This window comes from Triturus cristatus, chromosome 11, assembly GCF_964204655.1.
Source record: "Triturus cristatus chromosome 11, aTriCri1.1, whole genome shotgun sequence".
NCBI lineage: Eukaryota > Metazoa > Chordata > Amphibia > Caudata > Salamandridae > Triturus > Triturus cristatus.
This window is the reverse complement of record NC_140594.1, coordinates 483,571,271-483,643,359: the sequence shown is the minus strand read 5'-3', so window position 1 is coordinate 483,643,359 and position 72,089 is coordinate 483,571,271.

Below are 72,089 nucleotides of genomic sequence, written 5' to 3'. Positions count from 1 at the left end.
ATCCCTTCATCATGTTCCAAGCCAAGGTTACAATTTATTGATAATAATCAAACAAGACAGACAAAACATTGTCAGACAGAGATCAAGGAACCAAAGAAAAAGTACCTGTGTCATACTGTTTAGTGGCCTGAAACATAGAAGGATTAATATTTGTGTTTAGTAGCAGTTTTGAAAGGTTTAGCAAACAGCTTCTTCAATAAGGTATGTCTGTATACACCAGTGCACATAAATCCCTATAAATTTCTCTCCACCTGTATCAATCATTTCTCAACTTGAGTTCAGTTCAGAGAGTAAACATGTGCATCTCTTTGGCTAGCAACCATTCATACATATCTCTGTGTCAAAGGTCATTTATTAGGTTTTTAAACCATATCTAGGGGATTACAGTACACCTCTAGTATTAGAACCAGTATACACTTTTTGAACTAGAGTGTAGGCTTAATACACTTTGCTTAATATCAAGTAAGAAAAAAGTATGTTCTAAAACAATACATTTGGGCCAAAACGAAACTTCTCAAATATCTGAAACATAGAATACCTTCCCATTGTATAAAATTAATTCTCAATGTCCAGAAAGGTCCCTTCATGTTCACCTTCAGACATCGTTAGAAGCACATAACATGTGACAGTAGTTGCAATTTGTGTAGTATTGCGGACCGGGATAAACTTTACTGATCAGGGTTTGTTAACTATGAGATTACTGTGAGCAGATTCCTCGCTTTATGACCACTAAGAATTTCAAAGTTACAATTTAAACACAATGGAGACATACAATGTACAAAGTGAAACATTGCACAGCAAACACTTTAACTAAAGACTGGCAAAGTTATTCTTAGTCTCAAATTGAATTACAACAAATTTGACATTGCTCCATCTGCCGCAGCACTACCTGAGCAAAGATCTCTAGCTCCGTCAAGCAAGCAAGTGTTCAGATTAAGATACAGTTATTGGAAATTGCTATGTTGCCAGAGCCCTCGTATATTTAAACTTAAAAATACTTACTTTATCAGAAGATTGAATAGTTATTAAAAATTGTACTAGAAAGCTTCCATGGTCCATTTGATGGCCAAATATTCTTTTCCCATGGTCGCGTAGTGCACCTCCCACGTGAATAACTTTCAGCTAAGATAAAGGACAGGTCGCAGATCTCCCTGTGGATCGGGCTGTGACATCCTGGGCCCCAAGCCTCGATCAGATGCGTCCATTTGTAACACAAAAGTTTTATCAAAGTTGGGACACATTTGAAAAGGGGCCTGACACAACAGTGTCTTCAACATCTGGAAACTATCTTCTTGAGCAGAAGTCCATTCTATTCTGTGGTTGGGTTGTCCATTCTTCAGCAACTCTGTGAGTGGACAGGCTATGTCAGAAAATTGGGGCATAAACCACATATAGTAGCTTACTAGACCCAGAAAAGCTTGTTGGATGTCCTTTTTATTGGAGTTCCGCTGAATCTCCTGAAAATAGCCTGTAGCTTGTTATGCTGTGGCTGTAGTGCTCCTGCCTGTACAGAATAGCTTAAGTACTTCATATGATCAGTGCCTAGGGTTGTTTCTGTGGTACTCAGGGTCAAGCCGGCCTTCTAAAGCGAGGAGAAGAGCCTTTATAAGTGTTGTTTGCACGTTTCCCAATCCGGGCTATTCACAACAATATCGTCCAGATATGCCACTGCATATTGTTGATGAGTGTGCAGTAGCACGTCCATTAACCTGTGAAAGGTGGCAGGGGCCCCATGCAATCCAAAGGGCATAACTTTAAATTGATATAAACCAGAGGGAGTAGAAAAGGCAGTTTTCTCCCTAGCGTCAGGATTGAGGGGAATATGCCAATATCCTTTTTTGAGGTCAATAGTGGACATCACCCTCGCTCCCCCTAGCCTTTCCATCAGTTCGTCCACTCTTGGCATTAGATAATTGTTAAATTTGGAGTGAGCATTCAATTTGCGAAAGTCAGTACAGAATCTGAGCCTCCCATCTGGTTTGGGCACCAATACCACCGGTGAGCACCAGTTACTTCGGGATGGTTCACTGATACCAGCGTGTAACATTGCCTCTACCTCCTGCTCTACAACTTGCCTTCTTGCTGCTGGAATGCGATAAGGTCTCAACGTTATCACCTTCCCTGCCTCTGTCTTGATGTCATGAACAGCCAATGAGGTTTGCCCTAGTTTACTAGAGCTTAGGCCTAGAAAACAGTCCACTATGTCATTTAACTGATGTTTCTGGTCATGAGTGAGTGTTTCCCCAGTATTGGGTTGTTACCCTGATGTTTCTCTAAAGGGTTGGAGTGGAATCTCCATACGCTTGTTAAGAGTGACATGGTTGACAGCCACCGGTGGTTCTCCTTTCTATGGGGTGGGGTCTTCCCATTTCTTCAAGAGGTTGATATGATACCCCTAGGCCCGGTTCGAGAACTGTTACTCCATAGGAAACTGGTGTGACACCGGATAGGGGCCTTGCCAAGTGGTTAGAAGCTTTTTATCCGAGGAAGGTAAAAGAATCAATACCTTGTCTCCGTCTGTCAGATCCCTCAGGCTTGTACCTTTGTCATAATAAGCTTTTTGGTTTTTTGGGGCTCTTTCCATATTCTGATGGACTTCCACCCTTGGGCTAGACAGGGTGTTCTTTAGGGAGGCCGTGTATCCTAACAATGGTCTTGCTTCATCCTCATTCTTGGTCCACTGCTCTGCGGCCATGTCCGGAAGTGCACATGGTCTTCGCCCAAATAGTAACTCAAAAGGGCTGAACCCTGTGAGAAGGTGGCTTGGTATATGCTGTCCACTAATTAAAGTGGCCACCTTGTACCAGTCCCCATGACCCTTATGATGAATAAGGTCAAAGATAACCTTTAGAAAGCTATCTCAGTGGTAGCTGTGGAGATCAGCCTTCAGGCTTAATCTTGAAGGAATGTAAAGGAGCTTGTTTTACCAGAATATCACCTCCTGAATAACTAAATGAAGGAGAACCACACAGCAGTTATATAAAAATATGTATTTATTAATATAACACTCTCTACTATCCTCTACATGAGGAGAGAACACAAAGCACACAATTCCAGATCAATAGAACAGTTGTAAGTAGCACAATACACAGTGGGCTCCAGGGGGAGACCAAACCATATACTAAAATAGTGGTATAACAGTCACGACTGAGATGAAGACAAGGTCTAGAGCAAGTAGAATCGCTGGGACCCCAAGGAACCACCCAAGGTGAGTAGACAGGTTCCCCATGGAGGCCGTGTACAGTGTGGGAACACAAGCGCGGGCTCCGTAATATTCTATGGTGAAGTCCCGGTTACACTTTTAAAGTTTAAGGACCCTTCTAGGAGGGCTTCGAGTGAACCCTTTGGAACTTAAGAGTTTGAAGAGCCACCTCACCTGTGGATACTGTGGTGCCCGAGTTACCTATCCCAGAGAAGCCGGGTGCATAGGTCTGAATTGGCATCGGAAACTCTCGTCGTTCTCAATGGAAGGCTGTGAAGAAGTACTGCTGCCATGAAGGTAAAAAGGGTCCGGTGGAATCCAAGCCTGGATTGTGGAAGGGGGGCACCTGAAAGCAGAGAAGACAGAGTCTGGGTCACTTCAGAGTGACCAGGGGCTCGGGAGATGAATGCCCACCGATGTCGGGTGCTTAAGGTGCGAAGAAGGTATGCTTGACTCTGCAGCCACGAGGACCAGGAGATATCGAGGACAGCCCGGAGCCGGAGGTGAGCTATTCCATAAAGGATGTCGAGTGCTGAGGGGTCAGTGTGCGGCGGGAGCACCAACAAGCCTTGGCAAAAGCAACCCACGCAGGAAGGTCAAGCAGGTTACGGTGTGGACTAGCGAGGTCCAGGAGACTCACCAAGCAATGGGGAGTCAGGGCACATCTGGAGCAAACACAAGAAATCAAGATGACCCTCAGGGGGACCCACAGGCTGAATGACTAGGAGTCATGAGGGGAACTTCTTACACAGGCTGCAGTAGCAGACCTTGAGTTTCATTTTGTATGGCCTCTCATGGGTGGCATAATACATGCTTCAGCCCATGGGAGGCCTCTGGGGTACCTATGCCCTAGGGACATGTGTACCATATACTAGGGACTTATAAGGGTACACCAGTATCCAATCTGGAGTGTACCAAAGTACGTGCAGGTCAATTTAAGGGAGAAAGCAGATAGACTGGAGTCCTGATTAGCAGGATCCCAGTCAGACTAGTCAAAAACCAGCAAAACACCAGGTAAAAAGTGGGGGTAAACATGCAGTCAGATCCGACCTTCCTACAAACCCTGTAGACTTTTTTTATGAGTCCTGATTGCAAACAAAACCAGAGGTAGTTTGTGGTCCCAGTCTTTTACAGAGTCACTAATACACTTCCTTAAGTTTGTTTTTATGGTTCGGTTGTACCTCTCCACCAATCCAGCCATTTGCGGATGATACACTGCCGTCCGGATCTGCCTTACACCAAGGAGAGTGGAGATCTCCTTCATTAGTCTTAACATAAAGGGAGACCCCTGGTCTGTCAGTATCTTGGTAGAGAACCCCACTCTCAAGAAAAAAGATATCATGGCTTGGGCCACCAAAAAAGTTGTCATACTCGTCAGGGGTACAGCCTCAGGATAGCGAGTGGCATAGTCAACTAACACCAGGATATATTGATGCCCTCTAATTGAGGGGAAATGGGGTCCTACCCAATCCGTCCCTACTCGTTTGAAGGGAACATCAATTATAGGCATAGTTGTAAAGGCGCTCTCCTTTCTGTGGGAGGGTTTACCAACTGGCACCTGGGACAAGATACACAGAACCTGGCAAATTCCTTATATATCCCTGGCCAATAGAACTTCTCTAATAGATACCTCAGAGTATGTTCTTGTCCATAGTGTCCACCCTCAGATGGACTACTTGGTCCCGGAAAGCTATGGTCACTAGAAGTTGTTTGACCCGACGGTCAGGTACCCCACTAATTCTGTATAGGAGTCCCCGTTTTACACAAAGGTACGGTCCTACCTTATCAAGGTCCTCGTCTTGTGCATGAGTGCATGTATGGATCAATGTGCGGTCATCTCTTTTTTCTGTTCTAAAACCCTGAATTGGCTTCTGTCTATCATCTGGGAAATAAAGGAGACAGGTGACTGTATCTCTGCCCTATAAACTGCTCTCTTCTTTTCTCTGACCGGGTCTTGGGTATTTTTCTCTCCCTCCGTAATATGTCTGAGTCGGAGAAGAGAGCCTCCTGTAGCCATTTGGATTCAGGACTTCTTTTAGTTGCTTTTCACAAGTATTCATCAAATCGGGGCAGATCTGTGCCCAAGCAAGAGGATTTTTCTGCTAGACCCGGTACCACCCCTACTTAACGTACGTGCGTGTCTCCTTCTTTATCTATTAATAGCTCCGCTAGGGGATACAAGCATATGTCTCCATGCACACAGGAGATTTGTACTTGTGCCTCGTCTGAAATCTGACTGAGGGGTATCAATTCTCGAGAGACCATGGTGTGGTGGCATCCTGTATCTAGCAGTGCTTCTATGATTCTACCGTTCAGACGGATGGTGGTCCTGTAGCATCCCGGGGCTCCTCCTGTAGTTAAAATCCTACCCCGTGACCACCCTACTTCCATGGGCTCTACCCCATCTCCCTTGACTGGGCAATTCCTAACAAGGTGTCCCCACTCTGAGGACCTAAAGCATTGAGGACCTACCTGGGTAGGAAAGGGATTCAAAGGAGGTGCAACCATGTTTCTATTTCCTCCTGGGGTTCTTGGCTCTACTGCTCTCGGATAGGACTTCTGTGTTGTTGTAGGGATTTTTAGTGTTTGTACTCTAAATTCTGGGGACCTATGGTAGGCACATGCCAATTCTACTGCGGTCTGCACCATTAAGTGGGGATGCTGTTTTATCCAGGTATGTGTATTGCTGGGTAAAGCCTCCAGATATTGCTCACGATAAACCATGTCAACGATCTATTCTATTGGGGGTGCATTGGGTTGCAACCACCTCTCTCCCAGATCCCTGATGCAATAATAAAGAGCCCTAGGGTTGTCACCTGCTGTCCACTTTTCTTTATGGAATTTAGTCCTGTAATACTCTGTGTCGTGACTTAGTGTCTAAAGGATGGTTTTCTTGATTTCAGGGTAGGGGGTGAGTCCTATGGGGTTAGCAGCCTGTTACGCTGCCTTTAGTTTGCCCGACAGGAGGGTGGCTACGTACTGACCAAATCTTTCCTGGGGCCAAGTAGCAGTTGTCGCTACTCTTCCAAAGTTCACAAAACAATAGTCAGCGTCATTCCCATCCTGCCATTTCTGTAGTACTGAACTGGGGATGTTTGGGTGAACTCGGGCTGTTGAAATGGCATAGGTGAGATGCAAAATGGCAGTGTTTGTACTTTTTGCTTGGTCGTCAGGATGGTCGTCTGTTCTCTAAGGGCTGTCTGAAACGCCTCTCTCTCTTTCTGGGCAGTCTGGTTCTGTTGCTCTATTACTAGTTGCAAATTTCATTGGCCTTCTGCTAATTGAGTGACCATAGCCTCCATGGTAATGGGTTGGGTCATGGTAGTCTTAAATGGTCAAAGATCCCACTTCTGATACTACTTGTGGTCACTCTGTCAAATAGAACACTCAGGAGTAGGGTGGTGTACTGTATAGTTTAATGGGGTAAACTCAAAGGGAAGGAAGGACAGTCCTGGTAAGGATATCTCTTTAGCATCAAGGGGCAAATAGGCAGTCTTGACATACGATATGGGGAAATAACAGTCCTGTCGGTGTCAGTTTCCTCACTGTACACCGGGGTAATTCCTTTCTTCCGAGGTCCCAGTCTTCAGCTTTCTCGTGGCTCCTTTAGAAGAAGGGGTATGGCATATGTCCCTCAAAGCAAAACAAATACAAAATAAGGTCAGGCGTCTGTGCCTTATGTTCACTCACTCTCTCACCCTTCACTGTCACCTAGGTGTTCTCATGAGTTCTCTCTTGCATGCTCGGTACACCAGTGCCTGGGAGAGAACCCTTCTTGTGCCTATTCCTCCACTTAGCCAGTGAAAAGAGGTTTAGTAAGGGTACTTGACTGAAGCCAAGGCCCTCTGGGGTTGTGGCCGTGGGAGTCACTCCGCCCTTCTCCCCTCCGGGACAGCTTGACTGTTGCGCAGTGCCTTCGCAGTGCTGTCCACTTTGCCGCACCCGGTCTGCTCTCTGGGGTCTCTCATCCTCTTCTGCGGTGTCAGCGTCTCTCCTCTTGCCTCAGTGCTTGGTTCCGCTTCCTCGTTGTCCATCGCGGCTTCTCCTCCTCCTCCCAACTTCCGCGAACGCTCTTCCTTTGTCTGGACCCCTTTAAGATGCGTCTGCGTCATGCCGGTTGAATCCTCTAGAGCGCTGTGTTTGTTCTCCTGGCGCAGCGGGTCCGGCGCCATGTTGAAATTCCCACCCAGGCAAGGGAGGGGATTACAGGACCTCACCCTCGTTATTCCTCGGGTCAGGGCCTTTATAAACTGGTAAATCCCTTAACAGCGGGATATAATGTCTAATAAGCTAAATTTATCTTAATACTAAAGTGTATTTGATTTGCTTCCACTTAAGTATCATCTTTCATATACATGTAAGAGCAAAACTAGGTAAATAATATTAATTCCTAAGATCCCCCTAGTGGAGTTAAGATTGAAAGTGCAGGAGTCAATGGGGGTAGTTTTACCTTATCCCTAATGCCACAATGGTTACATTCTACCTATCTGAAATTAAACACAGTATTATTTTACTACCTAACTTGTTTTTGGTTCTTTTCTGTCTGCTGCTTTTGATTTGCAAACCATGGTGGGCTACATATTTGACTGCCACACTGCCTCATTTTGAATCCCTTATATGTGCCCTGCAGATGACATTCCGATGATTTCACGCTCATCAGTGTTAGTCACTGTAGTGACCAGGGTCAGGGGGCACTAGGACCCTGCACCCGCATGCTGGGAGGGACAGGAACGGACACCACTTCTGGTCGGGAAGTGGGGAGGGATTCCTGGACAGCGAGGGCAAGGGCACGGACGTGCATGTAGGGAGCAGAAAGAAAAGACCAATAAAGCAAAATATGTCACTGACCTGTCTCTGCGTGGGTTTGTGCAGCAAGAACACGATAACTGGTGGCAAAGGTGGCGGGATAACGAGTCACCACATGAAGCGTGTTGTGCCCCTCTAAGACATCCACATGGAGCCAGAGAAAAAAACGGTGAAGTCGCAATCACCAGGATTACCAGGAAACGAAACCAGGAGCCTACCCTGGTCCTTCGGGCCCCAAATAGCAAAGATGCGAAATCGGGAGCCTACCCTGATCGCGAGACAAGCGGAGCCAGAAGCCCACCCTGGTCCGTGTCCGAGCGCCTACAGCAACATCGGGAGCCCAAGACGGCCGCATCAAGAAAGTGAGGTGAGACGAAAGGAAAAGGCACCCAACTGTGGAGAAAGCTGCCCGCCGACTGAAAGAGAGCCCCGAGCCTGCGCGTGAAGATTTGAGCTGAAATCTCATGCGAACTCAGCGGCCATCTTGGAGTCAGGCGGGACAGCCAACGAAGAGCTGAAGAAGACCAGGCAGCCATCTTAGAGTCAAGCTATTCAAAAGATAGCAAATCTCGCCCCTACAGAAGTCCCGGCGGCCATCTTAGAGTCAGGCGGGACAGCCAATGAGAGGGTAGAGAGGGCCAGGCGACCATTTTAAAGTCGGGCAATAACAAAAAGCCATAAAAGAGAAGAAAAAGGTGGAAATAAAAGGAAATTGCTACACAAAGAGGAAACAAAGGACAAAGTACAACAGAAGAAGACGGACACACAAAGGAAAGAAGGAATAACAACAAAATGACCGACGCAAGTGACAAGAATAGCGCGTAAGCAATATTTCGTAGACCACTACCATTCAGCCTATCGGAAGCACAGACAGGCATCAGGTGGGAAAGAGGGATCTGGCAGTTCGATAGGTACATGCGCACCACTGATATTGCAGAAGCAAAGCACGTGGATCTATTTCTAAATTTCGTCGGGGATGAAGTGGAAGACCTGCTAATAACATTTCCCGCAGACGAAAGAGCTACATACAATGGACTGATAAAGTGCCTCACTGACAAATTTGACCCGCAAAGAAACATAGACTTCGAAAGGTACACCTTCAACACTGCATGTCAAAGAGTAGAGGAGTCCCTCAACGACTTCGCAACAAGACTGCGAAAACTGGTCACGTACTGCGAGTTTGAGAAGTTCGACAACGAACAAGCAATACGACTGCGCATCATTGAGGGCTGTCAGTCAGTGGAGTTCCGGGCACGAGTTCTTAAAGAGCCGACCTCACTAGAGAAAAAACTGACCATGGCTCGAGTGGAAGCCGGGGCAACAATGCATGCCAGACAGATGGAACTCTGAAAAGAAAGAAGAGTGGAGCAAGCGAACCGTCTAACTGGAAACAGCAAGAGGAGAGATGCCCCACTGCCACCACCAAGAAGCAAGCATGAAAAAACGTGCTATCGGTGCGGGCTCGAGTTTCCGCATGACGGTGCGTGCCCGACAATGGGACACAGATGCAGGAAATGCAACAGGGAAAATCATTTTACAAGTGCCTGCATGAATGGTCAATTTAAAAGTGAGCTAAGACGACCGGCCAGACCACGGACGGTGCCTTGCAGGTACGCAAGACACATGGAAACAACAAATCGCAGTTCCTCAACTGAATCAGAAGAAGCAGCCGTGCCAGAAGTGGTGGAACGGCTATATCTGATGTTGGATGCCCCAGTGGAAGATCAAATACCAAAACACATCAATCTCGTAGAGAAACATCAGATCAAGAAGACAGTGGCAGTGGACATTGAAGTAGGGAGACACATTACACGTTTTGTGCTAGATAGTGAGGCTACATGCAACATCAAGTGCATGTCAGAGTATGAGAAGATGAAAGTGAAGCCACCACTGTCGATGTATTCACCTGGGGCTCGAGGAAACCAGTCGTAAACATGGGGAAGTTTACAGAGAGATTGACTTACAAAGAAGGATCAAGCACAGAGGAAATACATGTCCTAAGGGGAGACCTTCCAGCACCCTGCCTGCTAAGCAACGTCACAGCGCAGGTGATGGGTCTCCTAGCAATGACATACAGCATGTCAGAAAGACAGAACCTCTTGTGAGAAGATCCGGCCATACTACAAGGGCTAGGAAAACTAAAAGAAAGACAAATAACTTTGCATATCAATGAGGCGATAAAACCTGTGGCCCAACATTACCGACGAGTACCCATACACTTGCAACCCCAGGTGGAGGAAGAGATACAAAGCCTGCTGACCCAGGACATCATAGAGCCAGCAGACGGGCCGACCACCTGGGTGTCACCAATATTGGCAGTACCAAAAAAGTATACCTCAAATATTCGCATATGTGTGGACATGAGAGTACCCAACACAGCAATTGAGAGGGAAAGACACCCTGGACCTCACCTTAATGACATGATTAGCTGTCTCACGGGTGCTTGCCAGTTTTCAAAACTAGACCTGTGCAAAGGAATTCAGTTGGAGTTCAACCCGCAATCACGGTACATCACCACGTTCTCAACACACATGGGCCGGTTTTGTTAAAAACGACTCTGTGTTGGCATATCATCGGCTGCGGAGATATTCCAAGAAATCATACGGCAAGTAATAAGGCCGGTAAAAAACAGTCTGAACTACGGTGAGGACATCCTAGTATTCGGTCGTTCAGATGATGTACACGACAAGACTACGCAAAGTCTGCAGACAGCTGGAACACGCAGGACTAACCCTAAATGAAGACAAGTGCGAACTGGGGAGGAATGAACTGGTATTTTTCGGGCACATCTTCTCAAGGAATGGAATGAGGCCAGACCCCAGCAAGGTGGAAACACTGGAAAAGGCAAATGCTCCAACAGACGTCGCAGAAGTAAGGTCTTTTCTGGGTCTTGCCAGCTACTGTCCTCGGTCCATAAAAGACTTCGCCACAGTAAGCACAACGCTGAGAGACCTGTGAAAGCAGGGTCAAAAATTCATCTGGATACAAGAATGCAATCGGGCATTTGAGGCTTTCAGACATGCCGTGGTGGCTGTGGATCATCTTGCATACTTTGACCCATTGCTATGCACAGAGCTAACAGTGGACGGCAGCCCGGTAGGACTAGGAGCAATCCTTTCCATTTGCTCAATGAACCAAATTAGTTGGAACTAGTTGATGGTGACGATGCACATAACCTATCTTGCAAATAATTCATCAATTATAATAAACACAGACTCAGGAAGTTTTCAAAACCTTTATCTAAAGTTTAAATGTGAGTGAACCATTCAACTACACCATGGACACCTTCAATCATTAGGGAGGAAGATTCAATCAATTCAAAACTCTCACAAATTCAATGGATTGACGTTGCTCAGAAAGGAGCAGATAGAGACAGCAGTACATAAGGAAATATACAAAAATGTATAATTACCACAGATGGTATGAAGACCAATCCCCTGGCCAAAGGGCTGGTAAGGGTCCCCGGGGAAAGATCAGGGACAAAGACTTCAGGACAGGAGTCAGGACAGGACAGGACCGTGAACCTCTCTAGACCGCCGAACAAACCCCTCTCTGACACTCTCTTCCTCCGTGAGATTCTTCCGCGATCTTCTTCTAATCAATTGCTTTAGAATAGGTAATTCTCAAATTGAATCTTCTTCAGCATCTCACTACGACAGCATCTTCCCTCTCAGCATTCTCACACACTCACCCAACTAACTAAACTACCTTAGTTATACCTTTTGGGATTCATGTACTACCCCCTAAAGTTGCAATATTGTAAAAATACGAATTCAGATTGGATAGGCAAGGGGCGTTCGGTCATCACATCATGATGGCATAGCACTTTTCTTTGCTCCCAAACCCATCCGCTTATTAATATGCATTTTATTTTATTCCCACCCAAGTTTATTCACAGTTGAAACAATTTTATCAATAATGTTCATATGATTTCAGCCACTGCACTTCTGACATCCGAGTTTCCCAGGGTTTTAGCGGTCGATGGCCTTGGATGTGGTCCAATCATGGGATCATTTTACCAGGGGAAGTAGCGGTCACACATGTGCAGAAGGCTTTCATTGAATCACTCGGGTTGTGGCAAGAAGGCCCAAAATACGAACTAATAAAAGGTCAAAAGAGAAAATATTAATTCAAGAAATAAATGATTTCACTGTATACCAACTACATCTACTCTATTCCCCTTTATTCATGTAATACTTTCCCTGCATTAGCTCTTAGTAAATAAAGCATTTTCTAAATAGCAAAGCAGGTGCCATGCATGTGGGTCTTGAAGACACCATGTTAGTGCATTCTGCTCATGCGCAAGAAGTTCCCTCCAAAGATGTTAAACGTCACATTACATAGATGCAATTGACGCATGCGCAGTAACGTTTTTTTTGTTAGAGCTGTGCTTTTAGTCCGCTACCCCTATTAATGGTTAGAAAACACATAGGCAAGCTTCTCTGTCTTATTTATGTAAATGTAATATGCAAGGATTAATCACAATCACAATTAATAATTCATGTTAATAAATTAAAACGAGTGAATTGAATTCAAGCAAGTCACACATAAACGAGTCCTTGCTCCATCACAAGGATAGTCATGCCAAGTGCACTACGTCAGCAGACTGCAAACGTGGCTCATGAGACCCACAGAGGAATGATAGAAACCAAAAAGTTGCTTCGGGAGAAGGTATGGTTCCCTGGGCTAGATAGACTGAAGGAAAACACCACCCTGAATTCCCACACATGCGAAATAACAGGACAACCAGCAAAACCGGAGCAACTACAGATGTCGGAGCTTCCAGAGGCAGTGTGGACAACGTTGGCAGCAGACTTCTATGGGCCACTGGACACGGGAAACTACTTGCTCGTGGTCATTGACGGATACTCCAGATTCCCAATAGTGCGATATGTTCGTCAACATCAGCGACCGCGACGTTGCCAGTACTAGATGACATATTTGCAGCCTGGGACTGCCCACAGACCTTAAAGACAGACAATGGTCCTCCCTTTTCAGGGGAGGAATTTCGCAAGTTCATAGACTACTTAAGCATTTACCACCGGAAAATAACGCCTCTGCGAATGGCATGGTGGAGAGGTTCATGGGGAACATAAAGTAGGCTGTCCAAAGAGCAAAGTTAGTGCAGATCTCCATAGGACCAGCACTCTGTCAAATACTAAGAGATTATCGAAACACCCCCCACAGCTCCACAGGATGATGTCCAGCCAAACTAGTGCTTGGAAGGACAAGTAGAACGAGCCTACCACAACTAGAGGCAAAGTCACCACTGGAGCAAAGCAGTATCGCTGTCAGAGACCCGAGGCGAAGGAAAAGATGAAAACATATGCCGACGCTTGGAGACATTCCACTCCGTCACACCGTAAGCAAGGGGACTCAGTGGTAGTGTGTCAGCGGCAAGTGAGAAAATCAGACAGTGCATTTTCAAGTGAACCACTAACGATAACAAAAGTCAAGGGGTCAATGACTACAGCTGTGTCTGCCCCATACCGGATCACCAGGAATAAGTCTCACTTCAAAGGACTAAAGACCATGGATGGAAATGGGGAGGACACAGCAGTAGAGAACAGTGACAGACATGAAAGAGAGGAAGTTATGGACGAGAACAGAAGAAGGACATACAATGGTGAGAGACAAGAAGAGGGATCACAGAAGGGAACGGAAGGAACATGTCCGAAAAGAGTGAGCAAAGGACAACAAGACTGATCGAAAAAATGTAATGATGGGGAATTTTGTTTCCCTCTCTCTCTCTCTCTCTCTCTCTCTCTCTCTCTCTCTCTCTCTCCTCTCTCTCTCTCTCTCTCTTCTCTCTCTCTCTCTCTCTCTAGATCTCTCTCTCTCTTCTCTCATAATTTTCTTTCGATGGAGGGGAGAGATGTAGTGACCAGGGTCAGGGGGCACTAGGACCTTGCACCCGCATGCTGGGAAGGACAGGAAACGGACACCACTTCTGGTCAGGGAGTGGGGAGAGATTCCTGGACAGCAAGGGCACGGACGTGCATGTAGGGAGTGGAAAGAAAAGACGAATAAAGCAACATTTGTAACTGACCTGTCTCTGCATGGGTCTGTGCAGCAAGAACACAACAGTCACATTCTAGGTTCATTATCACACTTTTTCAGCTGATATTTTCGCAGCCAATCCTACTTAAAAAGTAATTAAAAGCCATGAGGATCTCTTCTTTTATCATGCATATGTTAGGTTTCTCCCCGTTCAGCCAATTTACAGAATGCATATTAAAAAACCTAGAGGATGAGTTATACCTAAACATATTTATTGTCAAACTACTCACCCATTTACAATGAACCTCTAATCATTGATTTTATTAGGTTGCTCCTGGGCAGCACTTGCCCTTTTGCTTAGCTACCTGTAGTAATGGCTTTGTGGAGTTCCAACTCCACTCATTGCTTGCTTTTGTTTTTCAGTGTTTCTATGTCAGTGTTCTTCAAAAATCCTTGCTTGCCAATGGCAGTCCTGCCTCTTTGCCCCTCCTTTTTCTCTTCCGTTCCTCCCATGCAGCAAGGACGAAGTACTGTCACATCATGCTACAGTTCTTTATCTGTTCTTAGGAGGCCTACTTTTTTTCTTGGTTTCCTGCTCTGTTTCTATTTGCCTGTCTTTCATTTCGGCACCATAGATGATTACCTTTAAATATAGTTTTCCTCCCTCCCACCTCTTCTTAATTTCACAGTATTGGGGGTACGTTTTTAGCTATGCCTCCAGTTTCATGGGTTATATTGTTTAGGCTTTTAGCTATTTTCGATTTCGACCATAATTTTGGCTTTTTTCTAGTATGATGTTTGTTCGATTTTGGGCTTTGTTTTTAGTTAGCCTGTCTCTGCTCCTGCTAAATGTTTTGTTTTGTTGACTTCCGATAAACTTTCCCAGCCGCTTTATTTTTCAGCTTACTCATGACTCATCTCACCGATCTCCCGTGCAGTGCTCAACACCATCTCACCCCTCCCACTTGCCTGCCCCTCCCTCCGAGGTCACTGCATTCAGAGACATTTTTTTGCAGTGTATTGATTTCCCCCCTCCCCTTTTGCAGCTGAATGCAATGCGATGTTGAACCGTAGGTATTGGAGTGCTTTACACAAGCACCGGTTTCATTACACCCTCTAACATTCATTTTTGGTAGAGGCTCGGGGTAATTAAGTGATTGCCCAGAATACAAACTTTTCTAGCTATCGCGACAAGAATTTTAGATTCTATTAAGGACACGGAGGCGAGGATTATGCTTTCTCAATTTCTTTACTGATTCAACAGCAGCCAATGAAAAATAAACTACACTTATTAAAAACATCATTTCCCATGAGGCTTTGAACCACGCCTCCTCAAACAGCCAATAGCAACATATCAACGTGAACAAAATAGGGAGTCACTATCTTGGCTTCCACTTTCTTTGCAATACCAGTCTATAATGTCCGAACAAAGAAAAAGTTCCAACTCTCAACGGAGAGACAAACAGCAGTGTCCAAATTCCCAATGGAGAATAATCCACGAATCCTGGGAGCTACCGTCATGCTCCAACAACAAGGTGATCCATCTCCATCCAAATCAGCACCTTAGTTCTGTTTAGAATCGTTCCCTGAAACAGAAACAAGTTTGAAAATAGGGAACCCACAAGGATTGATATCTCAGGGTGGGTAATAACATAGTATGAATATAACACAATCTATAACATGGCAGTTAATCTTAACTGTCCTAACGGGAGGGATAATCCTCGCCTCCGTGTCCTTAATAGAATCTAAAATTCTTGTTGCGATTGCTGGAAAATGTTGTATTCTATGTCAGGACCGGAGGCTTCTGATTATGCTGGTTCAAAGTTCATCAATAACAACAGAAGAAACATGAGGAATAGGTTTGTAGTAGAATACTTTAAACAATGAATCTGACGACCAGTCGGCCGCTTTCAAAATATCCTCCAAGCGAGATCCTAACATGAATGCCTTAGAGGCCATAGCTCCTCTAGCAGAATGAGCACCATACACAGAAGCATCAATGCCTTCTTCTGACATCAAACATCTGACCCACCTAGCCAAAGTGGCAGCTGAAACTGGTTTAAAAGGTTTTTGAATGGCTATTCACAACCGACTCATGGGGTCAGACCTATGTGCAAGAGTACATTCTTCATAAACCTTTAAACACTGTAATACACATAATTTATTATTGTGCGGGAAAGCAGGATACTCAACTGAACGTGACATCGTTTTCGTCCGTCTAGTGATGATGAAAGATACACCCTGTGGAGAGAACATTCTGCCTGCTAGGTCTAGAGCGCACACATCAGACACTCCGCGGCAGGAGATTAAACATAACAGCATGGTAAGCTTGGCCGATAGCTGTTTCAAGGAAAGGTCTTTATTATCCGGCCAAGACTCCAGTAAGGATAGGACCTTAGAGACATCTCATAAAGTTGAATACCTGGGATGAGGAGGATTAGCCACCCTAATACCTTTGAGTAACTTACACACAATGGGATGCCATCAATGGAATCATGGCCTGCCGAAATTGCTGATCTGAAGTTGTTAACCGATCTGTAAGAAAGACCTGATTCAGCACACTCCGACAGAAAGATCAAAACCTCTTTAACATCCGATCCCATGGGATCCACCAGCCATTGAAGACACCAACCCACCCATCGCTTCCAGGAAGCTGAATATCGTTTCTGGGTGGATGGAGCTCAAGCTTGCTGTATATAACCAGCAGCTGCCGATGAAAGGCCGTCAATGCTCTCGTGTCTCCTGAGAGCGTCCATACCATGAGAGACAGTTTGTTCTGCAGGACCAGCGGATGGGGAGTCCCCACTGGGTCCTGGAGAAGCATCAGGAATATCAGAAGTAGAAAAGGAAGATCCACAGACAACTCCAATAGTGTGGGAAACCAGGACTTAGTCTTCCACAATGGTGTCACCAACACTATCGACGCCGCTTGTCGACAGACCAGGGCCGCCACTCTCGGGATCAGAGCAAAGGGAGGGAATGCATAATTCCTCTGAGACCCCCAATGTTGAAGGAATGCATCCGTTCCCATCGCCATCGGGTCCAGTCTCCAGCTGAAGAAAAGAGTGAGATGAGCATTGAGGCGAGAGGCAAAGAGATCTATCTTGCAAGGACCTCGCATATTCATGATCTCCGTGAAAAAAGAAGGGTGAAGCCTCCAGTCGCTGTAATCCCTCAGGAATCGGGAGTTCCAGTCCGCCACCTGATTGAACTTACCCGGCAGATATTCCGCTATGACATGGATCTTGTGATTCAGGCAGAAATGACAGAATTCCTTGACAATGTTGACTAACATACGTGACCTCGTTCCTCCTAGGCGATTGATGTATCTCACCGCCGACACATTGTCCATCCGGAGGAGGATGCAACAATTGCTCTTCAAAAGATCCTGCCAATAACTCGAGGCAGTTGATGTGTAACTTCAACTCGTCGGCTGACCAACGTCTGCCTGTGGTGATATCTCCACATCAAGCGCCCCAACCCCAACGACTGGCATCGGACTCTATAATGACGTCTGGAGAGGCGCCAAAAATTGCCCTTCAATTCCAGGCCGGCATATGCTCTAGCCACCAAAGATGCTCCTCTCGAGCGTCTGGAGATAAGGGAATCTGGTGATCATAATGAAACCTTTGCTGTATGTAATAAATCTTGAGGCGTTGAAGGGCTCGATAGTGAAGAGGCCCCGGAAAGATGGCTTGGATGGAGGAGGCCAGGAGGCCTACGATCCTTGCCAATACCCTCAACGAAATCATCTGCTTGGATAGAGTGTTCCCTATTTCTCGTTTGATGGATCTGATCTTGTTCAGTGGAACAAGAAGTTGCGCAGAACCCGAATCTATTTGGAAGCCCAGGAAGTCTATCTGCTGGCTCGGAATAATCATTGACTTTTTGATGTTTATGACGAAGCCCAGGTCCTGTAAAAGGGACATCGTCCACTCTAGATGAGTGAGGAGAAGGTTTGGATCCTGAGCCAAGATTAGCTTGTCGTTAAGGTAGACAATCATTCGCACTCCCATTTCCCGAAGTCGGGTAACTACTGGTTTTAAGAGCTTGGTGAAGACCCACGGGGCTGACGACAGGCCGAAGGGTAGGGAGCGGTAACGGTACGATTGCTGTCAGGATGCTCCACAAGACTTACCTCTGCTTGTGCAGCGATTCCGCAGAGACGACAGGAGCGCCCGTCCCTGCACCCACCTGACCCTCGTGGACCGTAGAACCCAGCAGGGATGAGATGGACGCAGGGAAAGGAGCCTGAATGAAAGCGGTAGGTAGGGGTGCAGGGTATCTCGGAATGACCTACAAAGAGGAAGACTATGGTCAGTGAAGAACCCCCAACCACTGTGGAAACACACACAGAGCTATGTCCTGTCCTAGACTCAGGGAACTCACCCTTACTGCGGGGACGCCGGTCGCTACACGGCAGTAGCGCAGGTGAAGTGCTGAGGACAGGCTATGCAGTAAAGCAAATGTCGGTGCTCCCACACCGTGGTCAGTGGAAAGCAATCTAGCTTCCCAATAACAACCCTGGAAGCGGCACTCAAGAGTTTAAACCCTGCTCCCGAGTAGAGAAAACAAAACAGCAAGGCGCTTCTGCGAAATATCAACGGAAACTCCTCAATGGCAATTCAGCACATACACATTGGCAAAATCATCAAATGGCAAATTCAGCAATGGAAATTCAGAAATGGCGCTCTGCGCGATAAGGCAAAACCAACGGTGGCAAAATCATCAAAGGCAAAATCAGCAATGGAAATCAGAAATGGCGCTCTGCGCGTTTAGGCAAAACAAACTGTGGCAAATCATCAATAGGCAAAATCAGCAATGGAAATCAGAAATGGCGCTCTGCGCGATAAGGCAAAACAAACTGTGGCAAATCATCAATAGGCAAAATCATCAATAGGCAAAATCAGCAATGGAAATCAGAAATGGCGCTCTGCGCGATAAGGCAAAACAAACTGGCAAAACTGGCAAAATCATCAATAGGCAAAATCAGCAATGGCAGGCTCACTTCCCACACAGACACAAAAACAGGGGAACCCTTCAACAGCCCGGGAAGTCTAGGGGGCAAGGGTTTGGAAAACCTGAGAAGCCTGGACTGGTTCCGAAGTGTGGACGAAGGTAGAAGCAGGGTTCCAGTGGAGAGGGACGGCGTTCACTTCCGCTTGGCTTCAGGACGGTTAATCTCGCTCCTCGCGGCTCGGGTACTCCAAGAGAATACGAAGCACCGAGCCGGCGGGAAACGCGGCGTATAAGCGTTTCCCCCGGAAGCGCTTCCTTGACCCTAGTGCCCAGTGAACGACTAGACCGGTACTCGACTTCCGCCCGGAAGTGAGTATTCCGGGTCGTCTCTGTGTGTGCGTCTTCGTGGAGGGGGACGGCAAGCGCCGTAACGTGACAGAACCCCCCCGCAAAAACAGGCCCCCCCCCAACCCCAGGGGCTCAAAAAGGGACCGCAGGGCGAGGGCTGCAGGGGTGACTGAGATGAAAAGCACGGACCAGAACAGGAGCATGGCGAACATGGGACAAAGGCTCCCAAGACCGCTCATCCGGGCCGTACCCCTTCCAATCGACCAGGTAGAACAACTTCCCCTTGGTGCGACGAGAACCCAGGATGGCCCGGACTTCATACTCCACATGGTCCTCCACCACCACTGGAGACGGAGGAGAGGGAACCCCGCCATCAGGGCGGACCGCTTGCAGAAGAGAGACATGGAAAACGGGGTGGATCCTCATGTGCGGAGGGAGCGTAAGTTTCATAGCCACCGGATTTACCACCTTCTCAATGACAAAGGGACCCACATAACGGGGTAACAGTTTCCTGGGGCCATGCACGTTGAGATGTCTTATAGACAACCACACTCGGTCACCCAAGCGGTATTCGGGTTCCTTCTGTCTATGGGCGTCAGCATGCGCCTTGTAGGTGTCCTTTGCCTTGGCCAACCCAAACCGAGCTTGCTGCCAGATAGTGCGCAAGGCAGCATGATAGGAACGAACTGACGGCAAGAAGCAGTCCCGGGGTATTTCCCAGGCAGAGGTGCGGGGGTGACGGCCTTGGAGGCAAAAGAAGGGAGACATTCCGATGGCAGAATGCTTACTGTTGTTGTAGGCGTACTCAGCCATCCATAGGACCTCGGACCAGTCTTTGTCAACCATAAGCAGCAGGCAACGGAGGTACTGCTCCATGGTGTGGTTTGTTCTTTCCGCTTGACCGTCCGTTTGTGGGTGGTACGCTGTGGACAAGCGTACGTCCATCTCGAGGATTCTGCACACCTCTCTCCAGAAGTGGGACACGAATTGCGATCCCCGGTCTGTTATGACCACCGATGGGATGCCATGAAGGCGGATTACTTCTCGCACAAAGATCCCGGCCAGGTTCACAGCTGTGGGCACCTTCAGCAAAGGTACGAAATGCGCCATTTTGGAGAGATGGTCGACGATGGTGAGAATCGTGGTGTGCCCCGTCTTGGTGGTAGGGAGTTCCACCACGAAGTCCATGGAGACGGTGTGCCATGGATACGGTGGTACCGGAATGGGACGCAGAAGGCCCACCGGAGGCTCAGAAGCATTCTTACTCAGGAGACAGATGGTACAGCTCCTCACATGAAGTCCTGTGTCGGCCACCATGGTCGGCCACCAGAATTGTCTTTGCAAGAGCTCTAGTGTCTTATGAAAACCGGGATGGCTGGACAAAACGTGATCGTGACACAGGCGGACCGCTTCCTGCTGACTGGGCACCCCAGGTAGATACAGCCGGTCTCCATGAAACAGCAATCCGTCCGTGTACGACAAGTCTTTGCGTCCATCCGCCAGTCCCTCCAGGTCGACTTGCTCGGTGTCCTTCCGTACTTGAGATAAGAAGCCCGAAGACGTCACAACACCCTGGAAGTGTTTCCCGGCAAGGATAGGAACAGGCTCGGTGTTCTCGGCTTCTTCGTCAGCTTCTTCCTTTATCTGTCCTTCGTTCTTGCAACCGAAAGTTCATCTTCACCACCAGATCGATGAAGGGACCGATTTCCTCGGGTGGGTCAGGGAACTGCGAAATGAGATCTTTTAGTTCGTCTCGCAATCCTCGATAAAATACTGACACCTTCTTGTCCTCGGGCCACTGGGACTCAATCACTAGCCTACTAAAAGTGGTGATGTAGTGCAGGAGGTCCTGGTTGCCTTGCTTGAGGCTGAGCAACGCGTTATCAGCGGCTTGCACAAAGGTGTGCCGCGCGAACATACGTCGCATAGCTTACTTAAAGGTCGGCAGGTGGTGCAGCATGGGGTCGTCGTGTTCAACCAATGCTATTGACCACTGAGCGGCGTCTCCGCCCATGTACGACAGGATGTAGGCAACTTTGGATGCATCATCAGGAAAGGCAGTGTTCCTGGCCATAAAATGCAGGTGGCATTGATGGATAAAGATGCCGTACTTGGCACTGTCGCCATAGAACCGTTCCGGTAGTGCCAGTTGTACGGGATGAGGAGCGATAACTTGGACTGCAGGATTCGGGTTGCTGGCGGCAGAGGACCCCCCAAACATAAACGTTGGCTGTCGTAATATCCCTTCCTGCATGCCCCGGTGGCTCGGGGCGGATCCCCAAGGGTTGGTGACCCCAGATGACATCTGGCCCTGTAGGGTAGTTATGTCGTGACGTAAGCTGAGGTTTTCTGCCTGTATGGCGGTTAGCATGGAGGCAATGTCTTGCAAGGTGACCTCTGGGTCGCCCATGTCGTCTGGGCAGAATGGTAAACGTGGGCTTCGTATTCTGTCAGGATGCTCCACAAGACTTACCTCTGCTTGTGCAGCGATTCCGCAGAGACGACAGGAGCGCCCGTCCCTGCACCCACCTGACCCTCGTGGACCGTAGAACCCAGCAGGGATGAGATGGACGCAGGGAAAGGAGCCTGAATGAAAGCGGTAGGTAGGGGTGCAGGGTATCTCGGAATGACCTACAAAGAGGAAGACTATGGTCAGTGAAGAACCCCCAACCACCGTGGAAACACACACAGAGCTATGTCCTGTCCTAGACTCAGGGAACTCACCCTTACTGCGGGGACGCCGGTCGCTACACGGCAGTAGCGCAGGTGAAGTGCTGAGGACAGGCTATGCAGTAAAGCAAATGTCGGTGCTCCCACACCGTGGTCAGTGGAAAGCAATCTAGCTTCCCAATAACAACCCTGGAAGCGGCACTCAGAGTTTAAACCCTGCTCCCGAGTAGAGAAAACAAAACAGCAAGGCGCTTCTGCGAAATATCAACGGAAACTCCTCAATGGCAATTCAGCACATACACATTGGCAAAATCATCAAATGGCAAATTCAGCAATGGAAATTCAGAAATGGTGCTCTGCGCGATAAGGCAAAACCAACGGTGGCAAGATCATCAAAGGCAAAATCAGCAATGGAAATCAGAAATGGCGCTCTGCGCGTTTAGGCAAAACAAACTGTGGCAAATCATCAATAGGCAAAATCAGCAATGGAAATCAGAAATGGCGCTCTGCGCGATAAGGCAAAACAAACTGTGGCAAATCATCAATAGGCAAAATCATCAATAGGCAAAATCAGCAATGGAAATCAGAAATGGCGCTCTGCGCGATAAGGCAAAACAAACTGGCAAAACTGGCAAAATCATCAATAGGCAAAATCAGCAATGGCAGGCTCACTTCCCACACAGACACAAAAACAGGGGAACCCTTCAACAGCCCGGGAAGTCTAGGGGGCAAGGGTTTGGAAAACCTGAGAAGCCTGGACTGGTTCCGAAGTGTGGACGAAGGTAGAAGCAGGGTTCCAGTGGAGAGGGACGGCGTTCACTTCCGCTTGGCTTCAGGACGGTTAATCTCGCTCCTCGCGGCTCGGGTACTCCAAGAGAATACGAAGCGCCGAGCCGGCGGGAAACGCGGCGTATAAGCGTTTCCCCCGGAAGCGCTTCCTTGACCCTAGTGCCCAGTGAATGACTAGACCGGTACTCGACTTCCGCCCGGAAGTGAGTATTCCGGGTCGTCTCTGTGTGTGCGTCTTCGTGGAGGGGGACGGCAAGCGCCGTAACGTGACAATTGCCCTTTCCATTGGAATTGAAGGAATTTCTGATGAGAGGGGCCAATTGGGACCGTGAGATAGGCATCTTTCAGGTCCAAACGGACCATCCAGTCCCGATCTAACAGGAGATCTCTCAGAAGATGGATGCCTTCCATCTTGAAATGCCTGTATATCACAAAGGGGTTGAAGTCTCTGAGATTCAAGACTAGCCTCTGACCTTCTCCTTTCTTTTGCACCAGAAATACGTTGCTGCAAAACCCTCCGGGAATGAAGGGTCCTACGGCAATAGCCTGTTTGGCCAAAAGCTCTTGCAGTTCGGAGTCTATAAAATTCTGTTCTTGAAGGGGAAAAAGGAGAGAGCGATGAGGAGACCTCTGACACGGGGAATCTCTATCTGGTAGCCCTGTACAGTGTGAAGGATCCACGCATCGGTGGTTAGACGTGTCCAATTTACTACAAAATGCAACAATCTGCCCCCTAGGGGAATCATCGGAAACAAAGGACTTACCAGAGGACTGGGAATCGAAGTTTTTGTATCCTCGGTTAACACCCCTGTTGAAACAGCCCCTGAAGCCTCGAGACCTGAATGGGTAGAAGCCCGCTTGGTCTGGTTCCTGGGTGTAACCTCTGCGCCTGGGAGCGAAGCCTCTCTGAGGACTGGGATTGGCGTAACGGCCGGGCGAGCAACCCCTGCCACGCCCGGCCCTACCAGATACCTGATGGAAAACTCTCTTCAAGGAAGACTGCGATTTGTCTAGTGAGGCGAAGGTACTCACAAACTTGGCAATGTCCTTCACAATTTTCTTTACAAAAAGCTGGCCTTCTGCTAGCAGGCCCGGTTCAGCCGAGGCTAGCTCCACCAATTGCGGATAAATTCTAAGTAAGACAGACTTGCGCCGTTCGGATGCCAAGGCGCAATTCGCGTTGCCAAGAAAACAGATCGAACTTTGGGCCCACCCCGCCAAGACCTTGGGATGAATGGCAGCCCCTGTTTCTTGAGCTTGAAGGGCTAATTAGAGAATTTTGGCCAGAGGGCCAGCAATGTCCAACACTTTATCCTGGCATGCTCTGAGGGCGTGATCGATCCCTTTTTTTGGATCTTTTTTATATTTCTTCAAGAAGGTGGTCATTGAAGAATCTATATCTGGGGAAACTGCCACCTTGTGAGCTAAATCAGGATGTGGACACTCAGATTTGACGCAGGCTCTCACCTCCTTATCAAAACATTTACGTAGGTTAGTTTGCAGATATTCCGCAACTGTGGAGGGGGGGACAAAATCAGTTGGGCGCGGGTGGATGATGTCGGAAGGATCAAACATGAAGGGAGAGGGGTGAACAGGAGAAGATGAGTGTTTGCGCTTTTTTGTGCATTTATGAGGCGTAGACTCCTGGGAGGAGTCAGTGGCCGTGCCGGTTTTGGTAGTGGAATCAGGAATCTGGATAGGAGGGGGAGGGGGAAGGGCCGGGGCATCTTTTTGAGCCTGCTCGTTCGACTTGTAGAGCTTAGAATAAGTGTGTGCATGGGGCCAGGGTTGACCAGGAGGTTCAGAGGGAGGGAGGGGTGTTGGGACGGTAGAAGGGCCAGAGGGTGTAGGGGTAGAGGGTACTAGAAGATCTAGACGCTGGGATATAGGTAATAAGGAGGAGGAGAGCACCCTATCCAGCTTAGCATCCAACTTCTTATCAATAATATCTTCCACTGACTCTTCATTCATAATAATATGCATTGTCCTCTTGGCCCTCACACGCAGCTACCTCCTCTTGGTAGAACTCACAGTCTGCCATGTCTCCAATGAATGCTCAACAATTAAATCAAAAATTCCCCAGAGGGAAGCACAATTGTCAGCCCAGACTCTCTTTAAGAAAGGGCGTCAGGTGGGAGCAATGCCGGGGCAAAGGAGCAAGGGAACTCAATACTGTAGGACTAGTGAAGGATGTTAACCCTCTCTGTCTGCGCAGAGCAGGGCTCCAAAGATTAGATTTCCAGTCAGGCTGGAGGTTAAGGGTTAATGCTCACGAGCGGTGGGCTTAAAACACTGCCTTAATTGTTGAAATCAGTCCGGTAATTGCTCCAATGCCTGCTGTGTGGATCCCCGATTCAGCCTGGGGCAAGGCGTCTCTTCCGGCAATTATGACCCCCTTTTAATCTTACCCCCTGACACGTGCTTGTTAGGGGGTAAGATTAAAAGATAGCAAACGACTAAAAATGGCACGCGATAAGCGGAACGTGAACCCTGTCTGGCAAAGCAAATACATAGACGTGCAGCAGCACGCAAGGTGAAAGCCCTGACAACGGAATTAGCATAAGTAACAATCATGAATAACCATGTAAATAAACGTTAAAACAAGCAATTAGTAAGGCAATACAATGATAGGAGAGCCAAATAGAGAGGCACTTATCTTGACTGCGGAGCAGCAAAGAAATAGGAAGCCAAGATAGTGCCTCCCTATTTTGTTCACGTTGATATGTTGCTATTGACAGTTTAAGGAGGCGTGGTTCAAAGCCTCATGGGAAATGATGTTTTTAATAAGTGTAGTTTATTTTTCATTGGCTGCGGTTGAGTCAGTAAAGAAATTGAGAAAGTATAATCAGAAGCCTCCAGTCCTGACATAGAATCACAGGATGTTAACGCGGAGACTCAAGTCTGGTTTTCTAGCTCCCGATTCGGAAACTCTGGCTATTACCCATATCCTCTTCCCTTGGAATCTGTTTCTTCCCCACCGCCTAGACAAAAGAAGTGTTTTTATTATTCACGAACTAGCGCTCTTTAATTTTTTTCTCTCCTTTGATGTTTGTTTTCAGCATCATTTTAACAGCTCTGCATGAAACTCTTTTTCACTAAAAGTTCTCCAAGATATCCCCACCACATCAAATGGAAGGTGTGAACGGCTGACCAATTACAGAGGAAGACGTCATCCTTGCCCCTTATACCCAATCACAGTGTAGCTTTCCTGTCGTCCATCCAATTACAGATCCAACGCCCTTCTCCTCTGCGTAAGGTATGAGTCTGCCATTTACTGTTGCTCTACTGTTACTGTAGTAGTTGGGTGGCCTGAGTGGCGATGAGAAGCTTGGTAGCAGATGTTTGTAAATTTCTCCACATTTACATCTTTCAGGAATTATTTTGGCACACCAAGGGAGCTAGCTGGCTCTTGTGTCCGCAAGGCATTCTGCAGGAATGGGTTAATATTAATTGTTGCATTTCAGGGCTGGTATTGTTGTGTGTGCTGGATTGTCTTGAAAATCAATGTTAAAGGGGTGGGGTTGTTTTTTGAGGTTAGAGCGTGTGTTTGCTTGCAAATGCCACTGGAAAGCTTGGTCTCTGTCTCGAGCTTTCTGTGGCTCCACCACATCTACTTAATAAGCTGCACAGAGGTTCTACACTTAAACAATTTTGTCATACTCTGCTTTTCGTCTAATTAGGGTCTTTCTCATAAAGCTCAAGTCATATCTTCCACTGTAATTCAATTCCTCTGGAAAATCTCACAACTGTACTAACAACCACAATCAATTTCCCGTAACTCATATTCACACTTAACCCTACAATGTACTGCTGGTCGTGCATGAATAGCTGGCCTAGTGCAAAAATCCCCCCCTCACCATTTTGACTAATCGTTTGTGATTTTAGGCATCGATGATTAAAAGGGCCCTTGTGAACAGAGCGCGTCTTTCTTTAATGAAGGTCGAATGGCTGGTAAGCTCAGCTACCTAAGCTGCAGCTATTAATAATTGATAGAGTAAGAAGGCACTCTCAAAAAGAACGATTCAATAATATTTGGCTATGTCATTCTGGCCGTGATATTGGGCAGTCAAGAGCTGTACTATCAGCAGATGTATCTGGATTATGTTTCTTCAGTTTCAGCTAGGTGCATACCCGATTTAACTTGTGTTAAATGGAAAACATCACACCTCTATTTCTGAACATGCATATTGACCCCTTCACTGCCAGGCCTTTTCCCCCTCCAGTGCCACGCCCTTTTTTGGCTATTTGTGGTAGTGCGCGCTGAGGCCACTGTAACTTTTTGACCACATAAGGTATCCACGCCAAATTTGCGTCCTTTTCTTCCAACATCATGGGGCTTCTGAAGGTACTCAGGGTTTGTGGATTCCCCTGGAGGGGTCAGAGAAATGAGCCAAAATACAGCAACATTTAGGTTTATTTTGAGAAAATGGGAAAAACAGGCTGCAAATGAAAGCTTCTGGGTTTTTCCCTGCAAGTGTTATCAAAAAAGGGTTTGTGGGGCTGAAATCACAATTTTCCCAGCTTTTAGGGGATACCAGACTTTTGTCAGAAACCCAACATGTTTTACACAGTTTTGCCATTTTTCTGGGACATAGCCTATTTTTGCTATTTTTTGTGCTTTCGACCTCCTTCCAGTTAATGGTAGAAATGGGTACAAAAGCAATAATGGATCCTGGAAAGCTATACATTTTAGAGAAGTAGACAAAATTCTGAATTCAGCAAGGGGTCATTTGTGTAGATCCATCAAGGTTTTTTTTATAGAAACTAACAGTTAAATATAGGATAAATTGAATATTTGTTGAATAAAAAAGCCTTTTGCGTCAACGTTTTCACCTGTAACTTCTTCTAATTATGACAGCTCTTTGAAAGCAATATACCGTTACATCCGCTGGACATTACTGGTTGTGGGGTTATATAGGACTTGTAGGTTCACCACGAACCCGATGAACCCAGAGCCAAAAACTGAGCAGCAACTTGCAATGTTTTTTTATTATGTACCGGGTATATAGTAATTATTCTGTAAAAATGTGTACATGGAAAAATCGGTATGAAAGACACCTATATATTTCTGAAATGGGAACAAAATATAGAGTTTAGAAACAGTAGATATTTGCACATTTCCGAAATTGGGAATACTCATGCTAGCATGAGAATTATCAGTCATTTTTTAGAATGACTTCTTTTTTACACAATGTCTTTCATTTGGAAGGCAGAAATGCATCGCAAGTCAATAGGTAATAACAGTTTCTTTACAAATCTGAATTACCCTAAGTCTCCCGATAAAAACGGTACCTCACTTGTAGGGGTAGGCATAGTGCCCACAACAGGAAATGGCTCAAAACCCAACGTGAACACACCACATTTTCACAATGCAAAATTACCCTTTTTTAGCAAAGTGCCTAGCTGTAGTTTTTTAACCCTAGCTCTGCCGGCACCTAGGGAAACCTAACAAACCTATACATTTTTGAAAACTAGACACCGAGGGGAATCCAGGATGGGGTGACTTGACTGCCTCCCACCAGGTTTTGTTACCCAGAATCCCTTGCAAACCTAAACAATTGCCAAAAAAACACTTTTTCCCCACATTTATCTGGTGGAAAGTTCTGGAATCTGCGTGGATCCACAAATTTCCACCCACCCCACGTTCCCCAAAGTCTTCCGTGAAAAATGGTACCTCACTTGTGTGGGTCAGCCTAGTGCCCGCGACAGGAAACGGTGCAAAATGTAACATGGACACACCTCAATTTCGTAGCGAAAAATGACCCTTTTTTGGCAAAGTGCCTAGCTGTAGTCTTTGAACCAAAGCTCTGCCGGCACCTAGGGAAACCTAGCAAATCTATACATTTTTGAAAACTAGACACCCAGGGGAATCCAGGATGGGGTGACTTGACTGCCTCCCACCAGGTTCTGTTACCCAGAATCCCTTGCAAACCTCAAAGATTGCCAAAAAAAACACATTTTCCCCATATTTCTGTGGTGGACAGTTGTGGAATCTACTTGGATACCCAAATTTCCACCCACACAGTGTTCCCCAAAGTCTTCCAAGAAAAATGGTACCTCACTTGTGTGGGTCGGCCTAGTGCATGCGACAGGTAACGGCGCAAAACGCATCGTGGACACACCTCAATTTCGCAGTGAAAAATGAACTTTTTTTGGCAAAGTGCCTAGCTGTAGTTTTTGAACCCTAGCTCTGCCGGCACCTAGGGAAACCTACTAAACCCACACATTTCTAAAAACTAGACATCTGGGGGATTCCAGGGAGGTATGGCTTGCGTGGATCCCCCAATGTTTCCTTACCCAGAATGCACTGCAAACCTCAAATTTAGCTGAAAAAATCACCTTTTTGACACATTTTTGTGTGTGAAAGTTGTGGCATCACCGGGCTGACACAAATTTCCTACCACCCAGTGTTCCCCCGGGTCTCCCGATAAAAACAGTGCCTCACTCGTGTGGGAGGCCCAAATACCCGTGACAGGCAAGGGCTCACAACGTAGTGAGCCGACATAAAAATTGCCTGTCTCAAAACGACCTGGTTTTGCAAGGGGGCTCACTTGGGTTTTTGGCCCGGTGCTCAGCGGCCACCTAAGGAAACCTACCAATCCCACACATTTCTGAAAACTAGACATCTGGGGGATTCCAGGGAGGTATGGCTTGCGTAGATCCGCCAACGTTTCCTTACCCAGAATGCACTGCAAACTCAAATTTAGCTGAAAAAATCACCTTTTTCACACATTTTCTTGTGGGAAAGTTGTTGCATCACTGGGCTGACACAAATTTCCTACCACCCAGTGTTCCCCCGGGTCTCCCGAGTAAAACGGTGCCTCACTCGCGTGGGAGGCCCAAGTACCTGCGACAGGCAAGGGCCCACAACGTTGTGATGCGACATGAAAATTGCCTGTCTCAAAACGACCTGGTTTTGCAAGGGGGGTCATTTGGGTTTTTGGCCCGGTGCTCGGCGGCCACCTAAGGAAACCTACCAAACCTACACATTTCTGAAAACTAGACATCAGGGGGATTCCAGGGAGGTATGGCTTGCGTGGATCCCCCAAAGATTCCTTACCCAGAATGCACTGAAAACCTCAAATTTAGCTGAAAAAAATCACCTTTGACACATTTTTGTGTGGGAAAGTTGTGGCATCACCAGGCTGACACAAATTTCCTATCACCCAGTGTTCCCCGGGGTCTCCCGATAAAGACGGTGCCTCACTCATGTGGGAGGCCCAAGTACCCGCGACAGGCAAGAGCCCACAAGGTAGTGAGGCGACATGAAAATTGCCTGTCTCAAAACGACCTGGTTTTGCAAGGGACGGGGTCACTTGGGTTTTTGGCCCGGTGCTCGGCGGCCACCTAAGGAAACCTACCAAACCCACACATTTCTGAAAGCTAGACATCTGGGGGATTCCAGGGAGGTATGGCTTGCGTGGATCCCCCAATGTTTCTTTACCCAGAATGCACTGCAAACCTCAAATTTAGCTGAAAAAAATCACCTTTTTCACACATCTTTGTGTGGGAAAGTTGTGGCATCACCAGGCTGACACAAATTTCCTACCACCAGTGTTCCCCCAGCTAACTATAACATGCATGAAACCTATGGTTTTTTAAGTGAATTTGCAAGGTTTTTTAAATGCTAATTCCTAACTATAACGTGTGTGAAACCTATGGTTTTTTAAGTGAATTTGTAAGGTTTTTTAAATGCTAATTTATGTATGTATTATTATAATTTTTATATATTTATTTTACAATAAACTACCTATGTATATAGTTATAGATTGACTGTATCCTGTAATATGGAATGGCTCGTTTAAAATGTTTTTTTTTTTTTAATGGTTTTTCACCGTGCGCGCACCGTGCGCGCACGGTGCGCTATATTTATATATATATATATTCACTGAAAAAACCACAGGTTTCACACATGTTATAGTTAGCTGGACATTTCACTCGTAAAAAACCATTGAAATTCCCCCGTTATAGATAGTTCCGCTAACTATAACTCGCGCAACTGCAATCCACTGCTGATGACATCACATATTACATCACTCATGACATGGTTAATGACATCACTCATGACATCACTGATGACATCTCAAATGACATCACTGATGACATCATCCAGTGAATATGTGTCTTTCTGAAAAATAAATATTTTTTATATATGTATATCAAAAGGTTAATGGAAGAATAAATGGGTAAATAAGTGTCTAAATGGATGGTTTTTTTTTGTAAAATTAATTGTATAACTGACTTATTAACAGTATCTTAGTGAATACAGTGATGTAATATGTGACGTCATCAGCAGTGGAATGCGGTCGCGCGAGTTATGGTTAGCTGAACTAACTATAACGGGGGAATTTCAATGGTTTTTTACGAGTGATAAGTCCAGCTAACTATAACATGTGTGAAACCTATGGTTTTTTCAGTGAATTTGCAAGGTTTTTTAAATGCTAATTCCTAACTATAACCTGTGTGAAACCTATGGTTTTTTAAGTGAATTTGCAAGGTATTTAAATGCTAATTTCTAACTATAACGTGTGTGAAACCTATGTTTTTTTTAGTGAATTTGTAAGGTTTTTTAAATGCTAATTTATGTATGTATTATTATATTATTTATATATTTATTTTACAATAAACTACCTATGTATATAGTTATAGATTGACTGTATCCTGTAATATGGAATGCCTCAGCTCTTTTTTTTTGAATTTGGATAAAGTTGAACAGCATAGTTAATATCTTCTATAAACTTATAAACAGTTTAAAATGTTTTTTTTGTTTTAAGGGATTTTCACGGTGCGCGCACCGTGCGCACACCCCACGATTTAAAAAAAAAAAAAAATGTTTTTTTCACCCTTCGGGGTCCTTCAGGGACCCCCTGACAAAGGCTAGGGGGTCAGGAACTCTCTACCCTGCCCCCTTTTCACGTTCTCCACCTTTCTTTTTCACTGTCACACACAAAATGGCGGCCGACACTGCCTGATTTCGACCAATTGGAATGTTGACTGACATCTAACCACCAATCAGAATTACGCTCGCGGACATTTGGTGCGCGCATATAGATATTTATGTACATTTAACTGCAATTTTCTCAGGAACTACTGAACAGATTGACACCATATATGCCAAAGGCACATGCCTGACCTGAGGACTACCTCTTTGCCAAATTTCAAGTAATTCTGTTCAGCCGTTCGGGCTGTACCTTCGACTAAAGGTCCTATGGGAAAATGCATGGGGAAAATGCGTTTTGGGATCCCTCTTTTTTTTCAGCCCCCGCTGGATGAATCACCCCGAGACTTTCAGGGTAGGAGCTGAGTGGAGCGCCCCATTAGTTTTGAAAATTTCACGAAGATAAGTCAACCGGCGCCAAAGTTATTCAAAATAGAATTTTCAGATTTCCTATGGGAACTCGGTCCTAACTATAACTATCCGCCAGTAGATAATATATATATATATATATATATATTATATATATATATATATTATATATATGTATATTACCTACTAGCGGTCGCCAGTAGGTAGTTATAGTTAGGACCTATTTTCCGTAGGAAATCCGCAACATTATTTTCCCAATAAGTCTGGCGCCGGTTGACGAATCTTCGTGAAATTTTCCAAACTTTTGGCCAGCTCCGGTCCGCTCCTATGCTAAAAGTTTCGTGATGATTCGTTAAGCAGGGGCTGAGATAAAAGGGGGGTCCCAAAACACATTTTCTCCATGCAGTTTCCCATAGGACCTGTTGACGCAGCTACAGTCCAAACTGCTGAACGGAATTACACCAAATTTGGCAAAGAGGTAGTCCTCAGTTCAGACTCATGCCTTTTGCATAAATGGTGTAAATCCGTTCAGTAGTTCCTGAGAAAATTAGAGTAAAAAGGATAGATATATCTATGGCCTCGGAGGATCCGTGCACCCTATGCGCACCCTGAGCGCACCCTCTGCGAACCAAGCGCGCACCCTTCCGATCACGCGCTGAATGCTAATTGGCTGTCAAGTGTCTGTCAACATTCGAAAGCAGGAACTGTTGGCAGCCATTTTGTGCCTCGGTAGAAGCAAGGCTGATTAAGTAAGGGAAATAAGTGTGTGTTAAACGGCGAAATGCGCGCAGGGTGCGCTGATCCGGCCGGAAAAAAAACCCAGAAGCACGGGCTTTCGCGCTTCTTTAATAATTAGCCCCCGGGGGGTCAAATCCCAGGGGCAAAATCTGTAAAAATTAATGGGGGGCCCAGGGGGTGCCCCAAGCCCTGGGGACCCTCACCCCCGGGGCTTTATTGTTTGAGGGAGGGGGCCCTCCTGGAGCCCTTGAGAGCCCTGGGGACCGCCACCCCCCAGGGCCGCTCCTACAGTGTCCTGGGGTGCCCACCCCAGGACACTGTTTGCTATGAGAGAGCGGGAGTCTCCTGCCCTCCCTTAGCAAACTTCGTTTGGATTTTGAAAGAGAGAGCGGGGAAACCTGCTCTCTCTTTCAAAATCCAAACGATATTGCTTTTCCACACGGGGAGCTGCATGTCAGCAGCTCCCCATCTGGAAAAGCAATGCCGGCTCCCGAAGGACGCGGGGAGCTGGCTGGGACCGTGGGGGCGTTGGGGCTCCCCCCACAGTCCCAAACGTTTTTTAATAAACCCCAGAGGGAAGGGGTCCCCGGGGTTAATAAAAATTAGTGATAGGGGCTAATTTTTTTTTAAGCTAAAATTAGGAGTCGCGCATCCTAACGCATTGGGTGCACGGTTCCAAGGAAAAAAATGAAATTTTTTGGAGATAAACATCAAGCTTAAGTGTTTCGTTCTTGAGTGGCTCTAAAAAGAGCCGTTGTGTTCATTGAGAGTTTTTGGTACTTATAAGTAAGTACCTATACAGAGTCTAAAGTTGTTGAGGAACACTCTGTTTCCTTCATCAGTAAAGTGTACTCCATCTCTCCTATACATCTCTTGCATATGAAAGCGCAGATTGTTATTGTAAATGGACCCCATTCTATCGTCTCGGAGAAAAGCAGAAACAGATTTATTCACATGTTTCCTAGCTTTCTCAATCTGTGGACAAAAATGATTGGACCAGTTCCATTTCTGGCTTTGGCATATGTTAGAATACACAAAGGCAGTTTTGGGAAAAAGTGAAATCAATTCTGCAAAGGTGTCCTTCATAAGCATTTCCAGACCTACCCCAGTCAAAGTGCCTAGGTCATTGCCACCACAGTGCACTATTATGAGGTCAGGGTGTTGGATATGCATAAAGGATTTTACCAATGGCATCAATTGGTGCCACTTTAACCCTCTCTGTCCAATCCATTTAATGTCTACATTTGGCAAACCTAGGTCTTTGTGAATGCCTTTGTTTTCTGCATACCTTTGGCTCCAGAAAATATAGCTGTGTCCCACAATCCACACTCTAAGCATCTTGAAGGGAGGTCTGGATGCACTCATATGGTCTCTGTAAATGAAATGGCAGTTTGAAAAGTAAGATGTTTCTAAAATGGTGGCTAAGATGCAGTTTTGAAAAAAGACAAGAAATCATTGGTTGTTTGACAACCTTCTACACTGAAAGGTAGGGTGTATGTTTCTGTTTTTTAAACGCATGATTCTATTGGTTAACAAAAACTGATTGAAAGGAACATTATATATGATAAGCTGATATGTTGAAAGGTCAAGCACACTTGCTGTTTTGATTAGCAACATTGTGTGCTGAACTTGTGACCTGTGTGCTCAGTTCAGTGTTCCATGACCTGTTTCTATGGTAACAGGCAGAAGGCAGATTGGGGGTAGGGTTCAAATTTATGTCATTTGGAAAGGGTTGAAATGTTTAACCAATAGAAATGTGTGTTTTGAATTAATGTGGGAAGGAATGTGATTTGATGTTTACATGTATATGTGTGGAAAATGAGAGGGAAACTTTGCCATTCTTTGGTTTTGCTGACAGGTGGAACCAATCAAACACTCACACCCAGTCAACAGATCTGGGTTTGATCCATCACCGTTCTTTAGCCCACTCTGCCACCCCAGTTCAGACATGGCCATATGCAAATCAGTCTGATCCTGTGCCTCATGGGAACAGTCCAGCCCGAACTGCTGACAGGTGCACAGTACAGAGATTCTGTATAAGAAAATCTGGTGTGTGACTGATATACTTCTTAATCTACAAAACAACTTGAAATGTGAGTTATTTAATTGTGAGGGGATGTATGTGGTCTATTTTGATTTTAATCAGACTAATGTATTTCTCCTGCTAAAGTGAGGGAGTACTTTTTTTGTGTGCATGTAGAAACCATTCTGTGATAAGCATTTGTGTTTTTCATGTGTTTGCAGACAGATAACTGTGCTGTTTTTATATTTTGGTAGAATTAGAAACCAGTCATTGTTTATGAATTAGCAAAATGAGTCATGTTTCTACACTAAAATGTAGTACTCGTAGATTAAGAAATGTGTTTTGGTAAACTCCTAGGGTTAGTGTTGCTTGTCTAGAATCACACTGTGAGTCTGTGTGCATTTGGGTAACCATTGTGAGAGAAGCATTTGGTAACATCATGTATTTGCTGACAGATAACTGTTTTAAAACCTGTCATGTTGTCAAGTTTTAGTAGCATTAGAAGCCAGTCTTTGCTTATGCATTGATAAAATGAATCAGGCTTTGACACTAAAGTGCAGTACTGAGATATGTAGATTGTGTGCAGTACCCTTATCCCTTCCAGAGTAGTGAATGAGTTTTGGTAAACTCCTAGGATAGTGTTGCTTGTCTAGAATCACACTGTGAATCTGTGTGCATTTGGGTAAGGATTGTGAGAGAAGCATTTGGTAACATCGTGTATTTGCTGACAGATGACTGTTTTAAAACCTGTCATGTTGTCAAGTTTTAGTAGCATTAGAAGCCAGTCTTTGCTTATGCATTGGTAAAATGAATCAGGCTTTGACACTAAAGTGCAGTACTGAAATATATAGATTGTGTGCAGTCCCCTTACCCCTTACACAGTAGTGAATGAGTTTTGCTAAACTCCTAGGGATAGTGTTGCTTGTCTAGAATCACACTGTGAGTCTGTGTGCATTTGGGTAACCATTGTGAGAGAAGCATTTGGTAACATAGTGTATTTGCTGACAGATAACTGTTTTAAAACCTGTCATGTTTTCAAGTTTTAGTAGCATTAGAAGCCAGTCATTTCTTATGCATTCATAAAATGACTTAGGATTTGACACTAAAGTGCAGTACTGGAATATGTAGATTGTGTGCAGTCCCCTTACCCCTTCCAGAGTAGTGAATGAGTTTTGGTAAACTTCTAGGGATAGTGTTGGTTGTCTAGAATCACACTGTGAGTCTGTGTGCATTTGGGAACCACTGTGAGAGAAGCATTTGGGAACTTCATATCTTTGCATACACATAACTGCTTAAAAACCTTTCCTGTTCTCAAGTTTTGGTAGAATTAAAAGGCAGTCATTGCTTATGTATTCACCCAGGAACTGTCCTTGCAATACTGTAAACATTCAGTTAATATCCAAGTAGTAACGGAGGGAGGCAGGCCTTAGCACATGCATTGATTCAAACGCTTATCAACTATGCATGCAGTCCTCTAACCATCCACACAGTTCTCTTTCACACCTTCAATTCCCCAGTCAGTATCCATACACTTCCAGCAAACACCCTGTCACTCCCCTTGCACTCCTCTAGTGACCCATTCAGCACCATGTACTAATTCATTCACTGCGCCAAAACCCAACCACTTATAAATTCACCCAGGCACTCTCCTTGCAGTACTCTAATCATTTAGTCAGTACCCAAGTACTCATACAGTGAGCCAGGCCTTAGCACATGGACTGCTTCAAACGCCTATTCACTATGCATGTAGTCCTCTAACCACCTACACACTTGTCTTTCACACCTTCAATCCCCCAGTCAATTTCAATAGACTTCCAGGAAACACCCTGTCACTGCCTTTGTTTACTCTATTGATCGATTCAGCACCATGTACTAATCCTTTCACTGTGCCAAAACCCAAACACTTATAAATTCACCCAGGCAGTGTCCTTGCAGTACTCTAATAATTCAGTCAGTACCCAAGTGCTCATTCAGTGACCAGGCCTTAGCACAGGGACCGCCTCAAACGTCTGTCTAGTATGCATGCAGTCCTCTGACCATCTACACACTTGTCTTTCATGCCTGCGATTCACCAGTCATTATCCATACACTTCCAGCAAACATCCTGTCACTCCACTTGCACTCCTCTAGTGACTCATTCAGCACCATGTACTAATCCATTGACTGCACCAATACCCAACCATTTATAAATTCACCGAGGCACTCTCCTTGTAGTACTCTAATGATTCAGTTAGTACCCAGGTACTTATGTAGTGAACCCGGACTTAGCACATGGACTACTTCAAACGTCTATCCACCTCCAGTGATTCATCCAGCACCATGTACTAATCTATTCACTGCGCCAAAACCCAAAAACTTAAAAGAATCATGCTGGCACTCTCCTTGCAGTACTCTAATGATTCAGTCAGTACTCAGGTACTCATGCAGTGACCCAGGCCTTAGATAATGGACTGCTTCAAATGTTTGTCTAGTATGCATGCAGGCCCCTAACCACCTACACACTTGTCTTTCACACCTTCAATATCCCAGTCAGTATTTATACAGTTTCTGCAAACACCCTGTCACGCCCCTTACACTTCTCCAGTGACCCATTCAGCACCATGTACTAATCCATTTACTGCGCCAAAAGCCAAACACTTATACATTCACTGAGGCACTCTCCTTGTACTTCTCTAATGATTCAGTCAGTACCCAGGTACTTATATAGTGAACCCGGTTTTAGCACATGGACTACTTCAAATGACTATCCACTATGCATGCAGGCCTCTAACCACCAACACAATTGTCTTTCACACCTTCATTTGCCCAGTCAGTATCTATATACTCCAATAAACACCCTGTCACATCCAGTGACTCATTCAACAGCATGTACTAATCTATTCTCTGCGCCAAAACCCAAAAACGGAAAAGATTTATCCAGGCACTCTCTTTTCAGTACTCTAATGATTCAGTCAGTACCCAGGTACTCATGCAGTGACCCACACCTTAGCCCATGGAGTGCTTCAAACGTCTGTCCAGTATGCATGCAGGCCTCTAGTCACCTACACATTTGTCTTTCACTTTTTCAATAAACTAGTCAGTATCTATAAACTCCAGTAAATACTCTTTCAGTCGACTTCCACACCTCTACTGACTCATCTGGCACTATGTAGTAATCTATTTACTGCACCACAACACAAAAACTTAAAAAGATTAACCCAGGCACTCTCCTTGCAGTAGTGTAATTATTCAGTCAGTACCCAGGTAATCATGCAGTGTCTGAGGTCTTAGCTCATGGACTGTTTAAACGTCTATCCAGTATGCATGCATGCCTCTAGTCACCTACACACGTGTCTTTCACTTCTTTAATTAAATAGTCAGTATCTATATACTTCAATAAACACCCTGTCACTCATCTTGCACTCCTCCAGTGACTGATCCAGTACCATGTACTAATCTATTCACTGCGCCAAAACTGAAAAACTTAAAAGTTTTACCCAGGCACTCTCCTAGCAGTAGTCTAATGATTCAGTCAGTTCCCAGGTACACATGTAGTGAACCATGCATTACCATATGGAGTGCTTCAAATGTCTATGCAGTATGCATGCAGTCTTCTAACATACTATACACTTGTCTTTAACATCTTGAATTCCCCAGTCAGTATCCATGTACTTCCAGCAAACACACTGTCACTCCCCTTGCACTCTTCCAGTGACTTATTCAGCACCATGTAGCAATGCATTCACTGCGCCAAAACTGAAACACTTATAAATTCACACAGGCACACTTCTTGCAATAGTCTAATCATTCAGTCAGTACCTAAGTACTAATGGAGTGAGGCAGGCCTTAGCACATGGATTGATTCAAACATGTTTCCACGCCAACACCATAGCCCCGCTGAAAAAACCCACCAACAGAGACACCAGCAAAAGAGTCTGCTGGTTCACCCCGGAACTCCTCGACTCTAAAACGCACCTGCCGGAAATTGGAGAACATATGGCACAACGACAACACGCTGGACAGCCACGCTGCCCACAAAGACGCCATCCGCAACCACCACCACCTCATCAGGACCGCCAAAAGGACCTCCTTAACAGACCACCTTGACAACAATGCACACAACAGCAAGGAGCTCTTCACAATCGTAAAGGAACTCTCCAACCCCAGCTCCAGCGCCAACGACATCCCACCATCGCAAGCCCTGTGCGACTCCCTCGCCACCTTCTTTCACCAGAAAATCACCGACATCCATGACAGTCTCAAACCCCGGACGAGCCCTGCAGACCTCGCTGCACCGGACCCACCGCACCCCACCGCGCATGACACCCTGACAACCTGGGCCAACGTGAGCATCGAGGACACCATCAAGACCATGGGCACAATCCACTCCGGATCCCCGTCTGACCCTCTCCCGCACCACGTCTTCAACAAAGCCAGCAACTCCATCGCACCCCACCTGCACAAAATGATCAACCTCTCCTTTGAGACCCCGACCTTCCCTGAGAACTGGAAGCATGCAGAGATCAACGCCCTACTGAAGAAACCCAAGGCGAATCCGAGTGACCTCAAGAACTTCCGACCCATCTCCCTGCTTCCGTTCCCAGCAAAGGTCATCGAGAAGATAGTTAACACCCAGCTCACCCGTCACCTCGAAGACAACAACATCCTGGACCCCTCCCAATCAGGATTCCGCAGCAACCACAGCACCGAGACCGCCCTCATCGCCGCCACAGACTACATCAGGATCCTCCTAGACAAAGGCAAGACGGCGGCCCTCATCCTCCTGGATCTCTCCGCCGCCTTCGTCACCGTCTGCCACCGCACACTATGCACGCGACTCCAAGACGCAGGGATCCGGGAGAAAGCCCTGGACTGGACCACCTCCTTCCTCTCTGGCAGAACTCAGAGAGTCCGCCTCCCCCCGTTCCGGTCCGAGATCATCTGCGGCGTCCCTCAAGGATCCTCCCTCAGCCCGACGCTGTTCAGCGTCTACATGGCACCACTAGCAAGCATCGCCCAACAGCACGACCTCAACATAATCTCCTACGCTGACGACACACAGCTGATCCTCTCCCTCACCAAGGACCCTCTCACCGCCAAATCCAACTTCCACCAGGGGATGAAGGCAATCGCCGACTGGATGAAGGAAAGCCGACTTAAGCTGAACTCAGACAAGATGGAGATCCTCATCCTCGGGTCCAACCCCTCAGCATGGGATGACTCTTGGTGGCCCACAGCACTGGGGACCCCCCTGGCCCCCACCGACTACACACGCAACCTGGGAATCATCCTCGGCTCAAAACTCACCACGACCAAACAAGTCAACGCAGTCTCCTCCGCCTGCTTCAACACCCTCCGCATGCTCCGCAAGATCTACAGATGGATCCCGACAAACACGAGGAAAACAGTCACCCAGGCCCTAGTCAGCAGCAGACTCGACTACGGAAACGCCCTCTACGCCGGAGCCTCGTCCAAGCTCATCAACAGACTACAGAGAATTCAGAAAGCCTCTGCATGCCTGATCCTCGACATCCCGCGCTGCGACCACATCACCCCCCACCTGAGGAACCAGCACTGGCTCCCCGTCGAAAGGAGAATCTCCTTCAAGCTCCTGATCCACGCACACAAGGCACTCCACAAGACTGGACCAGCCTATCTCAACAACCGACTCTCCTTCTACGTACCAAACAGGAAACTCCGCTCTGCTGACCACGCCCTGGCCACGGTCCCGTGCATCCTTAGAACAACCTCCGGAGGCAGGTCCTTCTCCCACCGCGCCGCCTGGACCTGGAACACCCTCCCCCTCTACCTACGACAAACCGAAGACCTGCTGACCTTCAGGAGACAACTCAAGACCTGGCTCTTTGACCAGTAGCAGCAGCCCCCCCCAGCACCTTGAAACCCTCACGGGTATGTAGTGCGCTTTACAAATTACTTGATTGATTGATTGATGCATGGAGGTCTCTAAGTACCAACACAATTGTCTTTCAGACCTTCAATTTCCCAGTCAGTATCTATAAACTCCAATAAACACTCTGTCACTTCAATTGCACACCTCCACTGACTCATTTGGCACTAAGTACTAATCTATTCACTGCACCAGAACCCAAAAACTTAAAAAGATTCACCCAGTCACTCTGTTTGTAGTACTCTAATGATTCAGTCAGTACTTAGGTAGTTTTGCAGAGATCCAAGTGTGACTCTATGGACTGTTTCAAACGTCTATCCACTATGCATGTTGGTCTGTTGCCACCTACACACTTGTCTTTCACACCTTCAATATCCCAGACAGTATTCATACAGTTCCCGCAAACACCCTGTCACTCCCTTTATACTTCTCCAGTGACTTATTCAGTACCATGTACTAATGTATTTACTGCACCAAAATACAAATACTTATAAATTCACCCAGGCACTCCCCTTACAATACTCAAAACATTCAGTCAATATCCAAGTACTATTGAACTGAGACAGGCCTTAACATATGGATGGATTCAAACACGTATCCACCATGCATGTAGGTCTCTAATAGGGGTGGGCGACAATTTTCGTTCCGCTCGCGGAAATTGCGACAATTCGACATTTTCGCGTTCCGCGCGGAACGCGAAAATGTCGAAATTTCCGCGATCCGCGAGGGTCCGGAAATTAAATAAAGCAGGGCCCGAGTTGAAGCTCAAATTCAGTAACGCATTAATCAGCCAAAACATTCGTGAGCGTGGAGGTGGCTTCCACCCTGAAATGTTAGCTGATATACTTGACGGTGGTGTTTGCATCCTTCATTTTCTCGAGCGCAATCCTCGTGTATAATTCGTGAGCGTGGTTAAGCAGATGTGCCTTCTCCCCATTTCCACCCTGGAAAAATAGCTGTAATCCTTGATGGTGGTCGTGCATCCTTCATTTTCTCGAGCGTAATCCTCGTGTAGAATTCGTGAGCATGGTTAAGCAGATGTGCCTTCTCCCCATTTCCACCCTAAAATGTTGGCTGATATACTTGATGGTGGAGTTTGCATCCTTCATTTTCTCGAGCGCAATCCTCGTGTAGAATTCGTGAGCGTGGTTAAGCAGATGTGCCTTCTCCCCATTTCCACCCTGAAATGTTAGCTGTAATACTTGATGGTGGTCCTTGCATCCTTCATTTTCTCGAGCGCAATCCTCGTGTAGAATCCGTGAGCGTGGTTAAGCAGATGTGCCTTCTCCCCATTTCCACCCTGAAATGTTGGCTGATATACTTGATGGTAGTGTTTGCATCCTTCATTTTCTCGAGCGCAATCCTCATGTATAATTCGTGAGCGTGGTTAAGCAGATGTGCCTTCTCCCCATTTCCACCCTGAAATAATAGCTGTAATCCTTGATGGTGGTCGTGCATCCTTCATTTTCTCGAGCGCAATCCTCGAGTAGTTCCTGTGCCAAGGCAGTTCCTTCTCCTTGTCTGCCTCAGAGACACTGCTCTGACCCTTTATAAGCAAGAGGCATGTGAACTGCTGGAAGCCCCATCCATTTGGCCGTGCCCCACACACCAGCGGTGGGCAACGTCTTCCTGCCATTTCCCCCACTATGATGGACAGCTGACTCGAGGGACCCCGGGGCCATCGGCGCCGTGGCAACGTTACAGACACACATGGTCACTGTAGACAAACCTTCTGGCCCTATACGCAGCTGTAGTGTAGGAAAAGTACTATACATTTACCCAACGAGGTAGCACTTACTGATTAGCTAGGAGAAAGTACTCCAGTTGAGTAGAGGTATTGCACAAAACGGTGTCATCTTCTCGGGTAAATATGCAGGGCAGGATTCATTCTGGCACGATGCTCCTGTCACAAACCCCAACCGGAAGCACTAATCTCTGCGATCACGCGAAATATCGCAAAATCGCGGAGATTTTGTGCCGTTTCGCGATATTTTGCGAAAGGCACTTCCGCAAATTCCACCCACCCCTAGTCTCTAATCACCTACACACTTGTCTTTCACACCATCAATATCCCAGTCAGTATCCATACACTTCTAGCAAACACCCTGTCACTCACCCAGTGTCTCTCCTTATAGTACTGTAATCATTCAGTCAGTTAGCTTGTAGTCTTTTAGTGAGGCAGGCTTTAGGGCATGAACTGCTTCAAAGTAGTATGCACTATGCATGTAGTGTTTTAACCATCGTCACACTTGTGCTTCAGGGCTATAGTTTCTTAGTCAGTATTTATATAAAATGTGTTTGTACAGTAATAGAATAGTATAAATTTGAAAGGTATTAATATACATTTATTTGTGATTATTTTTTACAGATACTGTTCTTCACCATTAAAATAGAGAAATTATGCCAGAAAAAGAAAGAAAAAGAACAGAGACAGGAGAATTACTTGAAGAAACATCAACCACAAGTATTGAATGAACAACATAATGTGGCTAAAAAGAAAGAATCTTCTGGTAAGATCACAAAACAATTTTTTAAAAATGTTTGTAGGACCAAACAGAATGTACAGAATGCTGAAACCTCTGAGAATGCTTCAACTAGAAAAAAAATTCAAAATAAGAGGAAAAGCAAAAAAGCAAATGGACAGTCAAAGGAGACAATGTATGGTAAAAGAAGGCAAAATCAGTATAAGGAAGTACGCAAAAAAATATTTTACAAGAGAGTAGTACATAATTTGCTGAAAGATGTGAAGAGAGCTCTATTTTATAAAAAGAAGAAGCATATTGAAACCATTGTTGAAAAGGCTTTTGAAGTAAAAAGGAAACTATTCATTTTAGTATTAAACAGAATTCGATCACTAGATAAACCAATCCATTTAATGAAGGCCAAAAGTAGGAGGAAAAGAGTAATTAATAGAAAAATATATATTTTTTTTTTTGGGAGAATGGAAACACAGTTCCAGTTCAGAGCCTTTCTTTAATGAAGAGAGTTATTTACAGAGCAATAAATTATTGTATGCAGTTGACACCAGTGGTCGAGGTTATGAGGTTAGAGATGGTTGTCCAATTGACAAAGAGAAAATGGTTGAAAGAAATGCAGAAGAAGTGATAGCTGAGGAATTTCTAGGGAGACTTCCTAAACACCCTGTGTACACTTGGGATTGCAGTAGTATTTGTAGTGTACGACAAGAATCTATTGATAAATTATGTCGTTTTTTACGAGCATATAGTAAAAAAAGTTTTAAACAAAAGATTAAGGTGTTGCAAGGACTAGACCCTTGCAGAGTGAGAAAAAATACTGGTTTGCAAGGTCATTCTCTGGCTTGTCTTTCTAGGAAAATTTGTCAAAGTGTTTTTCACCATTTCAGGATGTTGGCAGCACATCATACTCAAATGCGGAAGTTAGTAAGAAGATTGTATTATGCAAAAAGTCCAGCACTAAAGTTAAATGAGTTGAACAGTGCTCTTTTGCGTGGGTCAGTATCAGATGTGAAGAAGGTTTGTGATGATATTGAGTTTTGTTACTTTGGTCCTCAGCAAGAGAGTGCAGAAACTGACACATTAGTAGAACAAAATGTTGAAGACAATGTAGAACCCGTGATTACAAAAAATGTTGAGGATGAAATCACAAAGTTTAAGGTAATTTCAGGTGGAAGACCAAATGTTTCTTGTACTTGTTGTCGGCGAAGTCACTATAAAAATCAGACTAGGGGTGTCAATCTGTATTTAAAAAGTGAAATAGAAGACAATGATAAGTGGAAGGAATTTGCAACTTATTTGTTGGTAGAGGATTGTTTTGATTTGGGACCTGAGCAGCGTATTTGCAAATATTGTTATAATAAATTAGATGAGAATAAAATGCCTGCTAGAGCAGTTCATAATAATCTAGAGTTGGTTGCTATTCCTCCAGAGCTGATAGATTTAAATACGTATTAGTCTATTCTCATTCAATGTGTGCACCCATTTCAGGCTATTGTTCGTATGGAGACGAAAACAGGTAAATTACCTCCATCAGAGTTACAAGAGGATTGAAAGGAAGAGTTGTGTATTTGCCATTAGATTTAAGGAAACATATTGAAACTATTGGTGTAGACCATGCATAAAATGAACCACTAGTCATTCTAGTTAATGGTGTTCCTACTAAGAATAAGAAAATCTGGCAAGAATTAGTGGATGTTAGAAAAGTGCAAAAGGCATCATTGTATCTGATAAAAAAGTACTATAGAAATGTGTTTGTAGGAGAAGAAGAAATAGATTTAGCAGAAGATACTGAAACATTAAGTGGACAAATTGAAAAAGTGGACATGTCCAGATGTGAAGAAATCTATGAACATTACAGTGTACACCCACTTCATTCCAAAGAGGTGATGGGGAATACGATTGAGTTGTTCCAAATGAAAAAAAGCAAGAGGAAGTCCCATGAGTGTATGGGAAGAGAGTTTGGAAGCTCGTTGTTTCCCGCAGTTGTTTCCAACAGGAAAAGGTGGACGATATGATGAACGTCCTGTGCAGATTCCTGCATCTGAATATCGGACAACAAGATTATATGCAGAAGATCCAAGATTTTGACAATGTATCCCTTATATGTTTCATCTTCTGTTTGAAAGTGACTTGACTGGACTTTCATATGCAGTAGATCACATTTTAAAAACTGGAATGCATCTGCAAAATGTAACTGCAAAGGATTTTATGGATAAAGTGCACCAGAGAGATGATCATTTAGAATCTCAGTTGATTAATCTGATGGCATGTCAGTGTGGGACTAATGAATATTGGTACCGTCGTCATGGAGAACTGAAATGTATGCCACGGAACTTGGGAACTCCTACATGGTTTGTTACATTAAGCTGTGCTGAGTATGCTTGGGATGATTTACTTGAATTTCTTTGAGAGGCAAATTCCAATATAAAAAATATTGAATACAAGACACCTGGAGAATTGTGCTCTTTGGCTCTTGTTAATATATGCAGATATTTTAATCATAGATTTGAAGCTATGATGTCTTTCATCGGCAATAAAAAGAATCCTCCTCTTGGAGACGTTGTGGATTTCTTTTGGAGAAAGGAGTATCAAGCAAGAGGTGCTCCTCATATACATATGTTGTTATGGATCAAGGACGCCCCCAAATTTGGAACAGATTCAGATGAAACTGTTTTGTCTTTCATTGAAGATTATGCCACATGTGCTGTACCAAATAGCAGAGAAGATAAAAACTTAAAACAACAAGTCTTACGATTCCAAAGCCATAGGTGTGGAAAATACTGTCGACGTAAGTACAAGTCAAAGGATAAGTTCTATACCAAATGTCGTTTTGGATTTCCACGTCCTGTATTATCCAAAGGAAGAGTGAACAGTTTTTTGTCAGCTATGTGACATACCAAAACAAGAAAGTCTCCAAAAAATACCTACAGCTTAGAAGAAGCAAAGAATCAAAATACATAAATCACTACAATCCAGTTATTTTATCCATGTGGAACGCTAACATGGATATTCAGTATTCCATTGCTGTTGCTCGATATGAAACGTCCTACATTACTAAATCAGAAAAGACGGAATTGAAAGAAATGTGGGAAGAGATTTCTCACGAGACTCTAAGTAAGAAATTATACAGTTTCAGTTTGAAGATGTTATCGCATCGTGAAATTGGAGCATATGAATGCTCAGATCGGTTATCATCTGCAAGTCTATATTCCAAAAGTAGAAGAATCATTTGGGTGAGTCTAGGTCTTGCAGCAATGCGAAATCGGGTACTGAAATCTGTTCAAGAAATTGAATATTTAGCAGAAAAAGAACCAGAAAGTACAGATATTTTGAAAACGAATATGTTGGACACATATTACCCAAACAGAAGTCATCATCTTGAGAACATGTGTCTCTATGAAGTGCTGCAAAACTACACTTTTAAACAGAATACTACAGAGAACATCAATGATGGAAAATATGCAGTGATTGGTTCCGAAGGATGTCTGGTAGAACAAAGGAAAGGAAATTTATTTGATCACAGGAAACTGAGTTGCAACACTGCTGACAAAAGGGAATTTTACTATTTAGCCCTTTTGCAAATGTTCAAACCGTGGCGTTCAGAACTGGAATTACTTGGAGATTTCCAGAGTTATGAAGATTCATTTAATGCTTGTAAAGATAGCATACAATGCAGTGCTTTTGCAAATTATGTGAAAATTTTGAATGGTGAAATTGATCAAGAAGCTACAATTGCAGCTGAGATTGCTAGGGACAGTTCTCAAGAGAGTCAAAGTTCTGTTGCACTGAGTGAAGATTCACTAGGAGAACAAATTGTTGAAAATGAAGCAGCGATTGCCATGAATGAGGTGGAAACAGCAATGTATCAAGCTCAAGAAGATGTAATACAGTTAGGAAACTTGGAAGAACAACTAAATGTTGAACAGAAACAAATATATCAACAAGTGAAAGAGCAGATTGACCATGGATTACTTCATGAAAAGAAAGGGTGCTCATGTACATCATTTCAACCTATCCGAATGTATGTGAGTGGTGAAGCTGGAACAGGAAAATGTTTCTTAATTAAAGTAATTACAAGTTATCTGCAGACAACAACTGAGTCACATTTGTCTTGTGTTGTCACTGCTCCAACTGGGTTGGCAGCACATAACATTAAAGGAATTACTTTACATCATTTACTAGTGCTACCAGTAGAGCACAAGAACAAATTGGAATACCACAAGCTATCTGGAGAAGCTTGTTGTGAAGTTTCAAGAGTCTTGAAGAAAATGAAACATCTCATTATTGATGAGGTAAGCATGGTCTCAAACTTTATGCTTGCCTTTGTGCATTTAAGAATGCAGCAAATTCTTAAAACAGAGTATGACGTGTTATTCGGAGGAAAACACGTCATAGTTTTTGGAGATCCAACTGCAACTGACTCCAGTAAAAGGACAACCGGTATTTAAAACACTTGCACATGAAGATGCCAGAAAGTCTCTTGGTAGTGTTGGTAATATGAACATTTGGACTTATTTTGAATACAAAGAACTGACAACAAATATGTGACAGGCAAATGATGCTGAATATGGAAGTATTCTTCAAGATATAAGAATTGGAATTCTGACAGAACATGGCAAACAAGCTTTGGAGAGTCGATTACTTTGCAATTTGTTTCCAAATGAAAATGCAGTTCCTGAGAAAGTGTACATGAAAATTGCAGAAAATAAATCAGTGATCTGCTTAATGCCAACACTGCGCGAGTGTTCTATATTTAACAAAGAACTAGAAACTGGAAAATGAAGAAATTATAAAAATGAAAGCCATCGATAAAATTGAGCATGAAGGAATCACTATTATTTTGATGGGAAAGTTTAAAACAAAACTGGATTCTTTAGAAAAAAAATATGTAAAACAGCTGGTTTAGAAAAGACACTATATGCATGTGTAAACCGTCGGGTAATTTTAAGGCGTAATTTGGATGTAGAAAAAGGTTTATTTAATGGAGCAATGGGTAAAGTGGTGGATTTTGTTAATTATCAGCAAAAAGAAGGAATTGAATTTTTAAAAATTAAATTTGATCAGATTGAAGAAGTTAAAGAAATTGGTCGTTGTTCAGTTCGTTTTTTGCTTGTTAAAGATTTATATGTCCGTAGGAAACAATTTCCATTTTCTCTGGCATATGCAGTGACTATTCATAAATCTCAAGGATTAAGTGTAGACAGTGCATTGGTGAACATTGGATCTACCGTATTTAAAGAGGGTATGGCATATGTTGCTTTGTGGCGAGTCAGAACATTATCTGGTTTGTTTTTTATTGATTTTGATGAGACAAAGATTACTGCAGATGCAAACTGTGTAAAAGAGTATAATAGGTTAAGAAGGGTGTATGCTCCCAATTTAGGTAAAAATCCTGTATTTAAAAAGCGTGTGGTTGGTCGAAAAAGAAGGTTTGAATATCTGTACTGAAGGTGTAGAGAAGGGAAAAGAACAAGATAATGTTGTGATTGCAAGTAAAAAGAAAAAGTACACTATTGATGAGATTGTTGGTTATCAGCTTGAAAATAGTTCAGGTGTCAACTGCTATGCTAATGTAGTGGTCAATGTTGTTTTTTAACTTGAAGGTTTGCAAGAACAAATTATGCAGAATCGGCAAAAAAGATTTTGTTTTCTTTTGCATTCTGTTTATGAAAAATTGACAACAGATACAAGTAAAATACAATCTGTTTCAGATGTTCGTAATCTTTTGGATGTGTGTTCTGGTTCTACACAATTTACACAAAATATCCAACAAGATGCTCAGGAATTTTTTATGTATATGCTTACCATTTTTGAAAATGAAGGTGTAGAAATAGAAAATATTTTTGGCCTTTCTTACAAATGGGAACATCATTGTGAAAATTGCATGTATATATGTACCACTAATGTAGACACTGAAAGATTTCTGTATTTAACATTACCAGTCTGTAAATCAATGTCTTTCAATAAATTAGTTAAAGGTGCAAATCAAAACATGGAGTGTAGCCAATGTAAATCAGAAATGTTATCCACATTATTTTTAACAAAATATGGAAAAACATAATTTTAATGATGCAACGTTGTACAGCTGATGGAAGAAAATTGGATACTTTAATAAAGCAATTTGTAGCAACACAACTATCAATATCAGGAAGGACTTTTGTAGCAATTGCAATAATTTTCCATGATGGTCCTTCCACAACATCTGGACATTACACTGCCTATCTAAAATGTGACAAAGGCTGGACACTTTGTAATGATTCCCAGTTGGTTTTCAAACAACGTTTGCCTAGGGAATTACCAAATTCCTACCTAATATTTTTAAAGTCATAGTTTTAGGAAGATAATTCACTATTTATTATTATAATTTAATAGGATTATCATTGGACAATTTACATAAAAAGGAGTGCAAAAATACCATTTGGCCTCAAGGAAAGGTATATGTTTGAATTATGGACTTTTTCATGCTCATTGACTCGGTGAATATTTTAAAGCAACAACATTTACAGTTTTTATAAGTTAAAGTTATAAAATGTTGTTAGCCATAAGCATTTCATATATGTGTGATTTGTATTTTCTGGTATTTTACTGAGAATAGCATGTTGGGATTTTTTAAACAATCTTTTTAATTGGTTTTTTTTTTGCCCGCTGTTAAGTGATGAGTACGTTTGAAATCACTATTTCTAGTGAAATTCAATATATTCTGAGAACAGCAAAAAAGGCAAACAAATTACTTTGTTTAAATTATGCTGTGTTGTAAAAAATGTATTATTACATGTTATAATATTTTTTTCTTTTCTTTCACAGATCCTAATTCTAAAATAAGCAATTTACCCCAATTTACATTACAAAAAAAAATCTGAAAAAAATGTGTACCATTTTTAATTTCTATTACTGTGAAGGTAAGTTTAACTAAGTATTAATATGCAGAATGGACAGATCTGCAAGAAGCTACAAAGTTTGAACACGTTTTTAAAAACACTCTGTTTATACCTATGTAGTTTTGAAATCTCTCTGTTATCGGATATCATGTGACCTCCAAAAAAACAGATTTGAGTGGTTCATAATATTTCCCATTGTACCTATTGAAGGACCGCAATCATTTAAATCATTCTTCTTTGTGCATCTTTGCAGACAAAACTCTGTGCTTACCTTCTATCATTCGCAAGCAATTTTTAAAACTGAAATATGTCACTTTTTGTAACATAGTTATTGCGCAAGACACTCTTTCATATTTACAAAGAGAGGAAAAGGCACTATGTGTACTTTTCCTACTCCATGTAAAGACAACCTCATCATCCACACCACTTTGCGTTGAAAGGGTGTTCTATAAGTGTTGTTGTGCGTGATTGAACTGAATACTCATAGAACAAGACACATCTCCAGATTTATCATAAATCATAAATCTCGATATGTGTGTGAATGCTGCACCATTCTCCAATTGGTGTAGGAAAGCACAACAAGGAGAATTGTTTTCATTTCTCCTCATTTTTTAATCTTCAAGGCATGCTAAAATGTTCAGCATACATTGAAGGAGAAAATTGCGTTTTCTGATTGATTTTGTGCAGGAAGGTGTGTCTTTCTGCACAAAAACAAACACCACATGACACAGATATCCTTGCACCCTTGTGCAAGGGTGCCTGTGTGACCACATGGCTTCAGTTTAAGCAGCCGTGCAGAGAGATGCATAGATTTGCAGCATATTTATGTACATATGTTGCATCCCTGTCCTTCGGATGTACTACAGCATACTGCAGCTAAAGGGGTTACTGTGTGATGCTGCAGCACTTCCTCATAGTTCTGCACTTATACATTCACCATACACTACTAATGCATTCATTCAGTCAATTACATACTACACATACATTCATCAATGCATTCATTCAGTCAATTACATACTACACATACATTCATCTAAACTTTCACACACTAACAAACAAATATAGCTCTTTTTTTAAACCAGGAAACTTAGCTCTTAGAAGAATTTTTTTTTCTTCTTTTTTCTTTTATATTTTTGAGGGATTTTTGAAAAATGTTTATTTTTTTTGGTTTTTCTTGGAAAAAAAGAGGAAAAAACAGAACTGGAGGAACAGAACAATGAACTTCAGGAGAAAAAAAAAACTAGCAATGATGACTCTCTTGCTTTTGGCAGATAAGATCAATTGACTGCTCTCCATAGCATAATACAGCATTGCATTTTATGCAGAGCACTTTTAGGGTTTGAAACTGTGGACGGATGTCCAAATTTTGCACAAAAGGATCTACTCTTGAAGTGCTTGGCTGCGATGGATCTGATGGAGCAGGAACAACTCTCATTCTGCGACATTCCTCCCGAGCAAGGTTCACCGGATGGAGGGTACTCAGATGCTTCATCATACTTGCTGTTCCGCAGGAATATTTTTTGTTTGGATTCCCACCGGACAGCACTCTCTGGCAGATCTTGCAGGTTACTAAGGTGGCATTGGTTTTCGTTTGCCCCTCAGGAAAGGTGAAAACTTTCCACACCACAGATGAATATCTTGGTGGGCGTGGTGGTTCTTCCAAAAAATCATCCTCAGAGGAATGAGGAGACCCTGGAGATGCCTGCTGCCCTGAAGCCATTGTTTTAAAAAAAAAAATTAGAGCTAAGTGTAAACTTAGTCCAAAAAAGGTTCTTCTCTGCAAAGAGATGCTCCTCCAAAGAAGGTCAAAGAAGAATGATTGAAATGGGTGGGGTCTTTCAATAGTTAGAATAGGAAGTGTAATGAACCAATTAAATCTCTTTTTTTCAGGTCACATGGGATCTATGCACCGTGCGCATAGGCAGCACGCAATGAGCGCACATCCGCGAAATTGAATTTAAAAGGAATATAGGATTAGAAGTAAAAATATATTACTTTTATGAGTAGTTTAGAGTTTGTCTTCAATTAATATTCACATGAAATACATATATATATGTTTTCATAAATGTAAATATTTCGTGGGATTCGCGCACCCACCGCGTCATACACGCACATGACGTATCACAGAAGCGCACAAGCATCGCGTAACATGCATCGTACGTGTTGCGTATAGGCTTGGAGTCGCGTACCGGTCGCATTACAATCGCGCACCGAAATACGTACCCGACGCATACCGTACGCGAATGCTTTCGCGCAGGGTTTGAGAAAGGTGTGGATAGGGTGCACGAATCCCCCAAAAAATGAAAAAAATAATAATAAAGTATTGAAAATATAGTTTAAAAAATATTTTAAAAATATATATTTAAATATTTTTAAAGAAAATTCAATTAAAAAATGTTCTTTTTTAAAAATAATTAACCCCTTCAGCGCGGCGCGGATTTCCGCGCCACGCTGAAGGTTCCGTGCGCGGGCGGGGCCATGACGGAGCGGTTCCGTCATGCGCACAGCGCAACCGACGTGCATGACGGAACCGCTCCGTCATGCGCGTCGAAGGGGTTAATTGTAAAAATAAGTTTAAAAATTGGTGATAAAAAAATATTTTAAAAAACATAATTAAAGGAATTGACACACTGAAATAGAAAAATTTAGAAATCCAATGAAAATCATTAAACATCATGGCTTTAGAGATAAGTTATAGATAGGAATTAGCATTTAAAAAACCTTTGAAATTCACTGAAAAAACCATAGGTTTCATGCACGTTATAGTTAGGAATTGGCATTTAAAAAACCTTAGAAATTCACTGAAAAAACCATAGGTTTCAGGGGTGTTATAGTTAGCTGGACATTTCCCTCGTACAAAACCCTAGAAATTCCCCCGTTATAGTTAGTTCAGCTAACTATACCTCGCGCCCCCACAATGCACTGCTGATGACATCACATCACTCATGACATGGTCAGTGACATCACTGATGACATCTCAAATGACATCACTTGCCCTTGCCCCTCCCTTGCCTCGGGAGGGGGGCCAAGCAGCCCCCTTCCTGACTTTTTTTATAAATAAAAATTGGGGGCAGGCCCTGGGGGATGGGGTCCTCAGGGCCAAAAAAATTGAAAAAGAAGGGGGGCTACACAGCCCCCCTTCTAAAAAAGAAGAAAAAAATGGGATCAGGCCGGAGGCCACGCCCCCTCCTTACACCACTCTCCAAAGGTGCCCCCTGGCGCGTTTGCAGAGGGGTCTAAAATCCTCCTTCAATACTGGGGGTCCCTGGACCTCCAGTATGCACCGGGGGCTGCGTTGGAGGTACCTGGTGGTACCTGGTGCCTAGTTGGCCGCCAGGGGACCTCAGGATTCAAGGGAACTTAATCCCCCAACTTAAAAGGCACCACAGGGCGCGTTTGCACAGTGGTGAAGGTAGGGGGCGAGGCCTGAGGTAATACTGTGCAAACACGCCCTGTGGCGCGTTTTAAGCTGGGGAATTCATCCCTCTTCAATCCAGAGGTCCCCTAGGGGCCAACTAGCCCACCACGGAGCTGCGTTGCAGAGTGTTGTAAAAAGGGGCGTGGCCTCTGAACACCTCTCTGCAACGCAGCTACCTGGCGCATACTGGAGGTACCTGGTGGGCTAGTTGGCAGGATTGAAGAGGAATTATTTCCCCAACTTAAAACACAGGGCGTGTTTGCACAGGTCCCCTCAGGCCCCGCCCCCTTCCTTCACCGTTGTACAAATATTCCTCTAAAATCAGCCGAACTACGAATTCCGATTTACTCAACTGTTATCAGGAGAGAACCCAGTGCTGCATCTTTTAGCCCAGCACTGACCCTGAAAAGTAATTCTAAGCGTACTTACCAGTAACTTGTATTTCCTTCCATAGGAATCCATTTTGTGGTTTTCACCAGAAAAGTTTCTAAGTGTCCATTTTTGAAACGTACAAATATTCCTCTAAAATCAAACGAACTACGAATTCCGATTTACTCACCTGTTATCAGGAGAGAACCCAGTGCTGCATCTTTTAGACCAGCACTGACTCTGAAAAGTAATTGTAAGCATACTTACCAGTAACTTGTATTTCCTTCCATAGGAATCCATTGTGTGGTTTTCACCAGAAAAGTTTCTAAGTGTCCAATTTTGAAACGTACAAATATTCCTCTAAAATCAGCCGAACCACGTATTTCGATTTACTCACCTGTTATCAGGAGAGAATCCAGTGCTGCATCTTTTAGACCAGCACTGACCCTGAAAAGTAATTCTAAGCGTACTTACCAGTAACTTGTATTTCCTTCCATAGGAATCCATTGTGTGGTTTTCAGCAGAAAAGTTTCTGTGTCCAGTTTTGAAACGTACAAATATTCCTCTAAAATCAGCCAAACTACGAATTCCGATGTACTCACCTGTTGTCAGGAGAGAACCCAGTGCTGCATCTTTTAGCCCAGCACTGACCCTGAAAAGTAATTCTAAGCGTACTTACGAGTAACTTGTATTTCCTTCAATAGGAATCCATTGTGTGGTTTTGAGCAGAAAAGTTTCCAAGTGTCTATTTTCACAAACTAAAAATATTCCTAAAAAAATCATCTGTATGACTTAAACACATTCTTTCAACTGTTTACAGGAGATTGGCCAGTGCTGGATCCAGGATCCATCACTGAGTAAGAAAAAGTAACGATAACACTACTTACCTGCTAAGTGGATTTTCTGCCATAGGATAACATTGGTGATTCTATGTGAAATTTTTTCGAAGTGTCAACTTTTAAAATACAATAATAATCCTTAAAAATCACTATTGTAACCAAAACACTTTTACTCAACTGTTTACAGGAGATGTCCAAGGACTGAATCTAGGATCCAGTTGTGTGGTTAGAAAAGTAATCCATAAAGTAACTAATTGCATTTGACTAGAAATTCACATTGAGCTCAATGTTGCTTTGTGTTTGAAATTGTGTTGCCCATTGCAACAACTGTAACTACTGCACTTAAAAGTCTATTGCCTATTTGCAAAGTATTTAAACTAAAGTAATTCATTCTGAGAAAGTATATTTTGTATTGTAATGTATAATGTAATTAAAGAAATAAAATATCTAAAAATAAACAGTTTAAACAATGTAGTAAATCAGTATCAAAAAAATCAGTATAACAATTAATACATTAAAAAATTGTCATTTACAAAACCTTTGAAATTCACTGAAAAAAACATAGGTTTCAGGCTTGATATAGTTAGGAATTAGCATTTAAAAAACCTTTGAAATTCACTGTAAAAACAATAGGTTTTAGGGGTGTTATAGTTAGCTGGACATTTCACTCGAACAAAACCATTGAAATTCCTCCGCTATAGTTAGTTGTACTAACTACATCTCGCGCGCCCGCAATCCACTGCTGATGATGGTCAGTGACATCACTGATGACATCCCTGATGACATCATCCACGTGACAATCAGATACACCTCATCATACACTAGTATAACCTTTCATCACTCACTGTAAAATACAGAGTGCCAGATTTAAAACCGTTGACACACCAATACACGTTTCTAAACACCCACTCAGTGATTCCTAGATCCATACACACATCTAATCACTTACCTATAGATTCACTCATACATGCTGTCAATGATCAATAGAACACTATCAAATATACTTATACACCTATAACGATATTGCACACCAGCACACATCCTAATCACTTATGAAGTCATCCTACTCACTTATGCAAACAATGGATCATACTTACTTTTACTTAGCTAAACACTTATAAAAACATCACTTCAGCTATTCATATAGATAATAGCTCATGCTTCGTGTGTTATAAAATCACTATTACAACTATACAGTTATCCATACAGTCACTCATACAATCACTGAGTCTCATGTATACTTATTTATATACAACAACTGACACATACACTGGCTTTTATTTTTCTAGTTTGTTGGACATGTACCATTGAGACATATATTTGCTCATCGCCACACCCATAAAGATAATCACTCATCCAAACAACTGTTATAACATGTAGTTTTAACTTCATATACCTACTGAATCAACTATTCACACATCTTTGGGCAGCCACACACCCCCCACCGAACCACACACACATTCACTCTCCCATACAAATACTCAGTTAACTAATCAATAAATAATATAGACTTTCACGTAGCTAGTAACCAACTAGTGCAGCAGTTTACACAACAACTGACAAAGTGATACAGATATTCTCACACTTTAGTCACTATATTTAGTGAGACACTATAAATTAGTCAAGTAAACAGTCAATCACACTGCTACTAAATCCTCCATTCAGATATTTATATTTCCACTCATTCTTCAATGCAAATTGATATATATATATATAATACATATTTAAATAACGAACCAAACCACATTCACTGGATGATGTCATCAGTGATGTCATCAGTGAAGTCATTTGAGATGTCATCAGTGATGTCACTGACCATGTCATGAATGATGTAATATGTGACATCATCAGCAGTGGATTGCAGGCGCGCGAGATGTAGTTAGTACAACTAACTATATCGGAGGAATTTCAATGGTTTTGTTCGAGTGAAATGTCCAGCTAATTATAACACCCCTAAAACCTATTGTTTTTTCAGTGAATTTCTAAGGTTTTTTTAAATGCTAATTCCTAACTATATCAGGCCTGAAACCTATGTTTTTTTCAGTGAATGTATATATACAAACAATCCCTTCTTTTATTATTTCAGGTCACCCTCAACCCGGACATACGAGAGACGCGTTTCGGCTTCTCCGAAGCCTTTGTCAATCTAATAGGCGCCAATATCAGGTAAGTATATACAGTGTCCTTCCCACTTAAGTCATTAATAAACACAGAAGAAATACATTCAAACAATGCTTTGATATGTATATATGCTGTTCCCTGTAAAACAAATATAAATACTTAGCACAGTGCTAGTAATCAATCTGAATGTTTTACCGAGAATTAAAAGCATTAGGCATATTAGATGTATTTCGAAACTGTTTGTAGTATCCGCCTTAGTAGGAATATTATACACATTGAAATTATGGCCCCCATCACTTGTAGTATGATATCTGTGGATATAACTCTCAATAGATAAAATAGTTAAAACAATTAGAAAGCGGCGCTGCTATGTGTAACATGGTGGTTACTTTGAAACAAACCGCAACCCAAAGTGTTAATGCTTCAGGAACACCCAGACCACCAATAACACTCCTCTGGCCTCGGTTACACGATAGAGCTCAAAGCTGTGTTTTTAAAAATACATGGAATACAGCTAAACTCACACAGGTCTAAATGATCGCGTAACATGCTCCACTCTGAACTTTGAATCGTTTAAAACAACCGACCGACTCAAATGCCGATCTTCCAGTACTCGCCTATATTTTCCACGGGACTGCCTGTCCCATAATGCAATTCGGCGGGCATATGTTTAACAATAGTTCATGGACAAAAGTCCTTAAAAAGGTTAGAGGCATAATGTAATAGGGCCACACAACACTATATGGATAAAAAGGACAATATAATATTGTCTCTTGTTGGTGAAAGTTACAATGTCAATGTCAAATGATGACGAGCGGCGCCGAAAATGAAAATAAACCAAGTACAAACTCCGGGTAGAGGGGGATCAGTAATTGAAAAGACTCAGTGTGCCAAAAACAGACCTCACCACTTCTGCATAGGCGTCGGCGGTGCCCGGTCACCAGTAGGCGCCAGTCTCGTGGGCAAGGCATTTCTTGCAGGAGAAACGCTGACCCTGTGCTGGCTGTCAACAAACCGCCCGCTATAGGCTCTTAATCTCCCCTTGCTGCCATCCTCGGTCCTCTCTGGCTATCCTCCTGGGGGCTCTTCCGATAGCACTTCCGTGCTGCTCCAATTGCTTGATTTGGTCATAGGGGAGAGCCACAAAACGACCAGTGTTTCGTGAAAAGCGTTGAGACCGTTAACGCTGAATTTGAATAAACAAACAATCCTGCTTCCTTAGATGCTTCCAACGAAGAAGGCACGGACTTCAGGCTGTTTAGGAATATGGCTTCTTTTATTATTTCAGGTCACCCTCAACCCGGACATACGAGAGACGCGTTTCGGCTCTATGAAGCCTTGGTTAATCTAATAGGCACTAATATCAGGTAAGTATATATAGTGTCCTTCCCACTTAAGTCATTAATAAACACAGAAGAAATACTTTCAAACAATGCTTTGATATACATATGCTGTACCCTGTAAAACAAATGTAAATACATATATATATATGATGGACTGTATGCTAGCCCATCATAACCAGAGGTCTGTTAAAGTGAGTTTCACATTTTGATTTTGTAGTCCTTAGCTTACAGCATGATGCAATAGACCCTCAGCACACTTTAGCCATTGGCTATCTTGTACTATAAGTGATGGCAATTTACGTTTTCTCATGCTCACAGTAAAAAATAAAGTGAAATTCAGTGCAGCAGCTCGGGTACCTGGGCTTGTGGATGAGTGCTTTATTTATTTGCTACTTTTTTTCTAGAAGTATTTACTGCCTTGTTTTGTGTCTTTACCTTTTTCTTTTTGATTGCCTGACAGCTTCCCATATTGTGTTTCTTGGCCTACACGCTGTGCTGCAACTTGCAATGCGCCATGCTCAGAGCAGCCACTGCTTCACAAGCATGCAACCATCGTTGAATAGTATTTGACATACTTTTTAATGGATTTAACATTCCAAGATGGCCAACCGAGTGCTTCTAAATGTGGTAGACATTCTGGAACGATAAACCTATAATAAGGGCTTCAGAATACCATTCTAAGTTGACCTCCAGCTGCAGTAGTTCTTTTTCAACTTATTTTTCTTTGCAAACATATGCATGTCATCGTAAATGACAACTTTTTTAATGTGTTAATTTCTAATGCACATGCTTGCAAAAAGAATAAAAATTACTTTCTTGCCGGAATCAAATCTATTGCTTTCATCATATTTATTCTCACAGTTGTTGGCTATTCTTCTGCTCCATGATATGGCAACTTGAAATCATGAGAAAAGTCGCTTGGTGGTTAAGGCAAGGCATGTTTTCGCTTATGTTGTCTTAAATTTAGCACTCAGTGTTTGACTTCTTATTTGATAAAACATCTGGAGGTGCTTTATTTAAACTACCTGCATACACCTGTCAACCCTTTTAATGACTCAGATATTTTGCTTAGACCCTTTTTGGAAAATACTGGATTGAACTTCAATATAATTCAACTAGCACCTCGATACCTCTGCTATATTATATAGAATATGAATTCGTTTTTTGATTAAAAAAATATCCCAGCAGTAGCATAAGTCAGGGTGCAGTAGCTTATGTGGCTAATAGAGGTACCGCACCCTTTTCTTGCCACATGGATTTTATTACTTATGCTCCTGCTGGGATATCTTTTTAACAAAAAAAAATAGAATTATCATTTGCAATAGCTCAAACTTTCAGTAATGCGAGACCTATTGCTTTGCAATGCTAGTTTTTCTTGGTGCACATACATTAAAGTTACTTGCACACATGGAAGCCATTTAGGTGTCACCGGAGGCTGCAATTGTGACCCCTGGCTTGAATACTGGGACATCGGGCACTTCCTTTGGGACCACTGGCCTCAGAAGTGAAATAATGAGTGTCATAAGAACTGTTTACTTTATAAAGCTTTTACTCTGATGGGGATACTAACCTTCATATTGTGTAAAATAAAACATTCAAAAGAGCAATACACACACTTCTGATTAAAACTTTTTACCAAGTTGTTGACATCTCACATTACTGTGAAAATATTAGAAATGATGGGGAATATGTATCAAGCTATTTTGCGGTCTCAAACACTGTGAATTGCAAAAAAACAGTGTTTGTGACTGCATAATAGACTTGTCCCATGTATAACATAGGTTCGCATAGCAAAATAGGCATTCGCTAAATTAGCGAATACCTAGTTTGCGAGGCCTGATATCTGCGAATATTTATTGCGAAATCGCAATCTGCGATATGCATTTTGCAAAGATCGCAAATAGAGAAATCGCACTTTGCGAAATCGCAAACCATTGTATGAAAAAATCGCTAATTGCGAATCCGTGAAATAAGCAATTTTGCACATTGAATTTACCACCAACTCAAAGCAGGTGGTAACCAGGTGCAACCTATTTAAACAAGCCCACAATGCAACAGGTACTTCCACAATGGCAGCGCTCTATGTGATAGCCAGGAGGCTGCGAATTCGGGCTGCAGCACAGAGAAGGAGACGACAGGAATGGATCTTCAGAGTACGCATCAGTCTGTTCCAGCAGACTGACGAGGTGATCCATGAGAAGTAGAGGCTGGACTCAGCCACCATTATGGATCTGATAGAGGAGCTGAAACCCCTGCTGGAAAACCCAACAAGCAGGACCCAAACCATTCCAACCCATGTGCAGGTCCTGTGTTCACTGCACTTACTGGCATCAGGGAGTTTTCAAGGGGTGATAGCAGCAACTGGTGGGGTCTCCCAGAGTTGCCTGTCACGCTTCTTCCATGCATTCCTGGATGCAATGGTACAGAGGCTACATCATCACATCCAATTTCCTAGCACACAACAGGCATTACAGCAAACAAAACAGGACTTCTACCAGATCGCACAATTCCCCCACATAATTGGCTGCATAGATGGAACCCATGTAGCCCTCTCACCCCATCAAACAATGAGTATGTATTCAGGAGCCGCAAAACTTATCATTCACTAAACATACAGGTCATTTGCAATGCCAAATATATCTTCAACGATATAGTTGCAAAATACCCGGGCAGTGATTTACCTCATGTCTTTCATCTTGTAGGTAACAGTGCTTATGCAATGCGGGACTTCATCCTAACACCATACCTCAATGCAGCCAATGCAAGGGAGAGGAGATTTAATTGCACACACAAGACTACATGCTGTGTAATTTTGTGGACATACAACCCAGAGACCTGCTGCAAGATTGTGGCTACTTGTGCCATGCTCCAAAACATAGCTACAAAAAAGGCATTCCAGTAGAACTTACTGATACAGATGCATCTGAGGATGAGAGCCCAGGCTTGCCTTGCAGACCAGCAGGTGGTGTTGGGGCAGCTGCCGGACAACAGACGTGATGAGATCACACAAAACTATTTCTAGGTGAGTAATGATGACACAATGCAAAAGATGTTTTTGTGCACTACTGTGTGTAATAAATCATTTGGCAGCAGGATAATTCTAGTCACACAGCCAGACAGTCACTTCATGAGTGTCACGAGATGTTTCTCATGTTATGGGCACAGTGCATGTATGTTAGCGAAACACAAGTCCACATGCAATGGGTTTCTTCATCCATTGGCTTTCCTCAGTTGTGGCAGTTCATTTTTTAGATGAACGGCCTGCTGGCACACGCTCAGAGTGCTGACTGCTCTCCCTTGACTTGTCAGGTGTTGTTCCCTACCTCCCACTGTGCCGTCTGGATTCGGGAACTGGTGGGGTGATGCTGCTCCTGCTTGATAGCTCCTTGCTATGCCCTGAGCCCAGGAGTCCTGTGCCACCTGTCGTAGCTGTCTGCAGCTCTTCCACGGAGGTCATCACCTGCATAAGGCCTTTGGCCACATCTTGGCTGCAGTGGGCCATCTCAAATTACATGCTCATGGAGCGGCGTAACAGCAGGGACGTGGCAGTACACAGGCAGTTGACCGCCTTGCTGTAGGTGCCCAAATGGCTGTAGAGATGTTGTCTCCCCCTGCGTCTGGCTGCCTGCTCTTGATTCATCGTGGCACACAGTTCTTTGATTGCGCCCGTCATTTCCCGGATGCCCTTCCTCATGTCACTAAGGTTGTGGTTGACTGAGACCAGCTGCCGGTGTATTGCCTATATTGATATTGGTTGCAGGCGCTGTATTTAGACCATGCTGCCTTCCAGTACAGCAAACACAGTGTGTTCCTCATCAGCAGCAGTGCTGGTGCTCGCCCTTGGCCTGCATCTCACAGATGTTTCCTCCCTACGGTGCAGAGTGGGCTGTTCCTCGACCTGTGCTGCACGCTGGCCTGGGTCAGGCTGGGCATCATCCTCCCCTAAGGACTGTGATACTGCCTCTAACAGTGGCAGTGGGGGCACAATGTTACTCTGTCTTGGTGGGACAGGGATTGTCAGTGTTGTTTCTTCGGTGTCCTCCTGCCCTGCCTGCTCCTCCGTATGTGCGGTCTCCTCAGCTCCTGCACTGTCATCCTGTGTTTCAGGTGGTACTGTGAATGAAAAGGCACATTTTAATTCTGTGTTCTGCTCAGCATTGTTCACTGAATAACATTTTCTGATTTTGCCTTAGCTTAACGCCTGTCTGGCGTTTTTTGTCTTTACACATTTACTCATACTGCTTCTACATTGCTGTGTCTCATTGCTCCACTGTATGATGCATGTGACTACATCTCCCAGGATGCATTGCTGGGTGTGCTGTAAAAAGTATACTGGAGTAGCATATGTACACTGTAGTTGGTGCATTCCTCAGTGTGTGATTGGGATGGTGATGTGTGAGGCATGATTTGGCATGTGTCTTACCTTGTCTGGTGTTGGGAGGGTCGGAGCTGTCAATGTCAGCCACACCACTGACGCTCTAGGCTGAAGGGTGGATTCTACCAACTCCTCGAGGGGTGTACACTCATATTGCGAGTCATTTGTTTCACATTAAGGGGTTGACCATGTCGGCCCAGTCCCTTATCTAAGATGAGGAAGGGAATTTGAAAATGATCAGACCAGTCACAGGGTAGGATTTTTCCTATTTGTATGAGGTTGTCTTTGGCAATGATGAGGTCTAGAGTGGTGCCTTTATTGTGAGTAGGGCCTTTACAGAGCTGTGAGAAATTGAGGTCAGAGCGGAAAGTCTTAAAGGAATAGACAATTGGATCATTTGTGTCATTCCAATGGAAGTTGAAGTCTCAGAGGAATATGTGGCAGAGTTGATCTGAGCTCAAGGTAATGGCCTCCATGATTTGCTCTGTGAAGACTAGATTGTCACCAGGAGGGTGATAGATCGAGTGCAGCACTCAAATCGTCTTGCCTTTGTTCCAGATTTCCGAGACTAGCTCTTCACAGGAGGATAAGACAGTACGAGAGGATTGTTTTCCTGTAAGGTTGAAGTGATGAATGCAGGAAATGCCTCCTCCTGTTTTATCCAGTCCATCCCTCCTGAGTATAGAGTAGTCGGGAGGGATTAAGATGTCAAGAATTGGGGAGGAAGTATCATTGAGCCAGGTTTCAGTGATGATCAGAAGGTCCAAATTATGTGCAATGATGAGATCGGAAATAGCAGCAGCATGTTTCACAGCTCATCTACAATTGAGAAGCATTGTGTTAATGTGCAGGTTGAAAGTGACCAGTTCTTGAGTCGAGGTGTTTATTGTGACGTAGGTTCTTTATGTTTAACCTTCTGAGATTAAGGCTCGGTTCCCTGTCAGGGTCTGCTCTGCAATGCTTGAGGGGATTTTGAGAGTAGAGTTGGGTTGGGAGATCGTTCTAGAGTTACTGTGGGACCCAAGCAGAGCGAGAGTGTCTTCTTAAGATAACTGAGGCAGGGGTCTGTAGGACCCAAGCAGGGTGAGAATGTCTTCATCAGATAGCTGAGGTAGGGGTCTGTGGGGCTGAGGATGGTGGTTAGGTAGAGGCCGAGAGCTCCAGATAGAGCTAAAATAGGAGCAGAAGGAGATAATGTCTTTGGTAGTGTATCGCTTCTGTGAGTTGTGGATATCATTCTTCTGTGCGGGGGTGAACCCCAACACGTCTCCATATTCAAGGAGACATGCAGAATGCTTTGCACCAAGTCTTTGACTACAGAGATATCATGCTTTAGGTCATCAATCTTCTTCTCAAGGCCATGATTGTTCAAGCACTTATTTGCAAGAGTAGCCCACACAGGTAGGATAAGATCTGCTTTTGTAGTGTTAGTAGAGGGTTGGGTAGGACCATTGGCACAGTTGCATAGGGATATAGGGTCTAACTCGAGCAGAAGATCAGGGCTTGGAGTGGGAATAGGGAGAGGTGGAGTGGAATTTGGAGGAGTAGAGGGTGGTGGGGTGTGTAGTGATAGTGTGGGTGAGTGTCTGTTATTGGTCGACAGGTAGGCGACATAAACAAGGTTCCTGGCCCTGGGAATGGCTGACACAGAGCCTAAGGGGCGATTATCCAGTCTTACCTGCTTGTTAGGGTTGGTAGAGTGGTCATCACTTCAGTTATTGGCATGAGTAGTGTGCGATACAGGGGATAGCGGATAAGAGGTGATAGACCTTCTTCAGCACGAGACAGACATGCGTTTTTCAGGTTTGTGGTGTGGGATGTTGGGATGGCGTCTGTTAACTTGGGTCGAGCTGTGGGGAACGTGTTAACAGACGGAAGCGTGGGCAGTGGAGAGGAGGGGCTGTCAATCGCCTCGGGATCAGAGCCAGTGAGTGTTCTTTTGACTGTCGGTGGAGGTGTTGGAGTTAGTTAGAGTGTTCTTGAACCTCAAAAAGGCATAAATAAATCGCTAGAGGTTCAAGTCCGATGCTTCGATAAGGACATTAGCATTATTGTAAAGGGAGATAGTCAGCTCTGCCATAAGGGCCGGGGATCGAAGCGTGGTTAAGCAACAACCATGTGGGGTTTTGGTCTGTTTGGAGCGCAGCATAGAGTTGAGGGTTCCTTCTCCACTGTGCTCTTCTGTTGGTGTAGAAGATGAGATAAGTCACTATAGTGCTCTTATTTGAGATATATGTGTCCGATATCAGTGTTTCGGGCCATCTCTTGAGGATATTGTCCTTAAAGGTCTTCTCGGCCTTTAGCGATAGGTTAGGGGGGTAGATTGGTTAAAGGGGTTAGAGGCATGATAAGTATTTTGTGCCATGTTGACTGAAGAGTGTACTAGGCAGTGATTTAAAGAAGCCCAAAAAAATAAAGGGTGGAGAGGTAGCCCTATTAGTAGAGGGTCCTAATGGGGAGCGAGCATCATCTCACCTGTCCGTGTTGAGAACCACAATTCAGGGGTGAGCCAGTAGGTGGGAGGGGGCGGTAGACTGTGGCTGGGGATTACATTAAGAAATATAGGGGTAGGTCTGGGTAAGTTCAGACCATAAGAAGGGGGGGGCATAGTGAGTACCGGTGGCAGAGTAGTCATGTGTCTAGTTTTCAATGTAGTATCATAACTGAAACGTATATAATTCCAGGTGCTTAATGATCATGCGCCATAGTGATGATACTATGAAATATTGAAAAGACAAGATACTAAAGCTCAAGTGCCAGGTGTGTGGGAAAAGGTGAAGTGACCAATCTGGCCACCATAAATTAGGGATTGGAGCTAGCTCATTTCTCTTTCCATGGATTGCAGAGCAAGCTCATTTCTCTTTCAATAGAACATAGTGTTACATTGATGAAAGTACTCTGGCAGGTAATGTAATCCAGGAGTCATAGGTGTAGTTAAGTAGATTTATTCATTGTAAGTAGGATGGTAAAGAAGGCCCCACCGGGAGCAGCATCCAGCTGCTCAGCCCATCTCACTCAAACTGACCACACTTCAAAACAAGCATCCACGAACATTCCGATGACATCACACACACAGGCTGGGCAGCAGGGAAAAGGAGAAGACAAGTATATAACACATCTCCCTCCTTTAAACAATGAAAACAAAAGAATACAAGAGAAAATAACACAATAAGCCCTGACGATGACAAGGTCAGGATTGCAAATAACAATAACGAGAATGTATAAATAATTATACATAACATTTTGAAATAGCAATACAGCACAAATTAAGAACTAAAACCGCGGTGAATAATTTAAAACGGTATGATTAATTGTATCACACCACATAACAAAACACCACTCACACTAAATTCAAAAGAAAGATAGGACAACACCTCTCGCACAAAACATGAAGAACAACACAATTTCACTTAGCACAACCCAATGCAAAAACAATACATGACAATACAATCCAACACTTCAATGCAAAAACTTCACACAACAACTCATCAGACAATAACCAATGTAAAACCCTCACCTGACAATACAAACCACCAACTCAAAGCAAAAACCCCACATGACGACTCATCCGATATTAACTAATACAAAAACACCATATGACCATACAATTCAACAGTTCAAACTGACACACAAGAACATCACCTAACCACCATTTCTCATCCAAACCAAAAATACCCAAAATATCACAAATCATGCCAGTTTGCCAGACCAGCACAAAAAGTATTAAACAGGAAACCCAAACTAAAAGAAATGGCGCCCCTCAGAATAACAAGGACAGAAATGTATCATTTCTTAAACTAAACACACACAGCATGGGGAATAAGACTCCTCAAAACACTCAATGACTATTTAAACATATGCCAAGGCATAACACAACTTTAAAAGGGTACTAGACCCCCAGCGCACAGGGTACGCGACTCCCCGAAACGCACGCCTAGGCAACACACACTTTAAAGGGTACATGACTCCCCAGCGCTCACAGGATACCTAACTCCCAGAAACGCACGCCTAGACAACACATAACACACTTTAAAAGGGTATTTAACCCTCGAAACCAATGCCTAGGCAACACACACTTTAAGGGGTACATGACTCCCCAGCGCTCACAGGATACCTGACTCCTAGAAACGCACGCCTAGACAACACATAAAACGCTTTAAAAGGGTATTTGACCCCCGAAACCAACGCCTAGGTAAAATCACTTTAAAAGGGGTACATGACTCCCCAGCGCTCACGGGATACATGACCCCCAGAACGCACACCTAGACCACATAATACACTTTAAAAGGGTATTTGACCCCCAAAACACACACCTAGGCAAACCACTTTAAGGGGTACATGACTCCCCAGCGCTCACAGGATACATGACTTCCTGAAACGCACACCTAGACAAACTAAATGACAGACTTTAAAGAGTAACTGGCACCCCAAAATAAAACAAATAAAAACATTGAGACCAGTTAAATGCAAATGCCCATGCTAACCAATTAAACCAAGCGCGAACATCATGGTACTAAGATATTAAACAATGCCAGTGTTATTACAAATCTGCACTCACACATAACTTAGAAAATACACAACATGTAAATCGCAGAGGTTGCCAATGCCAATAAATATTAGGTGATTGATCAACCCACTGCAAAAGCATAAGATGATCATTAACATTAAACATTAACAGTGCAGATTTTACTGTAAGTTTTGCACCGTAACCATAAACACAATAAACTAAAATAACAGAAAGTATTCACCGTTGTCGTCACTGAAAAAGTTGCTCGAATAAAATGTCACCAGAACACAAGTTGAACTCATTAGAATAAATCAAAATCCACAAGGTGGCAGCGTTGCTAAAAAAAAAGAAATCTGATATTGCATCAATTGCCAAACTTCGCAGTTCACACCGTTTAGCACACTCAGGTGGTGGTGATCATATCAACTTTTCCCCGATGAAATTCTAGTTACAAGTCTTCATGTATGGATTTGTATCGATAAAGTTTTTTTCCTTCTTTTTTTTTTAAATGTAGATGAAAAAAAAAATTACCTGACACAGGTATACAGCGCACATTGGAAACAAAATTATTCATTGATAGTCCACGCAGTGAGCAAACTTCTCCGCTCCCGTGGTTTGGTACACAACTCCGTGTTGCCCAGTGCTTCGATAATAAAGGGCTCAAGATGGCGGCACATTGATGGACGCCCGCCGGGTGGCTCCAGGCGCGTCTGTGAGTGACAACGTGAATCAGCAGTGTAATTGCCGATACTATCGGAGGTGGAATAGCTGCGACGTCAAAGAAAATGCCAGCTCGAGCGTACCGTTGTAGAACAGGTAAGGGCGCGCGGACCAAGCATAGCTCGCGCTTCCGTTTTAAAAATTGCACCATTTCCAAAGATGTCAACTGCCCACTACAGCTTTGTGGCAAACACTCAGATAAATACATCGATGGCATCGTAAAACAACTAACACCGGGTGTCAATACTTGCAAGGCATTTCTCACGCATTGACATGACATCAGCGAACCAAATGGAAAAAAACGGAACACAATGCCTCCATTTGTTGATGAAAAACACCAATAATCTGCCAGTTCCTGAAAACAGTCAATTCCGTGTGATAATTCCGTGTGGGCTTCCCTGGGTAAATGACCCAACACATCCAGAGAACACTGCAGACAGTTTGATGACAAGACACATAGATTATACATCCCTTCTTTAACCAGTGCAAGTTCTAAACACAGGAAAACATCTTGCACAGTGTATTTTGGCATTTAGCATCGCTACAACAGTAGGTAGCAAAAAGTCCAATGTTGGTGGGTTTTAGATTTCAGGCCACACTCTGTCAAACACTTATGGGATTTAATTTTTTTTCTTTTTTGAAGTTGAAGATGTGAATAATCAAAACAGGTTACAATCCAATTGAGCCACACAATATCCAACGCCTAAAACATACCTCTGTAGGCTGTCTGTTATAAAAGACACCGGTAGGGCATCCAAGGCGTGGATTAGCTTTGTCTTCAGGCTCAGCTTGCTTCACTTAGGCGCAGTTTCATTAGTTCCTTAGGTTTTCGCGTGGTTCTTTACTTCCAATCGTCGCCACTGTTACATTGATGAAAGTACTCTGGCAGGTAATGTAATCCAGGAGTCATATGTGTAGTTAAGTAGATTTATTCATTGTAAGTAGGATGGTAAGGAAGGCCCCACCGGAAGCAGCATCCAGCTGCTCAGCCCATCTCACTCAAACTGACCACACTTCAAACCAAGCATCCACGAACATTCCGATGACATCACACACACAGGCTAGGCAGCAGGGAAAAGAAGAAGACAAGAATATAACACATAGAGCAGATTGAGCAGGGGAGGAGGGGCGCCCCTCATCAGTATCCTTTGTAGGAAGACAAAATGGTTGCCCACCATCAATTAAAAAACAAAACAAAGAAACAAAATGGGCCTCATCCCTGAACACATCCGAGCTCATGTGACGTTCAAAGGCCTCAGTGCAAGACAGTACCGCCCAACAGGAATCCCCAGAGCAGACCAGGCTTCTAGATCACCTTTTGAATATTAGATGGAATCGTAGCCTCCAAGCCCACCATGTCTCTCCTCATTTACTCTGGGCAGGATGAAGAAGCAGCAGGAGGGAAACCAACGGGACCACAGGAGTTCAATCCCAGCTCACGCATCCCGGTTCATCAATCAACTGACTTCCGAAGGTTTCTCTCGTCGTTTTCAGTGAGTCTGTGGTTGAGTTACATGTCCCGGGTGTGGCGGCCATGTTAAGGTCAGGCACACAGAATGTATATGAGTCGCTCCTACGGTGCCCCCAGATGCCTCAATCAATCCAAGCGAATCTCGCTAAGCCTTAATGCTCCCCTTTGATGTCACTGCAGCCACCCACAGGCCAGTCGTTACCTGCTATAAAGTGGCTCGTTCGCGGTTCGAACGGCCACCATGATTGGATCAGGCATCGGCCTCTCCTGTGTGACCCGCAGCTTCTCACCGCACCGTCGGGGCTCCTCAATGCTTCCTGTGCAGCTAAAGACCCGCCGATCAGTAATCTAATTGGCCATCCCTCAATCATGAGCCCACTGGGTCCACGAGGCCTCAACCACCGCGCCGGCCTTTTCCCATGGAGGCCATACTCTTGTCACTGCTCCCGGGAGGGGAGGGAAATCCTGATCATTGGCGGCTCACCTGAAGACCGCCTCCCACTGCTTGCGCCATATCGCAATGCAGACCCGCGGTGACTCTGCTGGTCCAATCTCCCTCCTCCAGGTTTCCGCAGCGTCGCAGGCCACAGGTGGATCAGATCCTTGAGCTCCTGGTCGAGCGCAAGGCTCGAGAGTCCCCACCAGCCGTGTTTACTTCCGCAGAGCCTCAGGCGCCTATGGGTATAAATCCCAGCAAGGAAGTCTCTCCAACGGCAGCAGGTGTCTTAGAGCATGGGCACTAGCTCCCATTGTGGTGGCAGGAAGAAACGCCGTCAGCAGCAGGGCACTCACATTAGCACCCCAGGGGCCCAGTCACTCAGCTCCAGCAGAGCTGTGGGGGAAACAATGCCGCAGGGCTGATCGGATCATCGGGTCAGTGGCAACTCCAGTCATCAGCTCAGCCCAGCATCAAGAGTCTCCACTCCGCACCTAAGACAGAGGCAGTCACCGGGGATCAAGGACATAAGCTAGGTTTCTTGAAAGTTCTCTTCTTTGCAGGGTGTCATGCGGATTGTTGCGTTACCGCAGATATTCTCAATGGGGGTGTGTTGAGTCGCAGGGTGGATGGGGTGCATAAACAGGGATATTCACAGAATAGTGATCCCTACCCCTGGAGCTTCTTTGACGAGCTCCAGCTCAGCGGCCATTTTGAAGGTTGTGCCATCTTTGAATGCCGTGGCTCACTGTCCTGGGTCAGAGCCACAAAATGTCATTGCTTTTATGGTGCAACAAAACCTTTAACTGCATCATTTTGCACTTCCCTAAATAAGTTAGATTTGACATTGTTTTTCCCTAAACCTTTTTGCTTTTTTCTCATGGGCTTTGCTGATACTTTTTTAGTGTACCTAAGACTCTGGGCACTTTCCCACTGTAAATTCAGTGTGAAAGTGTTCATGTCCTTGCTACACACATTACGAAGTCATGCTTACCTGATGTTTTAAACATGCATCAAGCCTGCAATTGCAGGCCTGTGGGTGGGCACTTGCACCTATGAGATTTTTAAACACGTTTCAAGCATGCCATTGCATTCCTGTGTGTGCGCAACTGGACTTACACTCAGGTTGGCCTTTCTAAACCACTGTCCAATGCTGAGGGGTTCTTTCACTGCCACTAGGGAACCACTAGGGTAAGCCTCATGGGGTGAATCAAGTGGTAGGTGAAAGGATAGGCAGGTACACATGTGTGTTCCCTGCCCAGGTAGAAAAGAATACCCATGTGTGTTTTCACTACCTATGAGATTTGCTCTTTCCTTAGGTTAATTGGGGAAAGGGTGAAATTACTTCTAGCTGCCATAGTGACTTACAGTGGAGCAGCCTAATAATGTTTCCTATTATTGTATTCACAATGACAAACCCTCCCCTGAGGTAAAGTGAGATTTGCCATTCATAGCTTAGAAACACCATTTCTAGAAAGTGGGCATTACTCTGCTCTAAAACTCTTTGTGTGCCTTTTATTTTAACTCAGTTCACACTTGAGGCTGGGGGAGCACATCTGTTCATTCCCCGGTGACAGCTATAAACATTAGACATGTGTTGGACTTGGCCCTTCTGGCAGGTTCACCCCTGAACTTTTTTGCTTTTTATTGGTGACTTGGTGTGGTGATTTTTCGTTTCTGCGCACTTTCCCTGTGTCCCAGGGTAAAGTGCGTGCGCACTCTGAGTGCATGTGGTGAGATAGGCCTGCCCTCCCATAGGAATGCATGGGGAATGTATGTATCCCTGGTAGTTCCTGATGCGTTGGGTGTGCAGGCTCGAGTTTGGTATGTGCGGACTCGTGTGATTGAATGCTGCGCGATGATGTGTGCGGCGTGCATGTACCTAGTGTGGAAGTGCCACTTCTAGAAGTGGGCACTTCTGGGTGCAGTGTGTCTGGCGTATGATTGGCTGGAGCTGGCTGGTGAGCCTGGCTCCAGGAGTCTGGTTGGGTCTGCCCCAGTGGTGAGTGTGAGATTAGCATGCTGATGGCTGGGGAGGAGTGCACCTTGGACCTGAATAGGGCAGGGCTTTCCCCACACAATGCTGGCTCCGCCCCCTGTGGTGCGACTGACGACCCTAGCCCTGCCAGTGAATAGAGTGAGGGGCTGAGCACATCAAGGGTGCTCCCCAACCAGCTGCGACTGGTTTTCCCCCTCACCCTGAACCAAGAACAAAGGGTTTTAGTGTATAAAAATGGGGCTGTGTCCCCACAGAAACTGTTCTCTGCCAGGATCCTACTTTGAGGGGGGGGCCTGCTGCTGCTGGGCGCCAGGAGAGACCGCCACTGGGGACTGCCTCCTTGCTGGAGGGCCCTGTGAGCTGGCCCCTGGGCCCAGTCTTTGCCCCCTACCCCTACAAGACTTTCC